Source organism: Ixodes scapularis, unplaced genomic scaffold (genome assembly GCF_016920785.2).
Source record: "Ixodes scapularis isolate PalLabHiFi unplaced genomic scaffold, ASM1692078v2 PGA_scaffold13__105_contigs__length_92229423, whole genome shotgun sequence".
NCBI classification, from domain to species: domain Eukaryota; kingdom Metazoa; phylum Arthropoda; class Arachnida; order Ixodida; family Ixodidae; genus Ixodes; species Ixodes scapularis.
Window position 1 is genome coordinate 44,952,824 of NW_024609839.1, and position 70,882 is coordinate 45,023,705.

Consider the following 70,882-nt stretch of genomic DNA (forward strand, 5'->3'; position numbering starts at 1 on the left):
ACCTAAATTACTTCCCAACACCGTGGCTAAGCAAAGCCCCTTCGCGTCCTCCTCTTTTATGAAACGTGATAGCATACCAAAAGCACAAACTACATGAAAGCACAAACCGCGTCAGCCAAACGCTGGCGCAGCAGTCGTAATGTGGCAATGTTAGAATTTGAGTGCACGGACCTTGCTAGCTCAGCTTGTGTGGCCTTATATTTCCGGTAATTTCACAGGAAACATAAAATAGATATAGGGTATTATGCAGCTTTTGCTCCCGACGTTATTCTACAGAGTTCCCCTCACCTCCTCACCCCCCTTCTCCCTTCCCTGAAAAAAACATTTACAGGGTTTTCCAACGGACAGTTAAACTACGCATTGTCGAAGGCTTATTTTCTGGCCAAATGAAGCGGTCAGCTTTCTGTGGCAATGTAGTGAATGCTAGGGGAGAGGGTGCACCAGCCGCCGTACATGCGCTTTCCTCCTTTCTTCGGATTGCCACAGAAAGCTGACCGCGAGTATAGCGATCGATCCACACAAGATGCCTAAATTTCCGAACTCACCGTAATTTTATTAAAAATTTGTAAGTGATTTTATGAAAATGTGAATGGGAAAAGTGTGGCCAATGAACTCCTCGATTACATGAAGCTGAATAGCATCAGCTATAAAGAATGGGTCCCATTTTTCAACTGAATCTTTCTGAAACATCTTCCGAAACTGTGTCAGCGGTTCGGACCTCTCGCGCTACATTTCGGTAGAGAATGAGCGTTCAGCATTGCGTCGCTTAGTTTCGTAGTAAAAAACAAAACGAAGAAAGCTATTTTGTTGGGGGGCTGACAGTCTATACTTTTTTCCGCAGCAAACGCCTTAGGAAAATAGCATGAAGCGAGGAGGTCAGGCGGTTCTGTCTTTGGAAATAAGGGTGTTACGTTCGCTTCGCTGGATAGGATACAAGGCCGTTAAGTACTCCATGAAGCACGAGATAAGATGACTGCCCTACTTTAGAAAAACAAAAACATAAAATGAGGTTGCGTTTTTTTTTTTCGGTTATGAAGGCGGTAGTGTTAATCTCGCTAGGGAAGAAGCTGGAGCGTTTATCTGTTTTTGTTGTTTGTTTTATTCGTGCTCTATTTTTTAAACGTACGATTGAGTTCTGAAGACCATCGCGCGCAGAAGTTCTTCGGCGGCATTCTGCCTGGTGACATCAAAGACGCAAGCTGCTCATCACAATCGGTGAGTTGTATGCTTTTCTCTCATTCGATCCACCACATTTTTATATATAAAAGTTGTTTCCTTAATACCCTGGGCTATATAGTTTCTCAGCAATATACAAAAAAAATTGCCGTGACAGCTTAAATGAGATAATTATGTGTCTTGTTTAACTCTTATGACACCGGCTTATACAAGTTCCTGTAGACAAATTAAATCTTGTATTTGGCCCGCATAAGCAAGCATTACAGAAAGCTCTAACTCTTAAATGTCTGACGCTAGTGGTGGTGATAAAAGTTACTATTGCGAAGGCAAGATGGTGCCTGAATAAAAAACAAAACGAAAACATAACTCCTTTTGAGCCGATGTTCCCCGAGGCCTAATATTTGTCAAACCACAAAATTGCTTTGTGGGCCACTGTGGCATTTATTAAAGCGAAATAAAGCTCGTCCTTAGAAAGAAAACAAGATTGTATTACTTGATTAAAACCTTTTTTCCTGAAATAAATGGCACACCTAATAACATCACTACCTCTTAGTTTGACAAATAACACTGTGAAACTTTGAGGTGGTGAACGTCGGCCCATAGGGAAGTTTTATTTTTGTGTTATAATTTTTTCCTGGTAACAACTTGTTCCCAAACGTTCGTATATTATCATAACAGCTATACTGGGCGTCAACTATATTGTGCTATGTTGTGAAGGCTAGCGTAGCTTTCACAGTGGTCCAACTCAGTCAGCTAGTTGTCGGGGCGAATGCAAATGAGGCGCAAGGCAAAACCTCGGCCACTTTCTCTCGCAGCAGCGTCCGGCTGGAGCACCGTAGAAGCTACGCTAGTCTTTACACTGTAGCACACAATAGTTGACGCCAAGGAGAGAGTCACGTTAATGCAATGTTTCAGCTTTCTGAGATGCATAATTTATTTGTGCTGGCGAAAGAGCAAGGTTTGATTTGCTTTTTTTTTATTGAACCTATAGTAAAACCTTGGTGTTCCTGCATCCGTCTACAGATCCTTTATGAGGCAGCTGGTACCCCGAACACCTCTCATGAGCAGTGGCAAATTTTAAGGATGAACAACTTGTTGGGCTAATAACTGCTCAGAGTCGTATTGCTTACACATAAATAGCTCTAAAAATTGTACACCTAGCAAATAAATAAAGAAACACGAAGAAACGAGTAGAAAAATGACCTACGTTCCACCTGGCAGCGAAACTATATAAAATGTTTTGCTGTCTGGAAAGATGTTTTGTATCGTCTTTGTTTAATTCCACAATCTCTTCATTTGTGATTGTACCAAGCTAACTGTATAATGCTTTGTTCATAGGATTCGATACACCCTTTTCAAGTAGGAAATTAAAACAACTTTTACTAGCGAAGCATTTAGCCTGGTTAATAGTCACATAATTGTGCCTTTCAGAGAATCTTAAACGTAAACACGCCAAATGATCATTATTTTCATCTTGCTATTATTCGTTCAAGACACGTGTTCCAACAGAAACCGTATTCACGTTTCCATCCCCACTTAATGGTTATGTGACAGGAACGTCCGTGCGAAATCATGTTCAATCGCCGGGTGGCATTTCTAAGATATACATGAAAAATGATAAATGAAATTCTGAAACTCGGAGTCACATGCAAATTAGGGGCTTCCATTTAGTTTCGTGACTTTATATGTATTACCTAACCACATTTTAAGACATCAAAAGAACGAAGTTCAGGGCTCTGCTAAGTCCCTTGATCACGGGTGACAATGATATGTCAGACGGGAAGGGTACCTCAAGGTTAGAGTTACCACCAGTCAGACGATCATCCTAACCAGACGGGTCTCAGGCGAGTATGTTTATGGTAACGTTTGCACATGTGTGGTTTTCTTAAGGAAATGGAAATCCTTGGATTCAACAATAGCGACAAATTTAAAATATTGAGGGATGCTCCAAAGATTTATTTACCCAGAAGGAATAACCAAGGGTTCATACATTGAAGCTAAATGCCCCCCCCCCCCCCCCATTGCCGGGGTTGCGTAGATGTTCTTATGAATGTACAACGTTTAATGCGAGCAGGAATCAAAGTCAAATCTCTTGGTGTTTTATTACCTTCTACAGTTCTCATAAGTAACGGTGTAAGATAAACTGGAGTTAAGGTACCCTATTCTCAGAGCTGCAGTGTAGCTGGCGCTCATGTTTCTGAGAATATTCTTAATGACGTAACACCAAAGGACCAGTCTCAATGCATCACTATAGACTATACCTGTGTTTTGTGTGTATGGCTCTCGCGTGACGTCATTGCCGCATACTGCAGGCCGATTTAAATTGTCCTTCCTAAGAAACAAAAATGAGGTGGCGCGAAATGCATGCCTCAGTAGGTATGTGCTTAGCAGTAACGCCACATCAACGGCAGCACAGGTGACGTCAGCACAAGCCATTTGGAGACTTTCGTGTTTGAGATCAGAAAGCCTATCGCTCTAATACCCAACCTGTCTCCCTTTCTCCGGGCAGCCCCAAGATGAAAGTTATCACTGCGTTCCTGTCCGTCTTCGTCCTGTGTTCAGCTGAAGATGATGACAAACTAACGGTCGCAAGCAATGATCTTGGTATGCGCCTGCTCCCTCTGCTACCAAGCTCTCCCGAGGAAAATATCTTCTTCTCGCCCTACAGTCTTTCAATAGCGATGGGAATGGCCTACGCCGGAGCAGGAGGGGAGACACGACAAGAACTTCACGAGAACCTGGGCTACTCCAGGGCTGGTCTTCCGGAAGAGCAGGTCTTGGATGCGTACGCTCGTCAGACTCAGCGACATCTGTCTGATCCGTCTAACACTACGGTGGACGTCGCCAACACAGCGGCCATTCATTTAGGGCTGCCCCTTCTGAACGAGTATGAGGCAATACTGAGGAACTCCTTCAATGCCGATCTGCAAAAAGTTGACTTCGTAGAAAATGGACAGGGGGCTGTTGACGTCATCAACAGTTGGGTCAAGGACAAGACTCATAACAAGATTGAGAGTCTCTTTAGCGAGCCCCTGGATCCGCTTACACGATTTGTTTTGCTGAATGCCATGTACTTCAAAGGAACTTGGAAGACTGAGTTTCAGAAGAGACGTACCGGACAAAGGTCGTTCTTTAACGGTGGCGTAACTCAAGCACAAGTTGACACCATGATCGGCAAGATTCGTATTCGTCACAACAGCTTCAACGATATGAGTGTGGACGTTGCAGAATTGCCCTACCGTGGTGGTGACTATAGCATGGTCATCCTGCTGCCCCAAGAGAAAACCGGTGTAGAGGCGCTGAAGATGAACCTTACGGCCGGAATTCTCAAGACTATCCTAGATCGTCTGGTGCAACGCGATGTTACGGTATTTCTGCCAAAGTGAGTATAGGCATAATATATTTTAAGGTCAGATAAAAAATTAAAAAAACAAGAGCAACTGGAATGCTTAAAAAGTGCTAAATGGTTACTTTTTTAAGGTGTACAATCATTGTATTCTCATCAGGGGAAATTAAACTCGACGAAAGAGGAAGAGGAAATTTCTAGGAAAATTCAGACTAGCGATCACTCTGTCAACTGCGTCTCAAAACGAATTTCGCAATGGCGAGACATGTTTCGCAAAATGTCCGCTGTGTGTCATTTTGCTTCTTAACTGTCGTCCGCTCCTCTCTCTTTTACGGATGCTGGCCGGTGCTAGCGGACAGATTTTTCCACACAGACTAGTCTATGGCACAGTTCATATTGAGGTGTAGCTATATCATATCTCACAAATATACAGTGCATACAAGAGCACACGCGCTTGACCCTGACGCTCAGCCGAATGAATTTGTTCACACGAGAAATCTCGCATAGGAGGAATTTTCATAGCCACGCGTTATCTCGTGTGCAATCGTCAGCGCTGCAGACTTTTGTTATATGAAGTATTGACTAATGTCACTGACGAGATAAGAAGGGCAAATGCCCGGCATCCAGCACGTGCTTGTCGCCTTGCATCAGCCTTCGACAACGCGTGCACGCTCGAAGCTCGCGAGATGGCAAGGTGTTACTGAAAGTATAGGAAGGCTCGCGCTGGAAGGTGGAACAAGTGAAAGTCTTTCATGCCGTTTTTACCCTCTCATTGATTAGACTTTGTGAGGAAGATAACCCACGGGTTGTCTCAATTAAGTTATTCGAATCCCATCACTCCTCTAAACGGATCAACCTCTTGTAAACCTTTGTGATTCGAAATAAAAGTCAGTGACCACTAACAAAGACCATCTGCCGATTGGACACACATTCCGTTGCGTCCAAGAAATATTTATCGTAGTTTTTCTTTAGTTGTTCATCCAAGAGAAGTTATTAAATTTTCATTGCCCTGCTGGCAAAACATCATTATATTGTTTGGGTTTAGAAAATGTAACATCCACAACATATGCATTTCTTTTCGTGCAGGTTTAAGTTTGAAAGCAAGTACTCACTGAAGGAAATTCTTCAGAATATGGGCATCAGGAGAATCTTTGGCGGCGGTGCTGATCTTTCCGGAATCTCTGGAGACACGAGCCTGCATGTGTTCGACGTGGTGCAGAAGGCGGTTGTCGAGGTCAACGAAGAAGGCACCGAGGCGGCGGTGGTGTCGGCAGTGATCGGTGGACTCAGGAGTGGCAGCTTTAGCGGTTTCGAATTCGAGGTCGACCATCCTTTCCTCTTCTTCATTCGAGACACGCGCTCAAACGCCATCCTTTTTGTGGGGCAAGTGAACCACCTCTGAGACAACCAAGTGTTATTGAGATATTGGTCTCAACGATGACAAGTTTGCTGCAACACCTGGCCCAAAATGAGCGATTACGTAATAAAGGTACAAGCAAACAGCACCATCTTGTAATTACTTGGTAGGCAGAGATATCATTTGTGTTTGCAATGTGTCAGGCTTTTAACATTTGTAGACTCCGAGTTTTGTTATAAAGGAGGAGTTACTTAAAAATTAAACAAGCACGTTTTTTTTTTGTAGAAGTTAAATATGTTTGAGCTAGAGAACAATATTGCAAATATTAGTGGTGACCACAAACAATAAAGAAATCAGTTTTATGTAAGAAACCGTAAGCAAGCAGATTTCTATCTGAAACTTAAAGGACAACCACTGTAAAAAGGTCGATGTGTAATATAACCTTCGTTCAAATATAATCCCCGACAAATTCACGAGTTTCGCGGCGTAGTCATAACAATGTTTGAGAACTTAGTCTTCGCGTGCAGCAGTGATTGGGTTGCCTTGCAACTACTTTTTAAAGTTTTTGACACTTTATATAGTCGTCCAGCGTTTCCTTTTTTCTTTTCTTGGTTCCCACAGCCTAGCCGAAATTGGCATAGACCATATTAGTTTATATTATTTACAGAGACAGGGACGGGGACATATTTTTGGAGTGTGAGGAAAGCAATATTGCTGAGCCTTTGGCAATGCGTGATGGCACCTTCCACGGTTAATCATTCACTTCTATAGAAGCGAATCCGCGATGTTGGCATACAAAAAAAAAAAAAAGATGTTATGTCCCCGCTCACAAATTCATCAATTGAAATAATAGTTATTTCTTGCCACCAGCATCTCCAAATGATTTTGTTTATTAAAAAAAGAGGGTTAGACATCTTGACCACATCACCACGCAGGTTTTTGTGTAATCTGCTTCCACAAAGCCCTCCAACGTTTAAATTTCGACAAAATAAACAAAGTAAAATATCTTGAAGATAGATTTAACTCGTGCCTTGTTAATGCAAGTGGTATCGTCGTGAAGAAAATTACGGTCGAATCAGAATTAGCGCCAAACACAATTGCAGGGTTGGAATATTTAGAGAGAGCGCATTTAATCGGGTTTGGTGTGGAGACAACGCGTCTTTCGCTGTGGACGAGCGATTTGGCCTGTGCCTCTCGAGTCTTCATCCTGCATTGCACTCTGGCGATTACAACATGGCACGCCGGTGAGAGACTTCGTTTTCTGGAAGTCCCCTCGGTAGCCTGTGTTTCAGGCTCGTTATACTCCAACGTCGAGCGCAGCGAAAGTAAAGCGCGTACCGTCAAGCACGATGTCCCATCTTTCCTGAGCCAAAAATGTCGGAGCGCCGCTCCCAATTTAGCTTGTCGCGACGGCTCGGAGCCGTCTTCTAGAGTAGACCAATAGGGCTGCATTCCAAATCTTACCCAAATGGATCCGAGTTACTGCGGCGGATTCTATCACGTGACAGCACAGATTGAAAAACGCTGGACGCGGGTAGGTTTTAGAACGCCAAGGAACTAAACCCTTACCCTGGAGTAAGATTGAGTAAACTTTGGAACACGGCCTAGGAGAGTGCCTGTAAACGGCGTCGCGTCACCGGCAGCCAGAGCAGACCAGTAGGACCGTGCGCGTCTGGATGTGGGATGCGCCATGAGCCAAAAACGGCGACGCGTCGCCGGCATCCTGTGCGGAGAGCAAATCGCCTGCTTCTTCCGCAGGAGGTGTTGTGACGTCAGAGCGACGCCGAGCTCTGATTGGCATTGATTGAAAGGATAGTGGGCAGACCTCAATGCTAGATGCTTTGAGGTCTATACTACCCACTATTTTTGTTCAGTCAGCCAATAAGAACCCGGCGTTCTGACATCTTCGCAAGCCCTGTGCAAGAAGCAGACGATTTGCGCTCCGCATTGGATCAAACAATGGCGGTACTTTGATAAGTCGGGAAATCCAGCGCTTGAAGGGTTTCCGCATGCAGCTACCCCGATCGGGAAGCCGGAATTGACTTCTTCATTTCTTTTCGCCTTTTCGCACCGAGGTGCTGCCAACGAAGACATGGCACGAAAAGAAAGGCTTTTTCTTTTTTGCGCCGTGGAGTTTTAGCTGTATGCTCTGTCCCACGCGAGAAACTCTTCAGCATGTTTTTCTCTTTTGCCCGAACGCAGAATTATTTTGGGGGAACCTAGGCAGTAGTCTACAGGTTTAATTGTACATGGACTGGCGCAGCGCGAAATTTCTTGATTTTAGCACAGGAGCTGCTAATGTTTGGAGGTATTTGCATTGTTTGGAGTGCACGCAGTATGGAAGTCCCGCACGGATCACCTCTTGTTCTTGAAGGAGGAAATCCAGCATGGCGTCACTTTCAAGAAGGCTTCATGATAACGACCAGCGAGATTGCTGAGACGGACAACCTTGAAATGGCCGGATGGGCTGATTTGAAAACGCGCTTTAAAGTGCCGAAGACGTTTCAAAATCGGTGTAGATAACTGAGAAACTTCAAAGACAGTGAATCTGACTGGGGCATGAACCTATTCTGTCAAACGGTCACGCCGTGCGCTCCCTTTATCCAACTGTGTCTTAATATTGTATACAGCGCTCGTTGTACGTAAATAAAAAAAGAAGTAAAAAAAAAAAGAAAAGAAGAAAGGCTTAGTGAGTTGCGTGCCTGGCTCGCAACCGAACAGTCGCGAATTCGAATCCCGCCTAAAATATTTCAAATGATTTCTTTAAGACAAATCAATTACTTTATAAAGTGAAAATATTTTAGACATGCTGTGACTTTTAATTAGCATTACTTGTTCTGTTTTGTAATAACTTTCAATCTACGCGTGACGTAATGTTTCATGTGAGCGTCGTGGGTTGTTCGAAATTCCCGCTGCGAGGTCATGTGGCTTTGACGTCATGACCCTATCGACCAACCAGGATTTTCGTATCCTCGATTTTCACGTCACGCCACCGACGCCGGTTTTTCTGCTTCACGAGATCTTTAATACAATTGCGTTAAATATAAATAACCATTGATCCACGTGAACAAAGTATGTACAGCTTTATTTTGTGATATCAAATCAAATCAAATCAGTTTATTTTTTCACCTTGTACAGGAACACAGACCCCAATGAATTGTCCGCGAGGCTGTTTCATTGTTGAGAACCAAACATATATTTTTTTTGTCATCGGTACCAACATGTTTGTTAAAGAAACACTGACAGGGTATTTATGCTCGCCGAGGTTTTTAGTTGTACGTGACATATGAGAGCTCAACTACCCAGAACAGAATTTGCGGCTCGAAATTCGGTTTTTTTCCGCCCGAAAACCGCCGATCAAGAACTGGCCGGTTCGAGTCTCGCTCACTCTCTTTTCCGCGGTCACGGGCCGTTTTCTAAGGTATCGATGCGACCACCAAATTTAATCGAAGTCGTGGGTCACTGAAAGCACACACTCAATATTAAAAATAGAAAAAAATATAAAACCCATTTTTTGTGGCTTCTAAAAAGTTGCAAATACGTTGATTGAAAAAAAAAAAGTTCCACAGACAACCGGAAGCATTCTGTGCGTGCGTCGTTTCGCGTATCGTGGGACTCGCAGGGACGGCGATGGCAGCGGACGACGGGCGTGAGACCTCTATTTCAGAACTGTCGTTCGCGGTACCGGCGAACGACAGAATTGGTATTCATCCCGTACGACACGCCCGACCACCAAGCCGATTTGCACGAAGACGTCGCCGAGCCGTCGCTCCCTTCTTGTGGCTGAAGACATCGCTCGCGCAAACGTCAAGCGCGACGTGTCTACTTCGAGTTGAATATGCACGCGTACGATTTCTTTACTAGGTGAGAATGTCGCCAATGCGTGGTGCATCCCGACTTCGACCCGGGAGTGCTTTTGCTAGAGGAAAATCGGCAGCAAACTTTCCAACTTACAGTTTATCGGCTGAATTATTACTAAGGAAAAAGATGCCCCACTTTCGACATGCCCCAGTAGCTCAGTGGGAAAGACGTCCCCTTTCGCACCCGGTAGAGCCGGGTTCGATCCCCCGTGAAACTTTTTTTTTTTTTCTAAATATTTTCTGATGTCTACATTTTTTTTTTTTTTACAATTATTACTGAAGAAACAAAAAAAAAAAAAAAGAAACATGTTGTGGACGACACGGCGCTGAATTAGATGGTATGGGATATCCTTTTTGACACCTGCGAACTCAATATAATCACTTTCCACAAAATACAAGGAGCATATAAATCAGGTAGCGTCCGCTTTCCGAGGTGCCCGTAAATGGTTTACAGGAATTGCAGCCAGCCATTGGTCCCGATCCCGTTGATCTTTCGGAAACTCTGTCGCACAATGCCACTTCTGTTTCGGACGCGGGACATGTGAGCCAGCTTTTCACGCAACATCTTGGGTGTATTCTTTTCGGAGCCGATCAAAATTCACCACGGGCACTCACTACTCATCTCCAACTCCTCAATGTACAAAACAACTCATCTTGGAGTAGAGAACAACGAGCGGAACATACATAACTGCAAAAGAATCCCACGGCGAGCAGTTCCCAAACAACGCATGTCGTCTGCTACCGGGAAGGAGAAAAAAAAAAAAACACGCTCGGGTGTAGCCACGTGACTTCCGCCACTCACTCTCTTCTCTCCACTTCTCCGACCTCAGTCGGGTTTCGGTTTCGGTTTCGAGCAGTTGCGCCTTTTGACTTTATTAAAAAAATACGCTACTCTGTTGCAAAATATTAATTGGGTAGTCCTCCGACACCATAATGAAGCGCCTGGCAAAAAATTAAAAAAAAAAATTTGGGGGGTGTCAGTGTCCCTTTAAGTGTTTGGGCAGGCGCTTGTTGCCTGGAAAGAATGTATTGCCCAAGTCCTATTTTCTTCACAATGAGCCCTGATAAACACCGATTCTTTGTTTAACGTGAAAAATGGACACCAGAAAACGAAATCTTCGGGGCAAATAAACTCCGAAAGAAAAGACACCCCGAGTTGAAACGAAAATAAACCCTCAAAAACACTGAGCCCTAGCGACAGCGCAGTGTCCTGCCTTCACGTAGGTGCTTTCTCAATACTTCGGCATCCGCCTCCTAGCTATTTTTCTAATTTCAACTCATGTTCTTACGAGTTTGGTAAACATTGCCAACGTTGACAAAAAAACAATTTTAAGCGCGGGCAATTTACAGCTTCTTCCTTGTGAGCTGACGGCTGTAGGAAGCTATATATAAGCCATGTATTACTTAAAAATGTCTTGGTCTAGTTTCACATCGTAGACTAGGCTCAGCTCTTGCTTAGAGAAATTTCCTGACTTTGTCACTCGTCGAGTTTCCATAGCTCACTGTTGCAACAATCGCCCTTTCAAATGATTTTGCAGAATGCTCATGCACTATATATATATATATATATATATATCGTTCCAATGAGCAGAGCAAGTCGTCCGCTTCTTGCGTTGCGGTGACGTTAAAACGACACCGAGCTGTGATTGGCTCTGATTGAAAGGATGGTGGGTAGACCCCAATGCTAGGTGCCTCGAGGTCTACCCACTATTATTGTTTTTGAATCAACCATCAAGAGCTCGGTGTTCTGACATCATCGCAACCCCGGTGCCAGAAACAGACGAACTGCACGCTCCACATAGTCGCCTCCTGCACGCTGCCATCTTTCTCTCTTGAGCTGTGGCAGTGCCTCCTATATAAGTTACACTATGCCTGTCAGCTTCCCCTCCAAGACGTGTCCAGGCCTGATGCTTCACCTCACAACACGCACGTTCAGGTAGGTAGCGCCGCCTGGCGGACGTTTGTTTTGTCTATTTTTCTAGCATGTTGTATTTACCTTGATATTGAAGATATATCATATATATGTTTTTTTTAACAACATGCAGAACACTGTTCTGGATGTGACCGCCCTAATTCAAACGAGTTTCGCTGAGACAAAATTCGAAACTACGAAACAAGCACGGTCAGGTTTCGCTTTTGCAGCGCGAACGCGGAGGACGCTTGGCCGCTTGACCTTCTGCTTTGGCGGCAGTTTGGGGTTTTGGCGGTCACCTTGAATCGCGCGCATAGAAGTAGTTGGCGCCGGGTCGTGTGCGGGTGAAAAGGTAGGAAAATAAAAAGTAATATTCTGTTGGAAACGGCGAGCTGGTCCCGAGCTGTCAGTCAAGAACATTTAGATTTCTTGCGGTCGGTGCTGCTGGGGTGACATCATTGAAACTCCTACGGAAGAGAGGGTTGGCTTCACTACATGGCAGGTTTGTACGGCCAGGTGGCTCCACCGCACGACAATGAGACGTACTATTTGCCCTCTCGCTTCTGCTTGCCAGAACTCGGAGCTGACAGGCATAGTGTAACTTATATAGGAGGCACTGGCTGTGGAAAGCCCCCGGAGCATGCGCAGTAGCTCCCTTCTGCTAAACGTCAGACGCCGGACATGCGTCAAAAGCTCAATAACTCGACCTCGTTTTTTTTTCCTCCCGGGTGAAAAGCGTATGAAAGATGTATACTTCATTTGGCGCTAAATGTGAGCGCAGTCGACGCTACGATTCGATATGGAGCTAATCAAGTAGCGTTACAAGTGCACCGTGACGGCACTCACCGTCTTTGTGATTTTGAAATCACTGGCTAAACTAATCAAATTTAGTGAATGCGCTGCAATCCTGCGCCTTTTCGTGCGTGATTGGCCCCACCGACATAGAAAACTCAGAAAGGCGACAAGTACACTCGTCGATGCACTCTTTGTCGCCTCTTGATCGACGTCATCGGATCAAAGCGGTTGCTGCACTCGTGCTTAGCGCGAAACGTAATACGGTAGAGTGGTGATTTTTCTTTCAGACCGATGAGGTGAATGCCCCCTTTAGCACTAATAAACGAAAAGGGGTCCAAACGGACACCAAGGTGCTTCGGAATAATAGAGCTCCAGGTAAGATTAATGAAGCGCTCTGTCTTTACGTCCGAGTTTCCGAACCATGCGCCTGTTGACATAGCGTGCTTCACTTGGCACTGGATACTTCGCAAATATCAGCAAAGTGTGGCACCACGAGAACAATTTCTAATCTGGAGGCGGCAACATCAGTAACGTCATCGGCATAGGCCATCTTTCTTTCTTTTTTTTTTTTGTGGCATACCTTGTAAAATCGACGCCCCGAATCCTGATGTCGCTTAGGATTATCCTGCAAACAGGTTGTAAATATAGCGAGAACAGTCTAGCCGAGAGCGGGGCAGCTTTGTCTAACCAAACCCTGTACTGATTTTTTTGTTACGCGTTTGTTGAGTAGCAGTCGTGATGAATAAACAGTTTATTATATTTCGCGATTCTTTTCCCGACGCCGCAAGCAAAGCGAACAGTAAGGCATACGACACCCGGTCGAAAACAAATTAGCTTAGGCCAATCTGCAACGCGGCCGCGGAAAGTCCGGTTGCTTTAGCTGTATCGGAAAAAAAACTCGAAGAGTGTGAACATTTGAAGTAATAGATCTCCCCTTCAAGGCCATGGGTATGATGATCCCCCACAGCAAGCTTGAGACTCATCTCCATTCGTTTTGCCAGTACCCTGGAGTCGTTAGAAGGCTGATAGGCCTTAATTTGTCAGATGTTAAGAAGCTGGAGCCCTTGCTTATCTGTGGAATAAGCACAGCGAGTGCCTCTCGCTTAGAGAGTGGTAATAGGTTCCGTCGAAGAATCTCGGGAAATACGTTCCATTATATAGAAACAAGAACCTCGACGAACATTTTTTAGAATGATGATCCTAGACCATCTGCTCCAAAGGTTTCCGTGATGGTAGTTCCTTTATTGTTTTCGCAATCTCAGATTTGGTCTTTCTTTCATACGTTTCTGAATATTTACATTAATTCCGGGGAGCGCACTTACCCGCTCGTCCAATGCACCGTTGGTTCCGTCGTCCTTGCTAGAAAACAGTTGTTGGAACTCTTTTACGAGTTCCTCTTCGATATATATCTGGCCTGTTACCACTCGGTCACCGGCAAGAAGTGATTCTTGACTGTTGTGCTGCGCTCGCATTCTTTCCTTTGTAAATTTTTTACAGGGTCTCCTTTTTCTAGCGCTCTAAGCCTGATCCTGAAGATTGCTCGTAGGAACTCTCCCTCCATGAGACTAAGCAAATGCGCCTTGCGGTCACGGATATCGCAGGTGAAGACGCCCGGCGTTTTATTATTTTCGGCGATTAAAGTTTACAGGGCTTGCAGTAAAGCATTATGTGTCCCTCGCGCTTTTATGGTCTCTGCTTTGCCGTGAAAGTAGCAGAGTAGCTTCATATTTTCTTTAATTTCTTCACCTGCCACCGCATCAACATCCCCTACCTGTCCTCGTTCAGATATGGTATTGTTTTTATGTGAAAGCAGAGAGTCTCATCGTCAAGGAGACCCTCATTGAGCTCCCAAGAGCTCAAGCAAAATAGTTTTCTTTTTTTTCTGTTCACCTTTCCTACCCTCAATGCTACGATTGTGTGGTCAGAGAAGGCCATCGGATACACCTGGTACCCGGCAACCTTGGGAAGTGATCCGTCACAAGTAACGGATTACTTGTAATCGGTTACTTTTGCAAGTAATTTTGTAATTGCCACGTTACGTTTTTTTCAAAGGTAATTTGTAATGCAATTGCGTTACAAAATATTGGTAACGAATTACTTTAATTTATCGTTACTTTCTTAAAAATACGAGCATAATACAGTAGCTGGAGCAATACGATCAGAAAATTCAACGGCATAAAGAGAGCAAGTTTAACAAAATACGAAACATAAGGAGGGGAGAATAGCCGAAGAGAAAACACGATATGTTTATGACCAGTCACCAGAACCATTAAAAAAAAAAGGAAAGGCGTGTACAAATATCCAAAAGACAAAGACTAAGTAAAACAACGCCGAGTAGGCTCTCCGTCGCCTTCCATCGTGTTTTTTTTCTTCTCGGCAAGAGAAAGCTTTTCGTGTTTATTTGTTTTTGTCTTCTATACCGTTTCATCCTTTCCAACTTCTTCGACGTCTCCCGCCACCTGCACAGATATTAAACGCGGGTCCGTACCCCCTCGATTCGCGGACCAAGCCAGGACACCCGTCTACGAGAAGCCGGGGCCGAACTGGTATATTGCCTCGCCCGGAGGGCCCCGATCGGTCTAAACGTACCCTGGGCTCAGCTCAACCACCAGGATCCCCTTTTCCCCGGACACGGGTTAAACCACGTGTTATGGCGGCGGCCAACGTGCCTGGGTCCATGGCGACGCTACTCACCAAGCACATAGCACCTAAGGTGCAGGCGCTTGGTGGAGAAAGATAAAGGCGAGTTACTGAATCATCCTGGTCGGGCCAAGCAGGGACACCCGTCTACGAGTGGCGTCTCCACGGACCCCCTGCAGGATTAGGGGTCCGTGGAGACGCCATTCTCCAAACACCTGCTTTCACAGTTGCCCCCGGAGGGGTCATGCAGAAGGTAACACGAAGTATAGTTCAGGTGGTATTTAATTAATTTACTCGATATATTTCTGGTAATTTAGGCAGGAAGCGTGGACATTCAAAGATTTCCTTACGCGGCTGTTGCTTCTGACGTTATTCTACTTTATTTCCTCGGCGAAACGCGCCTAAGAAAAACACGTGCCAAGGCAAGGACGTCGGTGATTTCGCCTCCGAAATAAAAGGGTTTTACGTTTGCGGGGTAAAACAGAAGGTCGCAGCCACTTCTTCAAGCGCGAGATTGGATAACGGCGCTTCACCAGGAAATAATAAAAGAGCAAATTATAAGGTTGTGCATTTGTGGGATTATGGAGGGGGCCGTGTTGGCCTTGCCAGAAAAGAAGCTGGCACGTTTTTCAGGTTTTGTTCCCGTTTTTTAATGATTTGTTTTTGTTGGAATATACGCTTGAGTTCTGAAGACCATGGTGCGCAGAAACTTTCCAATGGCATTCTGCCTGGCGACATCGAAGACGCCAGCTGCTCTTCACAATCGGTGAGTTTTTTTGTTCTGCTCTCACTATATTCACCATAATTTTGGTGACAATAAGAGTTTTCTCTCAATATCTTGTGGCTATTAGGCGTGGGTGGACGTCGACTCATAACGTGATACATGCAGATTTTGTTTTTCAGTTTTATCGTTTGATCAAGGTCACTTAATGGTCTCAAACATTGCATCACTACCGCTAGGGTTATATTCGCACAAAGTTTAAGTTTTCCACATGTTGAACTTACACCGGCTCACCTGCACGCTGACTATTTTTTCGATTTTTATACTCGCCGTAAAACAGAGCTTTAGGTATTAGGTTGGATCCTCATCATAACCTTTCCGATTTCAGTGTGCGTGTGCGTGTGTGCGTGTGTACGTGTGTGCGTGTGTGCGTGTGTGCACGTGTGTGCGTGTGCGCGTGTGCGCGTGTGCGCGCGTGCGCGTGCGCGTGCGCGTGTGCGTGTGCGTGTGCGCGTGTGTGTGTGTGTGTGTGTGTGTGTGTGTGTGTGTGTGTCCAGAAGGGTTGCGCAAGTAACGAATGAGTGAAGGAACACGAAGCAACAAGTATAAGGCAAAGAAACTTTCGATTATGGAGAAACAGTGTAGAACAGTATATTTTAAGAAATTCTTTTTTATTTACTTTTCGATGTATATCTCTTTTTCTAGGTTCTAGTAGCACGTTCCTCTTCAAAATTCATTATACACTTTTCGAAAAATCAAACATATTTTATTTTGCAAGTGAAACGCTTGCCTACTTCTTGTTCCAATGAACATAGAGAAATTTTGCTACGCATTATAGAGGCTCACCAAATTATTCTTTTCTTAAAACAGCTACTGCTGTTTCAGGAGACATGTAGGAACAGCAAGGTATCAGTGGGTTCATCCCACTTTTTGGTAATGTGACAGTATTGTAGGTGCGGCATCATGTATAATGCAGTGGGTATAATGCATTTTGTAACTCAGGGCCAGATGGGAGTTAGGGGCTCTTATTCCGTTCCTTGACGAAATTACGTGACTTAGCCTAAATTCAAGAAATCAGAAACCCCAAGTTTCTGAGGCCTATTCGGGCCGTTGACGAAGAAGATTCCGATTGTTTAGAAACACGTATTTGTCACATTGTAAAAGAACCCGAGACTTAAAAAAATACAAAATATGTAAAAAAATGAACTTTTTTTTTTTAAGACGTTCTCATTTTATTTTTTGTGTCAACTTCTGTATTTTTTCAGTCTCGGGTTGTTTCACAGTGTTCAGCATATACCAGCTAACTTGCCCCTTTACGTCCTCTTTGTATTTGTCAGCCGACAGATTACATAGAATATGTTTGTCTAAATTCTGTATCATGCTAATATTTTTATCAAGAATGGTTCTGCTCAAAAAATAATTAAATATGTGGGCGCTACAATTACATGTCAACCGAATGTAGGAGCGACGCCCCAAAGAATCTGTCTACGGAGAAGGAACCACTCAACCACTAAAAATTCCACTTCCAGCACTTGCGGCCCTGCCCCCTTCGAGGCCTTAGTGCTACCTAATCAAAAAAGGATGTGCCCTATTTTCAGGAGTACTGTGTGGCCCGCACACGTACCCTTCAAGAACGCAGTACCTACGGACCAGTCTCAAGTCAATATACATAACGTTAGTGTGTTTAGGTGCATGTATAGTTTAAACAATGGGTGTCTTTGAATCCATAAACTTGACGTTTCTATTCGCGACCCCTCTTGTGCAGCGCTACACTAAGATGAACGTCCTGACGCTGTTCCTGTCCACCTTCGTCCTTTGTTGGGCTGAAGATAATGACAAGTTAACGAGTGCAAGCAACAACCTTGGCCTCCGCCTCTTTCCTTTGTTTCCAAGCCCTCCTGAAGAAAATGTATTCTTTTCGCCCTGCAGCCTCTCAGTGGCGATGGGAATGGCCTACGCCGGAGCAAGAGGGGAGACACGACAAGAACTCTACGATCACCTGGGTTACTCCAGTGCCGGCCTCCCAGAAGCGCAGGTCTTAGATGCGCACGCTCGTCAGATGCAGCGACATCAACCTGGTCAGTCCAACACGACAATCGACGTCGCTAACAGCGCGGCAATCCACTTAACACTGTCTCTGCTGAACGAGTACGAGAACACATTGAAGAACTCCTTTAAAGCCGATCTTCAAACGGTTGACTTCGTAGACGGTGGACAGGCTGCCGTCGACGTCATCAACAGATGGGTCAAGGAGAAGACCCATGATAAGATCGAGAGTCTCTTCAGTGCGCCTCTTAGTCCCCTCACACGTTTTGTCTTGCTGAATGCCATCTACTTCAAGGGAACATGGGAGACCGAGTTTGAGAAGAAAAATACCAGAAATATGCCCTTTTTGAATGGTGGCGTGACTCAAGCAGAGGTTCAAACTATGGTCGAGAAGATTCGTATTCGCCACAACAGCTTCGAGGATTTGGGTGTCGACGTCGCGGAGTTGCCGTACCGTGGTGGTGACTACAGCATGCTCATCCTGTTGCCCAAGGAGAAGACCGGTGTAGAGGCGCTGAAGAAAACCCTTACGGCAGGACTTCTACAGACTCTCATTGATCGCCTGGTACAACGTGAGGTTACAGTATTTCTTCCCAAGTGAGTACCTACCAGATATTGTTTCTTTCTCAAGTACAGAGGTAGCAAGAATTAGCATTTGGGCCTGCTTAAAAAACGCTGCTACTCGATCACCTTCTCAAGGGTAACGTTTTTAATCAGAGTGAGGTATTGCCAATTTTCGGAAGCGCAGTTTTTTTTAACTGTTTAGAGTTCTGAGAATCAACTATATGGTTTTTGATATGGAGACAAATAAAACGCACCTACAGGCCAAAAAAAAAGGGGGGGGGGTTTGAATAGTATTTGCATTAAAATGGCAATTTGGGCCATTTGGTTTATGATCGAAGATAGGCGCCGAAAAAGGATAATGTCAAGAAGAGACGTAAACACTGCGCCATTGTTTACGTCTCTTATTGTCCTTGTCTTTTTTCGGCGCCTATCTTCGATCATGAACCTACCGTCCCAAAGTGCCAACTTAATTCAGTTTATTCCTAGCGCCAGTGTTTATGTCTCTTGTCCTTGTCTTTCTTTTGGCGCCTATCTTCGCATAGTACTTGCTTTAGCCTGCCAAAAGCAAAGAAGAAAATTATATATTTTTTAATTTTTTTTATAACGTAAGCAATAAATATTAAACATTAATGAAATCATAAATCCAAAAACCGCGCTGGCATAAAAAAAAAAACAGAAAAAGAAACGATTCGTGTAATGTTTCTTAAGATGTGAAACATCATTCTACTATGTGGCGGGGGTTAGGAAGTGTAAGTAGATTGTTTCAATAACTCTAATGAAGATACCCGATATACCGCTGACGCTTTTAAGGACGCGTCCAACACCTCCTAAATAAGATAGTCTAAGTGCTGAATTTGTAGTGCGTCCCTAACGGAGACCACCGACAGTAAGTCGCAGATTGGAGACGAGTGCTGCGTCATGTTCGGTTGGAGCTCGTGCCCAATCGTGAGAACACGACTCTTAGCCGAGCGCTGACGCCGTAGTCGTGCCCGATCTCTGGCCAAAAGTGGCCTTCTTTGGTGACGCAGGAAAATTCAGCAGTTTAGTGCTTAGGCTTTCTTACATCTAGGAGGTGTTGATGCATCGCAGACTTATCGGGTGTCGTTATTGAAGGTACCGTGACGATCTACTAAAACTTCCACTTGTATTTCTCCGAGTCCAGACGCTTTCTGCACTTCGACATTTGTGAGACTCCCCTCTGAGACAAAAGTAGTTTGTATTCAACATGCGCGACGATTAACATACAGGTAAAAAAAAAATGTAGGACGTGGCCTCGTCCCGAGCATCTTATTATCACCCATCAGCCAATCAGGTTGCCGCATCAGCAGATAAGAACGTCCAAGGTCCAATCACTAATCAAAAAGCGCGAGCCAAATTAAGCCCCACACTAGACTTGTGCCTATCTCAAATACTCTACTCAAGATACTGTATTTTAAATACTTTTCGGAGTATCTTGGTATCTTGCAAATACTTTTGATCAAGAGTATTTGATACTTTATTTTAATTACAATTCCGAGTATCTTGTACTCATTATCTTAAATACATTTTTGACATTCCACCATTATCAGAGTTTTTCGGTATGAAGTGGAGAGGGCGTGGCACGAGCAGACGCGAACATTGTTTTGAACAACCAAATCCTGTTGCTAGCTCCGATAAGCTAGAGTGACTTAGACTGAACTCGTGAAAAGATCGCTTTTTTGCAAATTGTGACTCATATTTCAGCGAAAAGTTCGTACAATGAAGTTTTTCCCCTCGCCTCCCCAAAGACGCCTTTTGTTTCCATAGAGTTTCCCCCAAAAAATCCTGAAACAAAAGGGGTGGTTTTACGGAAGTAAAGATGCCACCCTGAGACGCAACGCGGACCGGGAAACGACCTACGTCAACAATGCAGACTTGAGTGTCAAGAAAATAACAATTAAAATAAAATAAAAAAGTAGACAAAAGAACAACATACTTTTTTTTTGTTTTGCTTTTTGTATATTTCGCCCCGCTACGGCAAAACGTCAAACTTTTCTTTTGTTTCTTTTTTTTTGTCGTCAGTCCATCGCTTATTGCTCTCGCGAACACTGTCTGTGATAAGCAGAGAACAGGACAGGAAACGAACTACCAGCAGGATAACCTCTCAAAATGGCAACAAAGTGTCCCCCAGCGTTGAGTGCCCTTCTAAACGCAACCTAATTGAAGAAGGTGTGACCACTGCCGTGGCTATTATGTTGGGTCTCTTTGTTATCCATTCACACATATCCGTATACCAAGTTTGTTTATAGTGAACTCCCCATATAGAAAATATAAATTTCAATTAAACGATGCGTCTAGGGTGCGTCACAGGACGTGATATTCAGGGATGTCACTATTGGCGAGGTGCTCTTGCCCGTTTGTCACCCCCACACCTCGGTGTTTACTCAACACAAGGCCTGTGCACGTACCCACAGGCCTTGTGGGCATGTTAATGTCATCTTTTTAATAGTGCGCGGGGCACAGTCTAATGTAAAAATACCAACAATTAGTCAAGTAACGAAAAAATTGACGTTTAGTGCCGGAGCTCTCCCGAAAGCAGTTGTCAGAGGATGCGAGCTTGACCCACTTGGGCTTTTGTGCTAAGCCGGGCACCGTTCATGCTGCATTCTTCATGCAGGCCGGAGTGGTAACAAAAGAGACCCCCCCCCCCTTCCCCTCTCGGGAGAACACGAACCCCAGCCGAACGCTGACGCCGCGTTCGAATAAGTCAGCTGAGCGCTGAGTCACTGTATTGTTGTCCCTATCCATGTAGTTCTAAAGTTAACCGCTTGGGGCACCACGGTCTGATCTCCTCCCCAATAGCTAAAGCGGCCTCTTTCTTGTTGTCCGAGAAACATTTTGTAACATCTATCAGTGATGAGAGATAATATAGTAAGGGTGCAGGCGAGCTGGAATGTTAACCATGTTGAATAAAGCAGAGACTGGGGCGCGTGGCCGAATGGTGGCCGCGCTTGGCTCTCGCGCGGAGGCTCCCGGTTCGATACCAAGGAGCGGGCCCCTATTTTATCTATTCTTTCAACTTGACATTCTCGTAAGTTCGAGAACCTTGTCGTCTGATCGGAGTTACGAATGTTCTACGCGCCGAACTTTCTAAGCCGAATGTTCCAGAAACCCACGCGGATACAAAAGGTACTCCGAGTGCCGGTCCGGAGTCAGTCTCGCCCCAGCGCTCGATCCTGCTGTTTCGCAGACATCGACGCCTGCGACGCTAGCCTTTCTCTGTTATATTTTGGACACAATTTCGCCCTATTGAACGTTTAGTTTCTTTAGTTGTTCGCCGTCTCATCATTTGTCATTCGTGACAATATCCTGCTCCTTATTGTTGGATAGCGTAAAATAGCCCTACGATACTTTTTTGTTTTGTTTTGTGTTGTTGCGTGATAATAAACCATTCTGGTAAATTAGGTTTGCGCAGCTGCATAATTGTGTTTGTTACTGACTTGATACAAATTAGGCAATACGGAGGTATCTTCAGAAGTAATTGATTTACATTTCTAAGTATTTGTATCCTACTCAAGATACTTTACAGTGAAAGTAACTTAAGGAGTATTTTAAATACTTTATGAAGCAGGTATTTGGTAACTTAACATAAATACGTTTATCGAGTATTTTGTCCAACACTGCTTCTCACACCTGGGTTTCATTAGCCGTCAATGACCATAGACCAGAATATTCGGCGTTTTAGTGCGCGGCCGTATCGATGTATGGATGGATGGATCAGACTTAACCCTTTGAATCGGGCAGCAGCTTGCGCCACCATGCCGGTGTTTCGTTTCTCTTTCCCTTAACATGTTTGGCCAACTGGGGCGCCGCCCTGCGGATATTTTGCGGGGACTGCGGCTAAGCGAAACTTTTTCGCCGTTTCCAGATGCGTCCAGATGAATGGTTCTTGTGCACCCGGTGCTAAAACCGCACACACACATACAAAAAAAAAAGAAAACAGAAAACAGGCACGTTTGAACAAATTGTGTAGGCTGTGCGCACTGTGACATGTACCACTGCGATTTCCGCAGACTCCTGCACCGCAAGCGCCGTCCCGTGCCGAGATTAGAAAGCCGCTCGCGTATGCGATACTAATAAAACAAAAAAACAAATCTGGTCTTTCTCGCATAAAAAAGGAGCACGTTCTATACATTGTGCAGGTTTAAGCTGGAAACCAAGTACTACCTGAAGGAATTTCTCCAGAAGTTGGGCATCAAAAGGATCTTCGGCAAAGATGCTGATCTGTCCGGGATCTCCGAAGACGCCAGCCTGAAAGTGTCGGCCGTGGTGCAGAAGGCGGTCGTCGAGGTCAACGAAGAAGGCACCGAGGCGGCAGTGGTGTCGGGCGTGGTCGGCGCCATCAGGGCGTCGGCACCACAACGAAGTTTCGAATTCAGAGTTGACCATCCTTTCTTATTTTTCATCCGAAACACGCGCACAAACGGGCTTTTGTTTATGGGGCAAGTAAACAAGCTTTGAGTTAATCAAGCTGTGTTTGAAATATTCTTATCAACAAAGGCACGCTTACACTTCGTCTCTCCCTACGGTGGACTAAAGGTAAAAGCTACGGACCGCCAGATGCAATCACGAGTCACTAAGAAATTGTGGGGTACTTCGCCTCGATTCACGTATCGGTGCCCGCGTCTCGGGTCACTGATGGGGTGGGCGGACAGTGGTTCGAATCGAATAGTACTGAGTGACTGAACAAATTTTTTATTGCAAAGAAAGTCACGGCATACGGGATTTTTGCAATGTCGAAGCTATAAAAATGATGCAGCGCTTTTGGATTCAGAGCATTGTTCGTATACCCCTAATCAATGTCATAGTTTAGCACGGAACGTAATTGGACCAGGTGGCCAATGGCTTTGGCCTTTAGTCCATCGTAGGACGAGACAAAGTATTGTGGGACATTTTGGTCATTGCATGACGCTGTGAAACCTACTAATCAATACATTATTGTTTCTTTCACAGACAGCATAAAAAGATTGTCTGGGTCGGCAGACCCCATGATATGCCTTAAACACTGAAGTCTATGGCTTGGATTATGTAGAAGGAAGCTGATTTAATTATTGAGGGTCTGTCAGAGTCAAGATAAAACATTTGTGCATCTAAGCCAGTTCGTCATTTAGTGGGGATCATACGTAATATAGGATGAATCTTTAAAAACACGAAATAGTATACAAAATAGGTATCTTCAAAAATATGTTACGGTTGGCACGACATGTTTGGGAAGATAAAACAATACAGCTTTTCTGTTTTATTTACGACTCTACGCCATACGTCGGATAGCTGTGTTCGAACCTTTTTGTGTGCGGACCTTCACTCTTCTTCAAAAAATATTACGCGGGCGGGCCAAAAAAAAAAAAATGCGTAGACGGACGGATTTTTAGAAGAAAGCTTGTGCGCATGCCCAGAACGCGTTACACAGCCAAGCAGACCAAAATGCCAGAGCAAAGAAGGCGATTATTAAAATGGACCGTACAATCTCGAATATTCCCGAGTCTTTACCGTCCAGGACAACATTTCGAAGAACCCTATCGCTGCATTGAACAAAATCAGCGCTTCGTTTTGTAAAATAATAAAAATTGAAAATCTTAAAAAAAAAGAAGTTGAAATTGATTATTTTGAAAATTGAAAATAAAAAATTGAAGTTAAGCACAAAACAAGCGTGTTACTAACAGTAATTAAACACAATGAAGATACATAGAAAGGGGGGACGGACGGACAACAATGACTTTCGGAACTGACTTCAACGTTTGAAAGCTATTTTTAAATAAAAAAAAACTATAGGCGCCCCCCCTTAGGGAAGTACTTCCCCTTAGGGAAGTACTCTCCCCTTCCGATTTCATCTTTCCGAGTTAGTGGTCACAGCACAGCTTGCGGCTCCATTGAAATGGTGGGGTCGACGCCAGAAAGACGGAGCATAGGCGTTTGTGCACTCAGAACGTTTTCATTTCACGTTCTTCTGGTTGCACCTGGTTGGAACTCTCGCCCTACCTCCGGTGCTATGTTGTGCCACCTCGACCTGCAACAGGGACGAGAATGTGATGATCCACCGCGAAAATGGGCAGGGATGTTGTTGGGAGTGTGAACTTGATTGTAAGTGCTTCCATAGGCTTCGTATAATTCCAGCTCTGCATGCTGTCGCACTTACACAACTGCTTGTTCAAAGCTTTGGCATGTGTTCTCAGCACCTGGATTCCAAAGTGTGTCCGGGTTTCTGATTGGCGTCGTAAAAGCAGTTAAATGTCGCCTTGGAGGACGAGTCAGCTGCTACTAAGATGTCAATAGGTGCTACTCCAATCCCTACGGCTTTGGAGGTGACCGCTCTTCGCGTTGGGGCGCTTTGAAAGCCGACGTGTTAATGCCCGCAAGCGTTAGTGCGTGTTTTGTCTAGTGAACTATGTACAGCGTCCCGCGCTGCTGGGCGGAAAGGCTTTTGCGTAGTGAGCAGAAGCTGCGTGTGGGCCCCTTGGAGTCCTGCAGTTTGTTCGAGGGACACCTGCAAGCATTCCACTGGACAAAATTTCCGAACCTCTTTGAATGCTGGGAAGAAGAGTGTGGGAAAAGGGTTTAGATGCCCCCGAAGTCTTTCTGGGTTGGGAGCGCGAGCTCCTAACCCGTTGATCGCTTCCGAATGTGGCATTTGCAATGGGAAATTGAAAATTTAAAAACTTTGACACGAAGGCAAAGTTTTCGACGTGTTACTGAGCAAAATGTGAGCGTGTTATACCTACAAGTATTTTCAATCTGTGAGCATATATTTTGCCAGCGTGGTTAGTCGATCCTTCCAATTCGATCGCAGTGATTGACTCGTCGAGTGCTCTGCTAGAAAGCTGGATTCATGGGGCGTTCTATGAGCTCCTTCGAAAAGTAGGTTTATGTCGGAGCCAGTGACAGCCTAAAGGGTGCTTACTACATTGAGCCTTCTCGCCATCGCGATTCGTTCTTGGGCGTTCTTCTCCGTTTACACTGCATTTTCATTGACTCTATGGAGCGATAAGACGATGTTCTTATACGTTCTTACGGTCCTCCGTAACATATGGTGATTTGGTACTCCCGACTCGAGTTGGAATCGGGCGGAGTTTTTCGAACACTTCTCTGAGGGTCTCGGCGTAAGCTTCGGGCTTCGCCGAAGGTGGTGTGTCGGCCTCGAAGAAGTCTCATGGCAACCTCAGAGGAGTGCCATAGACGAGCTCGGCGGTAGAACATCCGAGGTCTTCTTTAAGGGCCGTCCGGACGCCAAGGAGCACGATCGGCACTTGGGAAACCCACTCGTTAGGCCTTCCATGGGCCATCAATGCCGATTTCAGATGGCGATGAAAGCGCTCCACAAGTCCGTTGGATCGCGGGTGATAAGCGGTCGTCCGCAACCGTGTCGTCCTAAGAATGCGGGTTAACCCTGTGAAGAGCGACGACTCAAATTGTCGTCCCCAGTCTGTGACTATCTCGGAAGGGCATCCGAACCTGGAGACCCACGTCGAGATGAAGGCGGTGGCGACGGTGGTTGCGGTAATGTCCTGCAGTGGCGTTGCCTCTGGCCATCTCCACGACGCTCCAACGTCGATCATGACTGACGCTGCAGCAACCGCCGTTGGAGCAGTACTCCAGCAACACATCAACGGACAGTGGCAGCCACTCGCTATCTTTTCGAAGAAGTTGAAGCCAGCACAGACGCGCTACAGCGTATTTGGCCGCGAGTTGTGGGCTGCCTACTTGGCCGTGCGTCACTTCCGACACTTCGCTGAAGGAAGGAAATTCACCATATGAACGGACCATAAACCCCTGACAAATGCCATCTAAAACGCATGATCCCATCACACACCTCGGGAAATCCGCCATCTAGCTTTCCTGTCGGAATTCACGACAGACATCCGACACGTCAAAGGCGTAGACAATGTGACTGCCGACGTCCTGAGCCGTATTGACACCGTCTCCTTACCACCGCTCCCAGATCCTGCAGAATTTGCTCGCCTACAGATCGAGGATGAGGAGCTCAAGAGGCTACGATTGTCATCTTTGTTGCAGCTGCAGGATGTCGCCTTTCCGGGTAACATCATTGTTACTTGCGACGTCGCGACTGAAAAGCCCCGGCTGTTCGTCCCTATTTCACTACGTCGAAAACTTTTCGACGCCACCCACTGCCTCTCACACCCAGGCGTTCGGGCAACACAGAGGCTCATGACGTCCAGGTACGTCTGGCCCCGCATAAAGTAGGACGTCCGGGTCACCAAATATGTGGGGGGCCACGAAGCCCTACCACGTTACTTAAAGTGAGGACATTGAACGAGAGAAGCGAACGACGTGTCTGCCTGTGATGGCAGCACGCGCACGCGCCTCGGAGAGCTCGTGCAAGAGAATGCGCTGAAGCCGCCATCACAGTCAGACACGTCGTTCGCTTGTCTCGTTCAATGTCCTCACTTTAAATAACGTGGTAGGGCCTCGCGGCCCTCCACACCATCATCTCGTAGTCCGTGCAGCAATGATCAATTTATCGCGACCCTCCTCGCTCTTCGTGTCTTAAGCGGAAACTAATATACGAAGTGCCAAAAAACGCCTAGAGTTATTTCATGATATTGGAGCCTTTTAAATGTGTCCACAGAGTGCTTGAAAAAAGATAATATAATGTGGACTGAAAATCCACGGCGGGAGATCAAGCGAAACATCCGACCCTCGACGGGTGTGAAAAACGCTGCTTTTCGCCGCGGCCTCTTTAAAAATTCACAAGTCGAGAACAAAAAATCTGACGAACTTGCGGTTTAGGGCGACTGTGTTTCTAGAAACGGCGCCATAACATATATTTTTTTCATCGAAATTAAAAATTCGACCCTTTTTGCCTGCACGATTTGAGATGAAACCACCCATATATACATATATATGAATATATATTTTTTTTTCTTTTTTTGGAGGGGTGCATTTTGTATGGCTACTCTAATAATCGCCTCTACGGAGCTGCCATTCTTGTATACTGAGCACTTAAATGCGTCTTGAGCATGCGCAATGTCTCTCTTCTGCAGAATGTCAGACGCCGCGCGAGGGTCCCCAGTATTGGGGGCCCTCGCTCTTAAATGCGCCGATAGGTGGCTTCAATTCGGTTGGTTTCGGTTTCCGTGGGTTCGCCGCTGCGTTGGTGTGTTATGTCGTTTTCGCTTAGTTTTCTGGTATACAATTATCCCTCGTGGTGCAGAACCATTGATACAGCGGTAATTGACCACCTTGAGAACTACCACGTAGTCACCTGCCTAATTTGTGGACTTTTTTACGAATGCCTTCATCCGATCATGTTCATCGTTGGTTCAGGTTGGAAAGCGAAACGACTGAAATGGTGCGGGGGGAAGATTACAGATGTCAACGGCCGCACTGGACGTGCCCGTTGATACTAGTTTCCATAAAAATAAACTAGTGAAGTGACATGCTTGAAGGCAAAGCTAAGAAGCAGGTCGACGACCTGACGAACAATGTGCTGAATCGCAGAGAACAGATGAACTCGCAAGTTTAGTGCTCACTGTTCGGTTTTCGTGGTCACCAACGTTTTGTGAAAATTGACGACCGGGAAACTCCCCTGTAATGACGCATGGAATGCCAAAAAGAAGCGAGTGGTATTATTTCTATCGGTTTTTTTAATTAATTAAGTAAACGAGAGATGTTTCGATGTTACCTCCTAGGCCGAGTAGGAAATTTTTTCAACTATCAGCCCTGCCAAAGTATTCATTAGCAGCATTTCACAATGCTGACCTTAGGAAACTCTTTGTTATCCGGACATTTCCTTACAACGTACTGAGAAGATGAGATAAGGGACAAATCCGGCACTCGAAGTCTGACGTCTGTCTTGCGTATAATTTGCGAAATAAAATTGAATGGCGAAAGAAAATTTACCTACAGCAAGCTTGGTTCAAGTCAAATGCCAGGCACCACTTCATGGATTTGTGTAGACAGATTTCTACTTGTTTGAACAGATACGCTTCTTACTTTCAGCGGCGGCGAGACTAAATCCGGCATCGACATCGCTGCAATCGAGTGATTTCAATGCTGACGGCTTCTTTGCGGCGTCACAGATTGCGACATTTCCTTACAACGTATTGAGGATATGAGATAAGGGAGAAACCCGCCATTTGAGCTCTGACGTCTGCCCTTCGTTGGGCAGCCACAAGCTGTCTTTGACAGTTTTTTTCACCCGAAGAACCCAACCCTTTGTGCATGAATAAATTAATTGAATTGGTTACCCGAAGAAACTTTAATGATTGCAGGCATGGCACCCAACACAACGTATAGTTCCTTTGAATTAATAAATAAAGTGATCGAGCGAATGTTTATATCGCAAAAATGACGTCATCCTATAATCAAAATAAAATACAGTGTTTTGGAATTCTTGTCAGTGCACGATGCTTTCAAGGAACAAATATACTAGCTCCCTGCGTTGACTATATTTGCCATTTTTAGTATCCTAAATGCATGATAATAAATATACCTTGTGCTTTTTATTGAGCCACTATGACTTAAGCGAATTTGCGCTCTCATAAACGATTGTCCTCCCAAACCTCGTGTGTCTTAGAGCCGTCTGCATACTAAATATGCGCCAGTGCTACAGCTGATTCCTTTCCTCTCACGGATGCGGTACGCCGATGGTGCAAATACACGAAACGTGTCATTTAATCAAGTGCGGAAGTTGTGCACATAATGATGGCATGCTGTTAGGTAGTAAAAGTAAGTATCAGACGACACTTCACAAAGGAAGGCAAAATATGGCGGTAAAACGCGACGAAAAAACACGAATACACTTCGCGTAGGCGCGTAAGGCAGAGAGAGGCGACGAGTTGAAGCCACCTTATGGCGGTCACGTCACGCAATTCCAAGATGACAGCCCACATGCCCATGCGACGGAGGGTGAAAGGTCTACAGTTCGTGCAATAACGGAATAGTCCAGCGCGTTCGACGCGTTGACGGAGCGGCTGGGTCGCTCGTTTGCAGGCGTGGTTTGGCAACGATACTCCACGTCAATTTTCATGCGCGACGTAGTAAAGGCCAGCGTACACTTCATGGCGCTGTCAGAAGTAATTGCGCGAGCGCGTGACTTCGTTCGACGTCTTGTCTTTGACGCGAATGATACGCAAGACAAAGCAAGGTGTCACTGCAGCCCAGTCTGGGGCTGCATTTCCTTCTAACTCGCGGACATATCTTTCATTGCCATCATTCATCCATTTGCCCCTTTTTTATTTTAGGTCAATACACAAGCAGTGCTCCGAGCAGTAGCCGTAGAGGCTAGTCTCGGGTTCATAAACAACGTAAAACTTACAATTAATGCGGCGGGCGAAATAAGCGCACCATAAAATAAAAATTGCGTACCAGAAATTAGCAGCATAATACATACTCACGCGTGCCCCAAATCTTAAACGCGAGATGATAAATCAGTAGACTTACCAACATCATCTTACAATTCGTGCAAAAAAACGTTTGAAAACCTACCAAAAATTCAGGTTTCGCTTTCACAGTGTTAGGTATATCATTCTAAATTGAGGCCCCGTTAAATTCGATGAATCTTGGACAGTAGGTATCGTGACATAGCGATAAATTAAATACTAAATAGGGCGCTTGTTGCAGCCCTAGTATATGCCGTATACAAAATTTAAACAAACTTATTCTAGAGACTATTTTTGCAATTTTTATTTTTTGTCACAGAGGTCAGGAAAAAAACAGGGAGGCTGAAAAGAAGAGGACGTTGCAATGCGGCTTACAGAAAAATGAAAAAGGGTGGAAAACTGAGCAAGTTTGTATTGTCTCGCGGTACTCGCATAAAAGATGCACAAACGAAGGGGACACAACTGCGTGTTTACTTTTCTTTTTCTTTCGTGCTCGTTTTATAAAGGCCAGCGTCTTGTTTACAAACAAGACCCCCCCCCCCCCCCGGCCCGTTTTCCCACAGAAGGTGTGAGCACCGCACGTGTGTGGGAACCAGATTGCCGTGAAGAGAAGCGTGTGCGCATGTAACGACATTAGCGCCACTGCCGTGAAGTGTCGTCGTCATACAGAGCTGTAACATGTGTCGCCTTTAAGTTCGCTTTACAGCAGAACTCGTCGCTTCAAAACACGTTTTTGTTTTTTTCTTTTTGTCTTCTTTTTTTTGCCGGTTTTCCGTTGGGGGAGGAGTCAAGCCTTTCACGCAGCGCGAAAAGTGAAAGAATCTCTGAAGTCTCCGGACGTCACTCGAAGCGACACAGTCACGAGGTCAGACGGCGTCGCGCGAAGAAAAAAAACCGGTTAATTTCCTGGGTCTTCGGCAAGCGTGCATTGAGCGACCGAGATACCGCCGCGTCACTCGGCGTAGCGCTCAACCGGCGTCGTCGTCGTCAGAGGAACGCTCTCTGCGTCTGGCCCGAAGGATTTTCTCGTTAGTAATCAAGAACGCGAGCTACGGCGCAAGGTGTGAGTACCCTCTGCCATGATCCTCGCAGCGAATGAAGAATTTGTTATGAAAGGGCTAGGTCGCCACAAGTTAGGGGCTATCAAGGTTGTCGGGTCTACTCCAGGCTATAAAAAAACTTTGTTCGAGAACGCCATTTTATCCGTCTTTCATAAAAGAATGGCTGCTGTTCAGATATTCTAGTGACGTGTCTTTCATCCTCGCGGAATGTTTTCGAACTAACCCCAGATGCCGTCGCGATAGGCGTTCCAATCTAGCTGACCATGTCGTCTGCTTTTCTTGGCCGGCCGGCTTGTTAAATTAAACGTCGCTGAAGGTGCCAAGACAAAAACTGCGTAGTTGGTTTCTTGAAACAAATAACATGCAAGGTAAACGGAGAAACACTACAAATCTGTAAAGGTATGCGGAACGACACGTTCCTATAAAAAGAAAAAAATATTTTGGCCTAAAAAAAAACGCTTCTCCCCCTTCGATCAAAACGAGTTTCTTTTCTTTGGATACGAAGTATAATGAAATCTATCATAAAATGTATCTGCTAAAACTGCCAGACAAGCGCATCAAGCTAGGATTCGTTGTCATTTCCATTTCCAAGGTGCACTCGATGGTTGTACAGATGAATTGACATAGCTAAACCCTTTTCGATCGGTGGGTGACTCGCGCCCTTAGGCTGCGGCTGCAGCCAAGGCTACAAGCGTGTACCAAGTTGTATTGCGTTTGAGTCGCCATTCCGTTTCATTTCCACAAAAAAGGCTAGTCGTACATTTGCCAACACACCTGCTGACTTATTTGTGCGCTACAACACTCGCTCCTCTTCACAGGTTAATCCGATGATTAGACACTTCTGAGAGCCTGCGCTTCTTTCTCAAAACACTAATTTTTGGTTGCCCTCCGATGATCGTTTGTAATATCTTGGCCATTGGGACGTTCTGTGAGAATATTGCTAAGTGTAACTTTGTTTAAGTAATCAGTTAGTAAAGTGTATCATCAGCGCACGGTTTTTCAATTCAATTCAGTTCGAAGCTTTATTTTATTTCAATTCAAAGTTTTATTTTACAATAAAGCGTCGGGTCCAAGACAGGCAGGCACGCGCTCATAAAAATAAACAACTGAATATGCTTGCTTCCCGTAGAAATGGTTGAGTATAGCTACGTCAAATATTTACTTCCTTCGAGGCGGACGCGCTATTTATGTTAATAGTGAAGTAACCCGCACATGCGCTTGTCTTACCGCGCCACACTGGCGCCACATTTTGTGAATCATGCTAACAAGCCTGATTATGTCTAGCGATACACGCGTCGTTATTGGGACATCTCCGGCAGACCTGTTTATCCCCTGCACCTCTGGCTATTGTAATCCTTGACGTTCCTTTTCAGCGAGCATAAATGAAGGTAAGAGTAGCGTTGTTCTGGCGTCTCGGGAGAGAGAAACTGTTCCACCATCGTCACTTTGTCGCCGAAAAAGATGAAGCAATAACTCTAAACGCTTTCCTCCGCAAAACGAAACAATAAAGTCGCGTGTGCCAGAAGAAAAACAAAAAAAGTAAGTGGTTACGTACTACATAATATGAAACCCAGAGACTACAAAACAAAGAACATAACAACCATAACCCCGTCCTTCTTTATTCCCTCGCGTTCGTAATTTTACAGTATTGATTCACCTCATTGATTCGGCTCACCTGCGCGCACGCTCTTGTTTCTGTTTGTTTGCGTTTTGCAATTTCCCTGACCCTTTGACTTACAAGTAACGACCTTCCCTCTCATATGTGATCCGTGTTCCGTGGCGACTAACCTCAGAGAACTGAACAAAACACTGTATTGCTAACCTGGCCCTTTGCAGCAAGGTGACGTCAAGAAGCCCATTATTTAGAAACCCGTTAGCTAAGTTGGTACTAAGTATGTTCGCAAAACGTGCATTAGTCACTACTCGGTATCTCATCTTGAGCAAAGATTTCAGGAACGTTTTGTTGAAACATGTAATGTAACCGTTGAGGGAGTAGATAAAGGGCTCGCACTAAGCTCAGTAAAAGCCTTTTACGTGCTACCATTCAAGCCGCGAGCAGCGCTATAAACTTACTCCATAACAGGGCTGGTCAGTATCGCGATTCAAATGTATCGCAAAAGTATATGAGAGATACTTTCGAGTATCTGTATCTCCGTATCGAGATACATCTGAAGAATGTATCTGAATCTCAATAGTGAAATACACTTAAGATGTATCGCTTGTATCGCGATACCTTACCAAACTTAGGTATCTCGTTACATTTCTTGTCCCTTTTAAGATCAATTTAAAACATAAAAACATCAGTTTGGTGCAAGTTGCTTCGTAATTTATAATATGACCCCGCCGTGGTAACATGATCTATCTCAGCCACCGACATCAAAAAGAAAATAAAAATTGGTTTTTGAAAAAAGGTTACGGGCAAGAATATGTACCAAGATCAGCTCCTCTCACAAAGCCCTCTACGCTTTCCAATTTAGCAGAGAGAACACTGTTAAGAAGTTGAGTGAAGAAAAAGTGCGGCCTTGTTGTCCAATATCCCCACACTATGGGTGACTCAGAAGCTTAAAATACGACAGTTTGAGATGCGCCCTCACGGCAAAACAGGGTTCATTTCGGGCAGACGCCCTTTGTCAAGCATGGCACGCAGTGTTGACCGTTTTGCAACGATGTGGCTCAATGGGGCGACATGTTTTCTCTTGTGGCATCAATGAAAAATAAAGAGTTTGAGGTAAGGGGAACAGCAGAAAATAGCATGAAAAAGGAGCACAATCATAAATTACCATTCGTATTCGCCACGCACCCTCCCCACCTAGCACCGTTCCGGAACAACTGTATTTCTATAAGTATCTGTATCAGTATTCCGGAATACTCTTTCGCCGGTTTCGCAGAAGTATCTCAGGGATGTACTCGTTGCATTAAAGACAAATGTATTTCAGTATCTGTCTTTTGTGCCTTAAAACGCATGTATCTTAGTATTTATATTGCCGAATACTCTTTTGAGTATCTCTGCCCAGCCCTGCTCCATAAATACACCTTAAATACAGTCACGGGTTCTCATGTGAAAATATACCAAAGATATACACATCTGGGTCTTCATCTAGCTGAATACCGACAAAGTAACTTCAAAAGAGATTTGCTTCTATTGAACGTATGTGTTCGTTTTATATATACAAGGTGTTATTTTTTATTCGAAAGAGAATTGTTAAAAAGGCCTCTTGACCGCTACGTGGATGACGTGGACATTTGAGGGCCAACAACCGGCACAGTCTGGAGAGTAAACAACAAAACTTCGTTGATTAACTTTTGAATTAGTAAAACAATAATATACTTCTGATTAGAAACCTGCAGAGCGTCATTTAAAACCAATAAATCAGTAATTTTGAGAAAGACCTTCATCGCGTGGGAAGCGCAGTAGTGCGCTAAAGTTAGCACTCGCGCAGCAGGTACAAAGCGACCGGTGCGATAAGGCGCCCGCGCGATTTTTCCCTCTCTTATCGTAGCCCCAGCCTCGTATTTGCTGCACGAGTGGTGATTTTAGCGCACTACCGCGCTTCTCACGCGATGAAAGTCATTAAAAAATTACTGATTTTGTGGTTTTAAATCACGCTTACCAAGATCCCGATTGGAACAATACGTATATGTTCACTAAATAAAAATTTGACTAACGAATTTTTGTTAATTACTCACCAGACAGTGACGGTCATTCGCCCATCGTATGTCTGCCGAGCTCCAGAAACATATAGTGAAGACGGCTTTCACGTGGCAATAAAGACGCATTAAAAAAAAAAAGCTGTTTTGGATAAAAAAAATATTACCCGGTATATGGACGCTTTCTAGTTTATACGAAACGAATCTTGTTCCATCGAGTCGCCAAAACTATGTAAAGATTTCAATTGATAATTGGTCATTAATAATTATATTATTTTATGTCTTTCCGCCGTGAAAAAAACAAGAAAAGGAAAAAAGACTCACGAACATTGATACTGCGCGTTTTGTCTGTGAGTGAAAGGCTTAGCTGGTGGTAGCAAACCCACAAAGAAAACGAGCGGACGGCGCACTTTGCTTGATTGACTCCATAGTTTCGCAGCGTCGATTCCAGTAGCGTAGTACAGCAGTACAACCAAACGTCACCGCACAGCCTTTTATCGCTCATTGGCTTCGCGAACCTCACGGCGGGGAATCCCTGACGGCTACAAAGTGCGATGCAACTCGGCGGCGACAGCAGCAGGCTGAAAGCAAACGGAAGAAACTGCGAGTGACTCCTCGTCAAGGTCGCGATATGTCAGAAGGGGAAACCGGTCTTTATCGCGTGCCCCGCAGCGTCGGTCGGAGTCGCCCCGTTCACTTTCCCCTTCTTTTCAAAGTGGCGATTATCAACCAGCCCTTTCGTTTCTTTATCTTTCTTTTTTTTTTTTTTTGCTTTCAGCCGTCAACGAAATAATCAGGAGCGAGAGTATGCAGACAAGGTGGTTAGGAAACATCATAATCAACTCCCCCCCCCCCCTAAAAAAAAAAAAAAACGAAAAAAAAAAACTTATATTTTTTTTGTTTTTTGTTTTAGGGTTTGGATTATAAAAAACGAAATGATGTTGTCCTACTTTTGTTGGGACGTTAGTTGAAATTGAGCCACATGCATCCGACGCGTCAAGTGCACTGCATTTCGTATGCGGGGCACAAGTTCGTCTGCTTCTTTTGCAGGGGTTGTGATGACGTCAGAACACGGAGCTCTGATTGGCTTCGATTAAACGGATAGTGGGTAGACCTAAATGCAGGTAGCAGTTCCGCAGAGGTTCGACTCAGGTTCGACTGCTATGCGCATGCGCAACAGGCTTGCCAGTTTGCTCCGGATTAGATGGTGATGGCTAAGGGATGAATTAAGGGCAGCACTGATTGGTTATTTCAGTTAATACAGTACAAACCATTAAGTTTTTAACTCCTTCGGTGATTAGAATAAGTTTCTTTTAATTGCATCTGTTCACATAATAAAAATAACCCTTTTCGTAAAAACATTTCTCCAAACCTAGACATGCTTGTTTCAAGGTCTGGCCTCACTGTCCACAAAGTCGAGACGGTCGAATCCGTGGTTAAAAGTTGGAAGGTTCGTCAAACCAGTCGAACCCCGAACGTTCGACCTAAAAGTCCGGTTCCACAAAGTTCGCGACATCCCTAGTCAACACCTAGAAATCAAAGCCTGCGCGCCCACTTCGTGAACATCTTGGGAAGAAACAGCGGCAAAGAAACTTGGACAAGAGTAAAGGAACAAACACGACCGGACGGCGCTGACCTAGCAACTCTTGTTTATTGCACAAAATTGGAAGGAAGAAAACAAGAAGCATCTTAATCAGATACAAATATATAGACACGCACAAACGTGCCAACCAAGCAGCATATTATGTCGCGATGGGCGCAATCAGTGGCTACGTAGTGCCAGTCATAGTCGATCGCAGGTACCCGAACTCTTTGTCAGAAAACGCCACTGACGGTTCGCTGACGCATCTCTCGCCAAGTTCTGAGATAAAAAAAAAGCCTCGATAATTTCCCTTGTCACCATGTCTGTATGTTTGTTCAAAACAGTGGCTTCACTAAAATAGGGCTGGCACATGAAGTCTTTGCAGAAATTCTAGCGGTATTACCCTGGAAACCTTTCTAGAGCTTCTAAGTTTTTACATCAACTCGATGGTTGTTGTATGGGGCAAGAAAGTTTTTCTACGAAAAACGGGAGTTTGCATTGGGTTCTGTGTGGCTCCAATACTGAGTGACATCTATGTTAACGAAGTGGATAGAAGTGTAAAAAATGCTGTTGCAGCGTCCACCATCAAAAACGTGTTTCGCTATGTTGACGATTTTTTGGTTGTGTTTGAGCGCGCTGGTGGGGTTGACACGAAGGCTAATCTACTTTCTGTTTTTGAGAACTGTGGCGGGGGGCTCAGGTAGGCGTTTGAAGAACCCAACGAAGGGGTTCTCCAATTCCTTGACCTTTTGTTGTACTTTGAAGAAAAACGTGTTATTTGGTCGTTTAGTTTACGCACAAAAAAGGCCATTCTGGATTATAGGTCATGCCACTCTAAATTGGTAAAGAGGAGTTAGCGGTCTCTTGTCTCGGGTCCGCCGTAAAAAAAGTCCTGCGTCCACTTGATGAAGGAAAGCTTCAACGGCCAGGTTAACAGATTAAAACTGTCAGGATTTCCATCAGCCCATTTGACCGAGGTGGCTAGCCCCCTGTTGAAGAAAGCTAAAGGGAGGAAGAGGAAAACTGAATTCGACAAAAAAAAAAGAATGGTGGTGGTCCCCTATCTTCATCAGATTTCCCATAATCTGAAACAAGTCGGAGGTCGCTATGGTGTCTCGGTTGTGCTCTCTGCTCCACAAACAAATGGGTCAGATATGTGCAAAGGTGGGTGCTATTGCCGAAAAACAGTAAAAAAAACAAACAAATGAACAAAAAAACACGCAGTGCCGTCTGTGGCCTGTGTGTCTGGCGTGGTCTATAAGATCCACTTGTCTTGTGGCAAGGTGTACGTTGACAGACGGGCCGCTGCCTAAATGATAGACTTAGGGAGCGTTCGTATTCACTCAGGGCTACACTCGGAGGGTTGCTACCTTTACACTGCAGGGACTGCATGTGCCAGCCTAATTGTAGTGAAGCCACTGTTTTGGACAGACATAGAAACAGGGTGACAAGGGAAATTATCGAGGCCTTTTTTATTGCAGAACTTGGCGGGAGATAGGTCAGCGAACCGTCAGTGGCGTTTTCTGACAAAGAGTTCGGGTACCTGCGATCGACTATGACTGGCACTACGTAGCCACTGATTGCGCCCATCGCGACATAATATGCTGCTTGGTTTGCACGTTTGTGTGTGTCTATATAATTTTATCTGATTAAGATGATTCTTGTTTTTGTCCTTCCAATTTTGTGTGATAAACAACAGTTATTAGTTCAGCGCCGTCCTATCGTACATGTTCCTTTACTCTTTTACAAGTTTCTTTGCCGCTGTTTCTTCCCAAGATGTTCATCTCATACCAACTAGCCCAACACGTCACATTGTTCCACTCTGTAACTTCACGGTAGCTAGACCAAGGTACAAAAACGTGTCAGAGCCGTCTGGGCTTGATAATATTGGCGCGCTGGCTCGACAGCCCGTAGCGTCAAATGAAAATATTTTTACGATTTTGATTTGCGCGTACATGCCGAGAGTCTAATTAATCTAGGTACAGTTCTTACACGTAGGAGTCAAAAGGAAAGACCCTAACTTTTAGGCTTTGTCCTTTTCAATAACAAGGGGTGAAAGCAGTCATGATAAATATTTTGGAGAACACACTTGCGCAAATATTTAGTTGACCTTTACTAAAACGAAAGAAACACTAATCTGCAATCCTAAGTTTTGTAATGAAAATCTCCTGGAAGTGTTCTGCCTGTACATAGAACAATAAACTTAAAAGCTAAAACTTGCATATAAATGTTTGAACCAAATTCAGTCAATCTTATTGAGATGGCAAGCAAGAAATAATATAGGCCTCTCCATTAAATAGTGTATTACGCAAAAAAAAAAGAAAGTGTATGCCGAAGAGTCTTTCGGTGGAAAACATCGAGTGGGTTTGCTTACTTGGCACCGAAATGAGCCGCAATAGCTGCTTATTGGAAGCAATCACATTAATAGGCGCGATATGAATGCACAACAAAATTTCGACCAATGCCGTCTATACAGGGTTGTCGAGATATATCCGGACTTTTTCCAGATTTTGTCTTTCAACATTACAATGATGATAACCGGACGTATTGGGGTTACTGGGCTTCTCCGGCCATGATGACTTCGCGCCAAAAAGTAGCCTAAGCCAACTATTGCATAATATGGCAACAAGAATACACACGTTTACAGCCTTACCAAGACGTTAGGATAGTCTGTCAGCCAGGAAGATGTTATGGCAGACCTAGCAAAGCACGGAAAACGATAGTTAATAATTTTATCTTTGCCTCCTTGTGTTTTCCTGAATATGGTGAATTTTCCGGATTTGTCTCGACGAACCTTTAGATTCCCACGGAAGTGGGAATATCCAGGTTTGGCTGAGTTGTCTGATATACGGTTTGTATCGGTGTTATCAGTATTTGCTTTCTACATATCTTACAAACATATTGTGAAACTATAATAGAATAAGAGTAAATTGGTATACACTTAGAAAAAAAATAATATTTAAAACTTGGTACATATTGAGGAAAGAACTAATACTAAAAGTGCATTGTTTTTCTAACTAAAGCCGGAAATAAGGAGTAGAAATGGCGGCATATACTTTTGTTTTGTAACTGTTAGACAATGTAACACGGAGCGCAATATTCCGAGCAAGTAGCTCCCATGCTTAAACCAATAAAATATTTCAAAACACATTGGAAGCCGCCAATCGTCTTACAAATACCTAATATGCTTCTTTGAAAATAGAAAAAACAAATTGTGGTGGTTTAGTACTACATAACCTGGCGGGACACAATATTAATATAAAAGTGCATCGATAAAAGAAATCTGTGAAAGCGCTTGACATACCTCCGAATAGCTCATAACTTAAAAAGCCTTCCCGGAGTTTTGATTTAATTCATTAGTCGCGTCGTTGCTCTTCCGTTGAAAATAAAATATGAAGCTTTCTTTCCTCACCACAAGTTCACCGAACCCCGGCAGCCAATGGTTATCAAGAACTGACCACCCTCAAATTTGTTGCGAACACTATTGTCCACGAGGAAAGATTAGAAAACCAAGGCTCGTGTCTCGCCTCCGCATATCTATCGAACTCTTACATCGTAAATCTATACTGTCTCGTGTATCGCTTTTCCTGGCCGGCGAGCCGTCTGGCGTCTAATAAACTTGCTTTGTCACGTCGCATAATCTTCCTTTTCACTTTGATGAGATCAAGTCGTTCCAACTAACAACACACTTCCATCTTCACTGTAGTGAACAAACGGAATGGCGATAACGACAAACAAAAAATAAAAAAAAAGAGAAATAACGTGTGCCGGGGCAATCTCGCGAGCATTGTCAGCATCGTCGCAGGTGCTCATTGGTGAAGACACTCTCCTGGTTACCAAGGTGCTGTGACGTAGCTCACGTCATAAAACGAAGCGCGCATGCTTCAGTCTCTATCCTTCGTTTCACCTCTCAGTCAAGACCACGGTGTAAGATAGACAGGTGGGGAAACGAGAGCCAAATGAGCGACCGCATTGTGTCCCCCTCGGGTTTCTTTTTTTCTGTGGCGCCATCTATGTGGAGCACCGCGAACTCTCACTCCGGGTGGGCGACCGATGGCGACCGGCTAAACTGACGGAGATGATTTCTCGTGGAGTTTCAATGGAGGACTGTCGTGCTCGCGGTTTATTTTGCGCACTCTCCCATAAAGTTCCGTGCAAATCCGATTCCGACTTTTTTTCCTCTCGCCGCAGCGCCATCTGTCGCAAATCGGGGGTACCCGCAAGCAGACGTGTACACAATCCGGTCACGGCGCTGCGGTAGGCTTCTATGGGCCGTTTCACCACCTGTCTATCTTACACCCTGGTCAAGACACAGCCAGCACCACGAGCTGATGCGACCTATCAGACAAGTTAAAAACGCACGATCATGGTGTTCGCCATGTTTCAGCACATGTTCTATCATCGCTGAACCGATCGTAAACAAAAAAGTTCCAATGACTTGCGTTTTTGACGTTGTTTGATTGGTCGTAGCGTCGGCTGCGTCTGGACTTAAGCTGATGCGAAGTTTGAGAGGGTGTGGGCCAGGCTAGCAGAATTGCATTGGTAGATATGAATCTGTGTAGGAAAACAACAAGAACAATAAAGCTACACGAAAAGCATTCTTATCGTTTTGAAAGGACACTAAAAGCGCGAGCGAGCTGTAGTTTTTTTTTTCTTTATATCTATTTATTCTTTTGTTTTATGTCCAGAAACGGCCGAGGCGTTAGTACTGGTACACACTCGCGCACAGCATACACTTTAAAAAGAAAAAAAAAACACGTACAGATAATGGCAGAACACATATAAAACCCAAACACTGATATTAGTAAATGTGAATGGTTAGTGCTCTTTTAAAATCCCACTCACTCCCGAAAACGTCGACCACCGCGCTAAGTGCATTTAAAGGGACCATGAAATGACTTTTTTACTTTTTCCAGATAACTTTTACATTAAACCGTCAATGTTCACTGAATGCCGAACAGGCATCCGTTTTCGTCTCGGTTTATTAACTTCTACACAAAAAATTAATGAAATATCGACTTTTTCTTGACCGCAAAACAAGCCGTGACGTACGCTGTTTCCGGAACCGGAACTTCTCTCGGCAGTAGGAGATGGGAGCATTAGCGGCGACGAGTTGGGGGTGCGCCGGTAGGTTTTACTGCGCCGATGTCACCGATGTATTTTCTGAATCGGCGCCTCTCATCGCCGCATCGCAGCTGAGCGAAATTCAACGAGATATGTTGCGCTACAGCGACAGCATGGGACTAGTCCCGTACACCGGTATGCCTCTTGGGAAGTGCAGCGAGTCTTCCGGTGAAGACTCCAGAAGTCAACCCAACTGTCATTGTTGGCAAAAGGCGGCCAGTGTCAGTCGTTTGCAAAGCGACGTAGATGGAAACAAATTGCCGCGGCGTTTTTCGCGGTCTCGGAGATGCAGGAGCGAGCCGACGTTAAAAAAAGATACGTTTGAACTACGAGTGTCAGCAATAGCCACGTAAATACCTGTTAACACTCGGAGCGGACGCGCGCGTTTGATGGAAGTGCTGTATTCGAGGCTGTTGGTAAGCGCTTCGGGACCGAACTTTTACGATTGCAACTCGATACTGACGCGACACTCGGCAAAGAAAGGTTGGACCGGTATTGCACGTATACCTCTCACGAACTGTTACAGCTCGACAGTGACGTGCAGTCTGTCAGGATAAAAATGGCATACCAATAACAAAGTGTACATACCGTGTTACGAAGGCAATCCATACAGCGTTTATTTCAGCTCTATATCACACAAAACAAGAAGAGAGAATCGACGAGGGTCCCTTTTCGACGAGTGTTCGTCAACACTGCCTCGGAAAACAAGGGGAAGAGATTGACCTCACCTCTTAACGTAAAATTGAGGTCAGCGATCAAACTATTATACGGGAAGGGTCCACAAGGGTACCCCACAAGGGTAGCGCGGGCATATTCCATTCAGCACGCCAGCCGGTCGCAGGCAGACAGACGGTCTTGCGACGAAGCAACGCTGCGCCGAGTCGGAGAGCTTCGTCGGAGCGCGATTCGCGGCTGTTGTCGCTCTTCTCGGGTGTTTGTGGATCCAGCGTTCTTGTTCGTCGTGGTCTGTCTAAGTACATTTTTTTCTTGCTGCTAGAAGTCGGCACGCGCGAGATGAACACGTAGAAAAATAAACGTTCAGTCAGTCAGAGTTTTGAGAGGAAGGAAACCAAAGGGGATAACTGTTCTGAAGTCGACACTGCCAGCCCTGCCCTACTGCGCACGCGCAGTAGTTGCTTCGTTTACCACACGATAAATGGCGCTTGGCTCTCAGCATTATCAAATTTGGCAATTTTCGCCACACATCTCTCATTATGCTACAAAATGTGGGTCTGAATATTATTTAACAAAACTTTTAGGAAACATTCGCCGGCTATTTATTGTTTACGATCGCGGTGCTGGTGAGGTAGGCTCTTACCCAATAGGCGACGTGGATTCGGCTGACGTGCTCCATTTCTGCGGATGCATCGTAGTGAAAAGGCAGAGCTTTCGAAGGAAAGAAGTCGCAAAAGAGTCCAGTTTTCTTTTAAAAGTTCTATTTTTTTTATTTTTTTTGGCTCCCTAGTTTTGTGTTTTTGTGTTTCTTTTCACACCTTTTACGACGTGCGGTGGATGAAATTAGATTTTAAAATCATTTCATGGTCCCTTTAAGCTGTCTCTGAATTGGTAAAATTGGGGAAAATGAACAAATGTCTCGCATGCAAAACGTGTTGTGGTGTCGACAGTTGACTCGAGGGACATGTATAGAAAACAGAGAAAGAAGCTTAGGGCAACGTAATCTACTATGCACTGTTTTATAGAAAAATACATAATCACGAAAACTGCGACGAGCCTGCAGTAATTGCAATTTTAGTCAATCTAACATTGACTCGTCGTCTTTGGGCCCCCCCCCCCCCCCAAAAAAAAAAAAAAAAAAAAAAATACCCGCGGCCGTAATAATGTTCGTAAACAATGCGTGCCAACTTTCTCTGTACACGTTCTAGGCCATCAGAGTTGGTCACACCCAGAGAGCTCCAAACTACAGAGCCAAAGTCCAGATTTGAGCGCACAATCCATGTGTAAAGCCTGACGAGACAGAGCGGCTCTTTAAAATGATGGGTAATACGTGAAAACAAACCTAAAAGTCAGAAGCAAGAGCAAACCAAATTTGACACATGATTTTTAAAACTAAGGGATGAACCAATATACACTCCTAAGTCACGCAGTACGTAATATTCGCGTCGCAATGGTTGATTGTCCAGCTTATACACAAAATCAATTCTCACCTTTGTAGTTCGTTTATACTTCGTCTCACCCTACGATGAACTAAATGCAAAAGCTAAGGACAACCATGTTCAATCACGAGCCACTTAGAAATTGCCTATAGCGTTTGGCTTCAATGCACGTGTCGGTGCACGTGTCTAATGGGGATGGGCGGACAGTGGTTCAAATGGAATAGCACTGGGTGACTCACCAATTTTACTTCGCAAAGAAAGCCATAACATACAGGCTCTTTCCAATGTCGAAGCTACAGAAATGATGCAGAACGTTTTGATTCGGAACATTATTCGTCCACCCATAATCAATTTTAAGCATGTCATAGTTTAACGTGTAACATGATTGCACCTTGCGGCCTGTGGCTTTGCCCTTTAGTCCATCGTAGGTTGAGACAAAGTATAGAAGTTTCGTTATCACGCATAGAAACATGCTGACAGACGCTTCTAAATGACTGCGGCTCGCGCATGATCGAACGCTTCAGTGCCGCTCTATGCTCGATGCAAGCACTACATGGTCCCGTCTTACGGACACGGACGCGCTTGTGCACCCTGGCCGAGGTAAATGGGACTGTAAGAAGAAAATAATGTAGTGGGATATCGTTTAACGCTAGAGTTTCAATATCTGCAAGACACAGTAGAAAACCTTACAAGAGCATACGCGGTCGACTTGACCATTCGAGCAAATAGCGTGGCCGATACTTCGCGTGCGCTGAATGTGATCGGCGCTCTGGGATTGTGTTAGCGAACGCTGTTTTGCGGAAAGAGCGTGGGCACCCATACTCGCTCTGAAGCGTGTTGCACCGTCTTGGCTCGGATAATTGTGAGCTAGTGCAGAATGTGCAGTTTGGCAGATACACAAATAATGTAGTATAAAACAAGTATAAGATTAAAATTGATAAAAAGTTATTGTTTCTATTTTTTTAGGTAAAATCCCTTAGCATTCGCAGAAACCTGTAACTAAATCTCAGTAGAGCTGTCAGTGCTAGACGCTAGATTGTTCTTACGTTTTCGGATGCGGTCGCTCACCTTTTTATATAGATAACTGTATGCGGCGATGGAATGTTATTCTAAAACTTTGTGGTGCTACATTCACTAACGTCAGCCACGGTCTCGTTCATGACGCGCTTTGATAATTGTCTATACGGAGCGCGGCCATAAGGACAAACACATTCGGCGCGCCTTACAAAATTCGCATTCCAAATGTACATACGTGAGCTTGGGCGCACGAACGTAGTTTCACAAAAAGAGTTATGTCTATTTTTTTAGAGCTCAACTCGAAGGTAGTGAAATATTAAATATAAAAAAAAATATCAGAGGCCATGCATTTTTCATGTCCTATACCAGGACATGGAAAATGCACACTGGTTAATGAGCCCACTTTCGGGTGGCGTGCTGAGCGCAGAAACGCAAGAACCAACTGCGACAGGGATGAGTTGACGGAGTTATTATTATACATTACGGGTTGAACCAGCTGAAGAATGAAGGAAGGAGGAACAGAAAAGACAACCAATTGCGGAGAACCAAATATTTTAATAGATGTTAGGAATACCAAGCCAGATCGGGAAAAGGGTTTCTTCCCTGTGATTCCGAACATTAAAAAAATGTTAAGCAAAGACTGGCCATCGCAGCCCTCTCCGCAAGCCTAAAGAAGACCTGCTCACATCAAGTCCAACAAAGCTTTAATGCCAAAATTTCCCGACTTCACAATGCCGGGTATCAAAAAATCTAATTGGCCTCCATGTGGGAAAAAATATGCCGCACTGCCAAGAGGAGCAATGTTCACAGTGAAGAACCAGCAAGGAAAGCCAAGAAGCCCTTTGCAGTAGTTTTGTATTTTCATAAGGTCACCCAAAAATTGAAAAAGATAGCGAACCAGCCAAACGTTCAAGTTGTGTGCTAGGCACCAATTTCAGATAAAGTAAGTAGGCAGGCGAGCTGGTTGATGTTACACATTTTTGAAAACCGGAGACGACGGACGAGCGAGGGAGTGGGTCCAAAGCAGTCCAACGTGGTTAACCCAATGAATGTGGTCGTTTCGAGGCGTTCGGCTTCGTTGTTAGAAAAAGGTTCCAAGTTTTGTTTGAACGTTGAGCCGTCGAGGTTGGATATTGTGTCGTGCATCCACAGCATAGCTGCGAGAATTCCAATGGACGCGAGGCAAGGTTTCGTAGACCAATCAATTAAGGCTGTTTCAAGGTTAGTTGGTCCTGGGAATAGACCTGAAAAAAGAGATTTCAAAGCTGTTAAGGAGCTTAAGAAAGAGTTACAAGTGGGTAAACTTTCAGTGCTACAGACTGACAAAACCGGGAAGTTTGCGATTTTGCCAGAGCCCGAGTTTCGACAGAAATCAAGAGCAGCGATTGCGGGGTTGTTTCAGCCTGTCAAGGTTAACCTCAGACAGATAAAAAGGAATGTGCTGGCAATTCTGAATGAGTGTAAGATGGAGAAAGTGGCGAAAAAGGTTGGAGAGGTCACAAGGGACTCGTTTTCTATCAAATTTTTTCTAAAAGACCACACGCCTATGTTGCCGCTTAGGGTAGTTGTCAACGAGAATGGAACTTGGCAAAAGGTTGTGTCGACTTTCCTCCAAGGTTGTCTGTCGACAATCGAGTTGAACAGTCCTATTGGTCTCAGAAAGTCGGAAGAGCTTGTGAGCTGTTTGGCGCCTTTCCACCAGCAGAAGTGCGAAGTCATGTCACTAGACATTAAAGACTTGTATTACTCCCTCCATCAACCTTTGCTTCTCTCGAGAGTAAGGGACTTGTTGGAGGAAAACTTAGTTCGGTTCCAGTCACAGTCCGGGATAGACGTAGGAAGTTTTCTTAACTTAACGGAATTATATCTAAACTCCACAGCTGTAGAATTTGAGGGGGCAAATACGCTCAAAAGAAAGGGGTCTGTATAGGTTCATCGTTGGCACCGGCTTTGTCCGAGATTTATTTGGCTTCTTTGGATTCGGCCTTGGGACAAATTGTACAATCATTCCCAACAGGGTCAGTGTTGATCAGGAGATACGTTGATGATATTTTGATATGTTCGGTTGAGAAGGGAGCACTGCCTGAGATCAAAGATCTCATAGTACAAGCAGCGCCTGAGTTGTCCTTTAGCAGTGAGGAGCCTGTTGAAGGTGAGCTGCAGTTTTTAGATCTTAGGTTGGACACAGTGGACGGGTTGTGCTGGGAATATGGAAAAGTAGCGGCAAAACCTTTGTTGCCCTACAAAAGTTGCCATTCCAAATTGGTTAAAAGAGGGGTGGTCATGTCTCTGCTAGACAACGCTTTGAAAAAATCTTGTCGGCACAAAGTACATAAAGCTGTTATAAGACAATTAGAACGCATTAAGGAGGCAGGGTATAAGAGTAGCCTTGTGGAGGGTGTCGCAAGGAAGTGTGTGGTGAGACTCAGAGGAGAAGTGAGGAAAGAAATTGAGAAACCAGAGAGGGTAGTGTGCATTCCTTTTTTCCATAAGTTTTCGCACAACTTGTTGGCGGTTGCTGGGAGATTCAAGATAAAGGTGGTCTTCACTCCCGACTTTAAGTTGAACAGGCTTACGCCGTTCGTGGGAGGGGCGCGAGGTTGTCAGAAACGGCACAGAGAAGCTGCCGTTGATTGCCAGGTTGGTGTAGTGTACGATATTCCAATGGCCTGCGGTTTCACCTACGTGGGGCAGACAAAAAGGTGCTTGAATGAGAGACTGCTTGAACACATGAGGGTAGTTAGGATCGGGTCTTCAAACTCTGAGATTGCTAAACACGTACAGGAGTGCAATAATTGTCTGCCGGAGTGGGGGTCTACTGTTGTTTTGAGCAAAGAAAAAGATTGCGCAAAAAGAGTTTTGAAAGAGACAATTAGAATCACGACTGTAGGAAACTATATCAGTCAGCCGTCAATCGCATTAGACGAAGCGACCCGAAAATTTTTGCTGTTGTAAATTTTTTTTTAATGTTTTAATGCGGCGTGTTTGTGCGTGATACGAGATGCGAGTTAGGCCTTGCAGCTTGTGTGAAGGTGTGTGCGTTGGGTCCGACCTTCGGGGGTTGCGACAATGAAGGGAGTTCGGAGATTTGAATTGTTATCAGACTAGACGAAGCGACCCAAAAAGTTTTGTGTTGTTATCAATTTTTTTTTTTTTGCCAGTTAGGTTACGTGGGGTGTGAAGGTGTGGTTCCTTGGGTCCGACTTTAGCGGGTGTGATGATGGTGCTTGTATTGCAATGCTTTGTACAAACTAAGTGAGGTGATAAGAGAGAGAGAGAGAAAAAAAAAAGGGTCAAGACGAGATGTACCCTGGCTAAACGTTGCTGTGACGTGGGAAGTTCCGGAAGACGTGTGGGAGAGATGCTATATAAACGACTGTTCAAATAAAATTTAGTAGCTGCGTTTGAGACGTTTTGTGTGTTGTCCCCTTCTTCGTCCGTCGTCTCCGGTTTTCAAAAATGTGTAACCAATTTCAGATAAGGCTTATTCCTTATGCCGCAGGATTAATCAGGCACAAACCGACAGAAAAGGTATGTGTGACACCAGGCACAGGACAAAATACGTTCCGTGCCAAAAAGGAGTCCTTTACAGCATAGTATTTACATGTGGACGCTGCTATATTGGACAGACCGGGAGATGCGTAAACGACCGTGCACGTGAACATGTGGCCAGCCTGAAAAATCTCGCTGGCCCAGGGCACCTCGCTGCCTGCTGTCGAACTTGCAAATGCAAAGCAAAGCTTGAGCAATCCCGTATCATAGGGCACCATAAAAACCAGCTTGCAAGGGAGATGTTGGAGGCCTTGGCTATAGACAACGAAGAAGAAAAAAAACTGTGTGAGCTCCGCCTCAATGAACCTGCAACCTCAAGGAGAGCTCTTTCTGCAGGGCGCCCTCCCTGCTCAGTATATAAAAAAATAGGGTGGAAAGGGGGGGGGGGGGGGGGGGAGTAACACAATTCAGGATAAAGAATAAAAAAAATGCATACTCATAAGAACTAGTTGAAGAGAAGGACGATTTATTAAAATAGTTGGTAGTCCAGCGGTGGGTTGTCTGTTCTGTTTCTCCTTCCTTCATTGTTCAGCTGGTTCCACCCGTAATGGCTAAGAACCACCAGTAGAGGCTGGCAATGAGCGAGATCATCGCTACAATTAATACTTTTAACGATATAGTATATGGACAATGACCACCTAGGAGCAACCTCACAGACCAGTGTACAGACGAGGAACATTCGGTATAGAGCATAGGAAAGCACGGTCGCCGTTTTTACTCTGTTTTTTTTTTTTTTTTTCATTATTATTTACCACCTTTAACTAAAGATCTAAAAAAAATCTTTTTGCGAAATTACGTTTGCGTGCCCGATTTCAGGTTCAAAGGTTTGGAATTTGAACTTTGCAAAGCGTGCTAATTGTGGTGGTCCTGCGACCGAATCCTGTATCATCCGTTTTATATACGGCTTGTCCATATTAACGGGGTTTAAATTAGTGAATAAGAACTGTATAAAGCAAGCAACTGTACACCACGCGCCATTTTTTTAAACATATAATTATAAAGATTTCGAAAAAAATTACGCTGTAGAAAGTAGGATTCCAGCAATTTTTTAAATATTTATTTTGATTTATAGTGAGGCGCCAAAACTCAAAGCCGTTTGAGTTCTCACTTTCAAATCTCGTTTTTAGCAAATTGCTCATCTGAAATATGAAAACCTTGCCTAATTAAACTATACTTTCCAGACGTATTCTCTGCAAAAGGCCACAAATGTCGATCAAACAATTCAATTGAAAAATAAATTAAATATTGTTTTCTTGATGTTGATGCCCACAGCACATCAGAAAAGTATTCACATGCTTTATACATGTAAAGAGCTCATTATTAAAACTTTCTTTCAAGCTCAGTAGCCATCTACACAAGCGCTCCTCAGCTAGGCAAGTATTTATTGAAGAATGAAGTGTAGTAAGTTTGGATATTCCGTGTTCCCAACTTCCAGGCCTAACCTGCACCCATCTTTATAATACTTGTGTTATTTATTTTTTTACTGTACATTAGCTTTATCAGCCATGAAGGTACAATAATTGTCCGAGTGCACTGTATTTGTTAGCAATAATCTCACATGTCGTCTGAATACTGTTTTCTGTGAGAGCGGGATTCAAAGCGGCCCGATTCATTCATCAGAACTACTCAACCCTTATAAGCGTGTCCCAACTAAAATCTGAATCCTGTCTTTCGGCTTTATCTACACGTAGAATACTGCCTCGGCTGTGCTTCTTCAGTAACCTGTATTAAACCTCCCATATTTAAGATCCACTGATTATCATCCACCTTCCTACATAATTTATGGTGTGATCATCCTCTCGAAATTGAACCATTACAACCACTTACTAATCGCCACAAATTTTCCCCACTTTCGCTATTCATCAACGACTGGAATTCGCTGACTGACCTTATAGTAACCGATACTAACCATGTTTCGTTCACATCCTAGGGCAAAGCCTTTTTTGGATATGTATTACTCTTTGTCTTTTTGTTCTTTTTTGCCTTCAATTTCTTACTGTGATATTTTTTAGTAATTTTTTGCTGACTTGTTTACTCCTTCTCGTGCAATACATCCAAGTTATGTCTTTGAGAATAATAAACTTGAAATTGAACCTACCATAAAACCTCTTATCAGAATGTTCTATTTTCTTATCTTCCGCAGATGCGAGCCGTCATGAAGCCTCTAGTCCCTCTTCTATTTTTTCTGGTCAGCTCTCGAGCACAAGGCAACGATAAACTTACCCTCGCCAACAATCAGTTCGGCCTGCGATTACTCAATACTCTTCCAAGTCCTCCAGAAGAAAACGTATTCTTCTCGCCCTACAGCATATCCACAGCCCTCGGTATGGCGTACGCCGGAGCCAGGGGAGACACACAAGAAGAGCTCTCGCAACAGCTAGGTTATACTGCCGCGGGGCTAAGCCAGGACGACGTCTTCAACGCGTACTCCGACCACACGCAGTGGCTCAAGGCTTCTAGGTCTAACTCGACGCTAAGCGTGGCAAACGCCGCCGTCCTACATGATAAAGTGGGGCTCCGGTACACGTTCCAGAGGACCATCGATCACGCTTTCGACGCCGACATTCTGAAGGTCGACTTTGTAAACGAACGTAAAGGAGCCATGGATCGCATCAACTACTGGGTGAAGGACAAGACGAACGGAAAGATTCGGTCGCTTTTTAACAAGCCGCTAGAGTCTGAGACAAGACTTCTTCTCCTCAACGCCATCTACTTCAAGGGATCCTGGAATACCAAGTTCAACAAGAGTAGGACCGAGAAGAGAGAGTTCCTCAATGGCGGCGTCACTCCGACCAAGGTTGACACGATGATGGGGAGCATTAACATCGGCCACCGTTTCTTCACGGACCTTCAAATTGATGTGGCGGACTTCCCGTACCAGGGACGGGACTACAGCATGACAGTCATCCTGCCCTGGAGGAACGACGGCGTAGAAGCGATCAAGCAGAACCTCACTCTGGACCTGTTTCAGAAGCTGGTGTCGGAGCTGAGGGAAAGAAGGGTCTTCGTGTATCTTCCAAAGTGAGTTTGATAGGTTTTTTGTTGAACTATATAAGATACAGCCCTACGCTTTGATGACAGCTGAGTGATCACTTTAAAAACAGTAATTCGTATTATTCCGTAGACTTCGGAGGCAAGCGAGAAATCGACTAGATGAAGATTCAGCGATTAGCCCTATACTGTTATTAATTCCATCTCAATATGTTTGAAATACATATTTTCTAAACAAGATTCCTTCATGTGGATACACAAAGAGAACTTCTGCAAAATAAGCTGAGGTTTCAACTCAGTAACTAGTGCTTTTCTCCGGGATACCAACTAACATGTAAAAACGCAATTTCAGTATTGTATCACACCATGCTTATCACTAATCGCAACTGCCAAATACTTAACAGCCTTCTAATTGATTTACAAAGCAAAAATATAGCGAAGAAAAAGTCTGAATGAAAGGTATGGTGTTAAAACTAACCACTGCTCTCATGGTATGAGCCTGCTGCGAAATATACGAAAAATGTGCCCGGCAGCGTTTGCTCACGCATGACGTCAGAACAGTGGCGATTGCGTCGCACGCAAAGCGAACGTGCCACCGGGCGAAGTTCGTTGGTTGTTCGCCGCATATCCGCTCAGTGGAGTGCAACCTTTAGAGAACACTATTATTAAAAATTTTGATTACAACTCAAAAAGGGACTTGATTAAAAAAAAAAAGATGTGATCTTACTTTTTTTAGACTGTCTTTATATTTAGTTGTTGCTCTCTTATACTTGATACAGTGATGTATATTCTAGGCGTGACAACTTCGCTTGAGCTAACCGAGACGTATTGTAATCTTACCCTCCGGAACTCCAGCTAACGCGGCAGAGAAATGTCTAACTTGGCAGAAGCTTGGCAATCCTAGAAGCCTAATGTGGGCTCATACGGTTTTGCCCCATGACGTATCTTAGTGCCGGGGTGCTTTCCTCTGGCGCTTTTATTGATTTTCTATGTCCCGCTACATCATTACCAAAGTGGCAAACTGGAGACAAAGTTATGTACCTAAGTACTAGAAGGGAACCCTCTATCTGACACTTGTTTGGCAATTTAGGCCCAAAGTTACCGCACAAAAAATGCACAACTAGAAGCTAGGGAAACCTAACTCTGTCACTTCTTTGGCGATCTACGCCCTAAGATACCAGTTGTCAGCGAAACTACAATTATGAGAGCCCAACTCTAAAACTTCTTTCGCATATTAGTTTCTTGAACTCTGACTAAAGAGGTTGCTTCGTCGGACTTTTTAAAGCCCTAAACGCCCAGACAAAAAAAAATATTTGGGCCCCCAAAAAATTGTTACCCGGGTATGGTCTTTCTGAGGAGATGATTTACGCTTTAGTTCTGAAAATCAGCTATGTTCTTTCCTTGCGCAGGTTCAAAATAGAGGCAGAGTACTCCCTGAAGGAGCCCCTTCAGCAACTGGGCATCAAACAGATCTTCAGTGGTGGCTCCGACCTGTCCGGCGTCACAAACGACAACGATCTGGTGGTGTCCGCCGTCGTCCACAAAGCGATCCTGGAGGTCAACGAAGAAGGCAGCGAAGCAGCAGCCGTGTCGAGTGTTGTGGCCGTCACAAGGATTGGCACGCAGGCATTCGAGTTCAACGTCGACCATCCCTTCCTCTTCTTCATACGCAACACGGTCACCAATGACATCCTGTTTGCGGGACAAGTGAACAGTTTCTGAACAATCGCCAGGCTTCAAAACACCTCGTCCGACTGGAGCAACTAATAACTGCGGCTCGCAAACGTCATGCACATGTTTCCAGCAATCGTGCGTGTTTTCCGTTAGTGCCACCAGGTTCGCGCAAACAAACATGCTATGTTACAGATAGCACTGTTTATGGTAGCGTCAGCCCACAAAAAGTTGGTTTTGTTTTGTTGGCGGACACAAATTTGTATTTGTCACGCCAGTGGGACTAAGCCACAAGAACTGCCCATCGTCGGGGCACACACCCCACATTTGCTACTTTATAGGCTGAGCGCTGTTCATCAGATGAAGCCGCGAGAATTCAATTTGACTATTTGACTAGTGCCAACGCGATGCCCCGTCAGAGGCGCAGTCTGCAGCTGGTGACATGGCGGTTCAGTAGTTTCATACCAACTTTTATGAGTTACTATTCATAAGACTGTTCAAGATATAAATTTTGACGACCTTGACGAGCCGATGGGATTGTACGAGCGAGAAAACAAGGGGGGGGGGGGGGGGGGTTAACTCCAGTGGACGGGCATCATCGGTCGATAGATATCACTTCCCGTAGCCTAAGCACAGGACAGCGACTATGAAAGCGTGTGCATGTCTTTAGGAAAAGCCTTGTCGCACGCAGGCGTGTGCAGTAAGGCATCTTCGTGTGTCATGAGTGTAAGTTCATGGCCTCTCGTGTACTTTCTTTGAAGTTGCAAATTATTACGGCAGGCGGAACAGTAGACCCTGCAATAAACTGCCTAATGTTTTAGCTTTTTGTACGTCTGATCAATTTTCGCTTCCTCTATTATTGTTTCTCAGGAACCTGAAGACTGATTCTGATGTTTAGAGTCAGTCTCAGAGTCTGACAGTACTAGCTTCGCACATTTTCAGAAACTGGCATTTACATTCAAAACAACGTCGGGACGACACAATGCAGCCGGAGGACATGCTTTTGTTTCATAAGACACCTGCCCCTAATGAACCTCTTCTCGGCAAGCGCAGTTGCACAGAAGTAGCACAGAACAGAAGTTGACGACAACTGGGTGCCTGCAACAAACTTCACTCCTTGAGAATGCTAAAAAAAAAAAAGAAGACATTAATTAGAAGAGCAACCAAAGTAGCACGATGGTTGGATAATTCCTGTCAGAAGCACCGCTTAAAGTCCTTTTGTAGAAAGGACAATATCCTAAAGGAGAAAGTGTTCGTGTGACACAGCACCGTGTCGCAACACTAAAACATCCGCGTCGGGGAAGGAGCTCGCTAGCGTCCCTTGTACATGGGAAGCACTCTCGACAGTAGGCGCTAACGGCACTGGAGGCGAGCTGGCGTATAATTTCGTCTCCCTGTGGTTAGAAATTTAGCAGACTGACCTCAATACTGTTTTTGTCAGGCGTTGACTGACAGCACTGTACCCTTTAAAAGCTTTCGTTGATAATTAGAATATTAACTGTGTCAGAGACAATATGTACGTTCTTCCTCCCCACTCGTCTCGGGCTATTCCCCAACTTGCCCGCGCGCTCACTCTTCTTTCGGCTACTGTAAAACCCTTAACGTTCGCGAGCCCTCAATTTTCGCGAATTTCGCGAATTGACGGGTTCGCAAAATTTAAGGGCACGCGAAAGACTGTCTTTAAGAGATTCAGTGCGGGCGTCTGGAATTCGCACAATTTAATGGCCGCGATTATGTCCTCTGTGACCGATTCGCGAAAAATAGGGGCCGCGAAAATAAAGTGTTTTACAATATTGCAGCAATAAAGCATTAAAGTCGGATATAAATAATTTTCAGATTTTAACTAGAGAAAGATACTAGTTTGACACAAAGGTTTCAGTAAGCAGGCAATCACTTAAGGTCTGTTCACACGATGCATCTTTTAGGCGCGCAACAGTTTCGCGACACTCAAGTTTCGCGAAATGTGCTCGTTCACACGTACCGCTTCACGTGCAATAACGATGACGTTTAGACTCGCGAAAATAGTTTGGGTGCTGACCATAAAGTGGCGCTTCAGTTAAAAGCCAACATCATCATCATCACCATTAGCCATTCAGCGTCGTGTTCTCCATCTCCCGCCACATTCTAACCGCCAGCAGCCAACATCATCATCATCACCATTAGCCATTCAGCGTCGTGTTCTCCATCTCCCGCCACATTCTAACCGCCAGCATCGCCGGCAGCTCCGCCGCCGCTGGTTCGAACACTCCTTCGTCCCCGCACCGTCCCGTTTTCGGCACGGCGCCCACGGCGCTTTCGCCGAGACGGGGCGAGGCGCCGGCTGTGTGAATGAGGCCTAATTGTCTTCGTCCATCGCTGGATTTTTTTCCGATGTGCTACACACTTTTCCTTCAGTGGTGCTTGACGTGCTTGCGGAAGCGCCAGCAGTATCCATCGTTCGTGGTTTCGGTTTTTTTCGGATTTGGCTCGGCTACAACACCGGCAGTGAAGTGGTCTTCTCAAATAGCTCGCTCCCCCCTCAAAGGCCACGTGAGAGCGTTTCTGAGCTGCCATTGGCGGCGCCCTCAGAGTGATTGACAGGACTCGGCAAAGTTTCAGCAAAAGCTCGCTCCAGAAGCGAGGTGTGCGCGCAACTTTTTTTAGATGCGCGCGTCCTTTTCTGACTTGTTCAGACGGCGCAACCGTTTGATGCGCGAGAAAAATGCATCGTGTGAACGGGCCTTTAGTGAACTGAAACTTTAGTATACTGTCGTGTTTGCCAGTGTCTGGCTATGACACGAAAGCTTCTGCAAATGTTTCCTTTAATTAATATTAGAATTATTTGCGTTTTAATCACTGCCCATAAAAGAAGCATTAACTTGTAATGTTTGAAACGATTACAACAGTTTAGAATAATAGTTTTAGCATCGGTTTTAACTTCGTCTTTCACTCCCAAAGGAATCAATATCGGTGATAAATAGCCTTTAGCGGGCCTTTGACAGCAGCTCCTTTAGCTGAATATCCTTCAGCGGAAAGGATAGTTAATGAAAAAGAGCTTTGGGGCGTCGTTTGACGGGGGTATTAGCCGTGCTTATGACGAGCATGCTTCCAGGTCTAGACATTATTATCCTGGTAGCCTGTCTCGACACAATACTAACTTTTTACTCCATTAGCAATAGTATGTTCATAGTAAATTTAGCACCAAAGAGGCCAAGTAATTTTACAAACTTCTGTTTGTTTCTCTTCAAGCTGAAGTTGGATGCATGTCCTACCGTGTAACAGCACAAACTCAAACACGCAACTGCGGTTGAAATGGTTGGTGGCTCCACTCGGCGTCAAAAAATAAAACCTATGTGCTTGACTACGGCTTTAATGATGGCACCAGCAAGCCAATCTTCCCCTCCGGCCATCTAATTCTAATAAAAATTAGCGTAATCGCCGTAAAAAAAAAAAAAAAATGACTGCACTTAAACCAGTATACTCCAGCGTTCAAAGAGTAGATCAGGTGTAGTGTGCCCTGCTCTCTGTGACCTTTTTATTTTTTTTTTTTTTTTTAATAAATTACTTACGTACCAGGCGCTACCAGGCGAAGTTTCACAGAAACAACCAGCGAAAGTATTTAGGTGCTGCCCGAGACTCCTGCATAAAAGGAAGCAATTTACGCTTGTATTGTAAGTGGCGGGAGAGGAACGGTAAGTCGACACTTTCGAATGTACCGCGTTAGCACGCGTCGGGTCGCCATCTGCCGGGCTGCGTCTGCACACTCGAAGCTCTCGAGACGTCTAAGCGTAGTCGAAGGAGCCTCGCGCTGGTGGAGGGACAACTAAAAGACTACCCTGCTGTTTTCATCCTGGCTGTTACTCGAATAAGTACTAACTTCGCGACCAAGACTGACGTGACAGTGAAGGCTTAAGGAGGGGCACGGCATGCCGCAGCACGAATCGGCAGACCCCAAGTTCATCTCACCAAAATGTCCTGCGCCATGCCTGTTGGTTGTCGGTAGCTTGTAAGAAGCGGTGTAAGCATACTTCGGTGCTACCCAGGGTAGAGGCTATGATTTTTTTCGTGCTCCTTAACTCTATATACTTCCATATTAGTACGGTTCGGTTTTGAGCGACTTCCTTTGTAACTTACTCGTTGGACTGGTAAACGTTCGTTTCGGCTTGCGGGACAGAGATTGGGCGGGACACTTGGGCGTAGCGAAATCCGGGAAATTCTCTCTTGCAGTTCAAGCTGCTCAGAAACCATCCGATATCCTCAATCAGAATTGCGAGACCACGCCTCGCGTCTCGTCAATGGGTGCCTTCAGCTCCCTCCTGTCGGGATTGTTGTTCACGCTTTCCTCGTATAAAATATTCGAAGTAACCAAAATAAAGCGTTGACGAACTCGCGTGCAAGATGCCTTTGTTTTGGGCATTTGCTTTAGAAAAGTTACTGCTGCTGAGGCCAGCACGTGCGGCGCGTGGAACACCAATCCCTCATTCTCCTTGATGCTTGGGTAATTTAGCAATAGGTCTGAAAGACTGTCTGAGTCACGATAGAGATCATACAGGGTGATACAAGGAGACGCCAGGCTCATTAAATCGACCGGAAAATTCGGTTTCTTAACCTACCGCGCTACGACTTTGTGCAGCGTTGCCCACAGATGGTGCATTTTTTTTTGTGTAAAATTTGCAAAGAGCGAACTTACCTGAGGAATAAGTAAAGAAATAAAAAGGTTTAGCTCCTATGGAAACGCAGTGACGCCACCGGTCTTCAAACAACACGGCGCCTTTTCGCACGGGAGACAAGAGATGGCGCAAGCGGTCGCGACGCCAACTGCCGCCAACGAACGAGCAGACGACGCCGAGAGCCGGCCCTTTTGCAGACAAGGAACTGCAGTTCCTTGCTGCTACCGCGCCTGTCTTTTTTGTATCTGAGACTGTCGCCGCCTGCGGAACGCGCGCCGCTTTTCAGTCGATAAGATCGTCTGCTAAAAAGGCCTGCTCTCGGCGCCGTATGCTGGTTCGTTGGCGGCGTTTCTTGCGCCATCTCTTGTCTCCCGTGCGAAACGGCGCCGTATTGTTTGCAGACCGGTGGCGTCGCTGCGTTTCCATAGGAGCTAAGCCTTTTTCGTTCTTTACTTTTTCCTCAAGTAAATTCGCTCTTTGCAAGTTTTACAAAAAAAAAAAATGCACCATCTGTGGGCAACGCTGCACAAAGTCGTAGCGCGATAGGTTAAGAAACCAAATTTTCCGGTTGATTTAAAGAGCCTGGCGTCTCCTTGTATCAATCACCCTGTAGATTGAAGAGAGGGAGCAACAAAATCCATGGAGAACGTTTGCAATTTAATGACGGACGCCTCCTGGTCAGATTAGTCGTAAGTGCTCATGCGGTGCTTTTTCGCGTGGCAAGAGGAAAGCAGGCGGAGAAGCTGAGACGCTCGCAGACCACCAACGCGTTCGTCACCTCCTCGCAGATCGTGTTGCAAACGCGGCCGATAAACCATGTGACCTCAATCGAAACCACGTGACACCAATCGAGCAGGTGCGAGCTCTAGGTCACGGTCGCGGCGCGTTCGTTTCTTGTGAATGCTTGTATTAACAACGTTTCTGGCTTTTTTTGTGTTTTTTTTTAAATTTTGCTCGTGAGCGGCATTGCGAGAAACTTTACAGGTGACACGAAGGAAGGAAAAACGGGTTAAACTGGTGACACCAAGTTTTGATACGGTGATTGTCAGTATTCAACATTGTCATTTAACATTGTCATTTAAAACTTGCTTGCGTATGTTTATTTATTTATTTTTTTTTTGTCGTACGGCTGATCAGTGTAGATGTTTTGCTTTTGAGATAGTTGGCTTTTCATCCGAAATTTATGGTCACTCTTACGTGCGCATGCAAACTTTTAATCTGTTCAATTTCGCGTAAGAGCCTCTGCACATTTTTTTTTTTTTTGCAACCTTGCTATTTGTATATATGGTTAGATGATCCGGGCGACTTCATGTAGTATTCCATAGATTTTATCGTGAGCGTTGAATTTTTTTTTACCCTTGTTACGATGAATGAAAGTGGTGATTTCCGTAGGATGAACAAACTGTTTTTTTTTTAACTAAAAGTAAAAAAATTGAATAATGCGGAGAAAAGCTTTACAAATTTAATTAATAAACTTGTGCTTGATTCCACATCTAGTCAGGAAACTCAATGGATTTTCATTAAAAAAAAGTAACGACTCCTAACGTAGATACTTCAAGGTTTTTTTTTAATTCTTTTTTAGTAGAAAAAGAAGTGTTTGATGTTATCGCAGTGAAGAATTTTTTTTTTAATACATAAAGCATATAATAAGGGTGCAGGCGAGCTGGTGAATGTTAACCATGTTGAAATAACCTGAGACTGGAGTAGAATAGATACATCAAAACGTAGAAATCACGGAAAACAGACAGGACGACGTCTAAAACTTAGCTAACTCGTTTATTTAGTTCACCATTTTACAGTCTCAAACTCATGCATACTCGTGCCTAATTAGCATGACTTCAAAATTTATCGTCGGAATATTTGCCATCTGGCAATGTCGGCATTGTCCAGCGTTTTGTTAACTTTTTTCCAGCACGCCCGACCAACGACTGTACACACCCAACCGCGTCAATAATTTTTTTCTTTTTTTTTTTTGGGGGGGGGGGGGATTAGTTTTGCAGTTTGCAATAGACGAATGCCCCAAATTCATGATGCGAAGATACCATCATAGATTCTGGGGTGCGCGGGAGATCATACTTGCCCCAATAGCATCCCCGCTGGCAACTGCCGGCAGAAGTTACGTTTTAGGGATACGCGCTTGACTGACAGATGGCGACGAAAACCCTGACGGGTCAACGCTCTAGCTCAAGCTGGGGCGGTCGGTCGGTATGATACCAACTTTCAGCAAGCACCATCACCTCTCTACCCATCGTAGCATCATCTTAAACACAGTTGTTTACGTAGGGTGACCCAAAAATAACCGGAATGAATTTCTGAAGATCAGGCCGTTCGTAGTACCGGCTTCCGCCCCTAGGAGCGCTTAGTGGCACATCTTCCTAATCAGTTTGGCGACCGATGTTGTCTGCTAAAGTTTTAGTGGCGTGTTGTAATTTCTTTCCCCCGAGCGCTTTAAAATATTCATTCGTTTTTTGCAATCTCTGATCTGAAGAAACAGCGTCCGGCCATGAAATTCAGTTTTCTTTTTTTTTTTTTTTTTTTGGAAAACGGCGGCAGAAGCTTTTGCAATGCTTCAGACAGCTTACAAAGCAAATGCTATTAAGAAATCGCAGGTCTACGAACGGTTTTCTCGCTTCGAGGCCGGTGAAATATTGATCGACGACCAACTTCGTTCAGGGCGACCCTCAACCTCCTCAACTGAGGAAAATATCGAGAAAGTTCAGGCATTGTTTACTTCTAGTTTGTTCGTCCTAGCAGAGCTGCAAATCAGGTACTTTTCCTGAGAGTTCTGCGACGCTTGCGCAACTCTGTGAGGCAGAAACGTCCCGATTTGTGGGAAAGAAGGGAGTGGTGGTTGAATCTAGATAATGTTCCAGCACACGCTGTCCTGTTGGCGCAACAAATTGTGAAAAATGGCATGAAACCTCTTGTCTACCTCCGCATTCACCGGACCTTACCCAGTGTAACTTTACATTTTTGTTTGCCCGCATGAAAAAAGTCCTGAAAGAAAAACGGTTTGTGGATTTGGAAAGTCCTTTAAATCAGACATTGCGAAAAACGAGGAATTTTTTTAAAGCCCTTGGGGAAACAAATTACAACATGCCGCCGCTGGTCAACAAACTGGCTCGGACGGGGTTCTGTATAGCGCTGCTAGCGGTAGAAGCCGGTAGTACGAACGACCCGCCCTCCAGAAATTCATTCCGGTTACTTTGCCCCCCCACCCCCCGCACACCTTGTACAAGCCTTACACTTGTCTTCATCACATCATGTTGGTTCTACTTGTTATAGACAAGAAAAACATAATCAATGGTGAGAAATGCGCGCTCCAAAAGAGTATACTGTTAGCAGAAAAGCACCACTATGGTGGCTGATGTGACGTCACTGTAAGCCATAGACAACGTTACTAGATTACCTCAGTTGTCGAACTCTCGCGGAAGGGGGTACCCTTTCTCACTTACTTCAGTCCGCCTCCCGTCGTTTCAAGGGCCATCTAGATTTTCGTTTCAAAACTCCCTGGTCTATAGAGTACGGCAGAACGCCATCTAGACGCTGCACTTCGAGACGCGTTACATAGAATATGCTGCAGTTACCATTAGTTACCATAGCGGCCGTGCGGCGCGTCGAACGACGGGAGGCTTGAAGGAGGTACTGCTCGTGCAAGTAGCGTCTATGAGTAATTCCGTAACTGATCTAATATAATAACGTTGTGCATGAACAACGTTATACATGAACTCAGCTCTGTTACGTCACGGCACGGTGGTGGCGCGTCGGGCCCACTTCCGGTCTGGGGTTGTGGGCAGAAGTCACCATGCGGGACGTGCATTCCTGCGTTGTTTTGGAAGAAACCACACAAAAACCTGCCTTTTCGTCAAAATGCCGCGACCTGGTTTGTATTAAAAGAGTCGGGAAAGGTTTGAAGGTAAGTTTTCATGTGTTTTCTGAGGACGTGGATTGGGGCCGTGAAAAAGGAAAACCAGACGCCGTCCGAACACGATTGCTTGTCTGGGAAAGGGTTGAATTCACGGATACTTGTGGTCGTCAGAATAATTTGTTTTGTTCAAACATGAACGCGGGAAAACCGCCAAGTTGTACGGACCACCTGCGGACTACGTTCAGTGCATCATCAAGTTGAAAAGGCCGCCTGATCGTTCGAGCTGTCGTCTGCTCTCTCAACGTTTCTGCTTGTTGACGTATGCTTCTTCTAACGACAGCGGCCTGCAGACCAAACTTTGACCCAGTAATTGCAATAAGAAGTAAGTGCAGGCCTCAAAAGACTTTTAAGTTTGAAGATTGGTTGGGGTAAGTACGCTGGGTGTAAACACTAGATACAAGGAAATGTTGATAAGTGTTACAGGGGGTCACTACAGACTTGTTATGCCTGATTCACTTGGTCCGATTCTGCTTGCGAATTTCAGTGTCCACGTCGACATCTCAGATACGGTTCACGCTTTTGCAGCCCAAGCGACGTCATGACTGGAAATAGCGAGAAGAACCTCATCATGCGAATAAGGCTTTAGCGTCTATTCTGCGGCGTCCACGTGAAATGAATCGCCGCATGTCACTATATTCACGCTAAGTTTTGCGGTGTAACGAGCATCGTTGATTTCGCTGAGGCCGCTAAAGTAGTCAGACGTTGCCAGGAAGACGGAGAATCAACTATTCCAACACGAAAAAGAGCACGGGGGCTCACACCGACGCCGACAACGTCGCATTCCGATGGTTTGTTCACGGGCGACGACGAACTTCTAGCTCACTCTCCATCGCGCATGCGCGGCGCCGGTGACGTCCACTAGGGGCGCTCGGGTTTGTTTGTAAACATGAGTGTGTCTATTAGATTAGCTCAGTTACGGAACTGCTCAAAGAAGGTGCTTGCACGAGGGCTACCCGCCTCACTCCCAACGACTCGCCCAAATTGACTTGTCTCTCGTCGTTCGACGCGCCGGACGGCTGCTATGGTAACTGCAGTGTACTCTAAGGAATACGTACGTTTCGAAGCACATCGTCTACATGGAGTTCCACTGTACTCTATCTATGGAACACACAGTTATGAGAGGAAAATCCTATGGCGCTTCAAACGACGGGAGGCTAAGGCCTTACGGGTGGCGCACTGAGGTGGGTGAGGGGGAAACCCCCTTCTGCGGGAGTTCCACAACTGAGGTAATCTAGTAACGTCGGCGATGGATCTCATGATTCCATGAGACTTGTGACGTGCGTGTTATCAGAACAATAGGACAAATTATCTCGAGGGCAGTGTCCGATCCACGGCTATCAAGATTGAAAATCAAGAAAACCGTGCACTCTCAAGTGCTAATTGTAATGCCGCCGCAGGTCTATGAGTATTACATTGTCTTCATCCCGTGAGATTTGTGACGTGCGTGAGACTTGCACGCAAGTCACAAGTCTTACGGGATTAAGGCAATGTAACACTTATAGACCTGCGACGGCATTACAATTAGCACTTGAGAATATACGGGCTTCTTGGTCTTTAACCTTGATAGCCGTGGAGAGGACACTGGCATCGATATAATTTGTTCTATTGCTCTGATAACAACCTTAACCCCGGGTCAGCACCGCTGAAAAAAAAACAAAAAAAAACACTATGGTAACTGACAGCATAAAGGCACTGTCACACTGAGGCAACACGACGGCAACAGCAACACAACACGTTGTCCAACAGTCGGGCAACTTGTTGCTCGCCGTTGTTGCTCGCTGCTTCACCAACTAGCCCAAATTTCAACAGTATTACAATGCCCCCCCCCCCCTTTTTAGAAAAAGAAAACACAAAAAAAACGTTAGCAGAGCAAATAAAATGTCATCCAAACAAAAGTGATACTTTATTGAGGGTTGCTCTTATAAATAAAAAAGTTAAATTCCTTCGTAAATGTTTAGTCAGCGGAAAGTTAGCCTGTGAAGATTATTTTATGACATTGATGCACGCTGTAGATGACAAATGTATCCAATGCAATACGACTGCCGGCCTTAGGTCTTTAACGAACATCATGTAGTAATAATACACGCCAGTAGAATATTTATCCAGACCGAAAACGATAGGGGTGTTGTATCTATATATTGATAAATACGTGTAAAACAAAGTGAAGCTGGATATCAACGCCCAGAGAAAAATTGAAGCTCCCGTGAGGCTCGGGACCGGACTATTTATTTGTTCGTAACTGTCGTAATCTTCCCTTGGCTGGTACACATCCGTTGCAATACTTTCAACCTTTACGCCATCATCGGATTAGGCCCAGGCAGCTTATCAGCGGCGGGCGTTTTGCCTCGGTCCGCCAGATAAGACATAAAGGCGCGCTCGCAAACGCAGCAGCATTCAGTCCCTTCAGTATGATTATCGTCCTCATACTTCCCGTGGCGTTCGCCGTCGCGCATGGTCAAATGTTGTCCGACGACGAGCGACTTGTCAAGGCTAACAATGAGTTCGGCCTCAACCTCCTCAGGGAGCTCTCGTCCACCCACCCAGGAGGCAATGTCTTCTTCTCACCAAGCAGCGTCTCGGCCGCTCTCGCTATGGTCTACGCCGGAGCCGGAGGACTGACCGAAGCAGAACTTTCGGCAACACTGGGACACGCTATGATGGGTCTCACGGACCGAACCGCACTGATGTCGGCGTACAGGAAGTTGCTTGCGGACAACCAGTACCAAGCCGTCGCATTGGACATTGCCAACGCCGTGTTAATCCGGAGGAATTTCCGGGTGCTCGATGGTTACAAGAGGGACCTTGCCGACGTCTTCAAAGCAAACCTGACATCGGTCGACTTCGCTCATCAAGGTTCAAAGGTGGCGTCTGAAATCGACCAGTGGGTAAAACAGAAGACCAAAGGCAAAATCCAGAACATTGTTGAAGGCGGCCTTCCCGAGGATACCGCCATGTTTCTGATTAGCGCTGTGTACTTCAAGAGCACCTGGGTCACCAAGTTCGACTCGGCGAAGACGAAGCCACGACCTTTCTATAACCACGGAACTGAGAGTTCAGACCGCCAGACAATGGAACTCATGAGTCAAGTGAAGTTCGGACGGCTTGATAGCCTCCGATCAAGAGCCGTGGAGATTCCTTACAAGGGCGATCGTGTTAGCATGGTTGTTCTGTTACCAGACAGCAACACTGGACTACCGAGAATACGGGACGGTCTGACCGCTGAAGTGCTCAAGGAACTCGAAGACAGGATGTGGTGGACGACAGTTTATTTATTTATTTATTTATTTATTTATTGTACCCTCAGGGCCCGAAGGCATTACAGAGGGGGAGAGCGTAGGCAGGGAAAATATAACAATTCAGCAATACTAAAACAAATAAAAAGTGAACAAGCTAAGGTTGCCGAAATTCGAGCAAGTCAAAGAATACAATTTCGTGCCTATACTGCAAAAACTTGGCTTGAAGTCCGTATTCACTGCTAACGCCGATCTCTCGCGCGCTGCTGACCCCGGCTTATTTGTCTCTGACGTCAAGCACAAGGCTATGATTGAGGTGAGCGAAGAAGGCACTGAGGCGGCAGCTGTGACTACCGTTCGAAACGTGAATGGGGGACGCGGTAGATCAATCGCTGTACCGCAAACCCGGCGTTTTCACGTAGAACACCCTTTCTTATTTTATATACGTGACAAGGTTACCAACCGCGTCTTGTTTATGGGGGAAATTAACCGCCTCTAACTGCCTGTGCCTTAAACGAGGGCAATACACTCAATGCTCAACCGTTTAAAAGTGTTTTGTGTTGGTATACGTTCGCAGCCAAACACCACCTCCTCTTAAAAAAAAATACAAAACAACAACAACAACAACAACAAAAAAACAAAAGTATTAATTGCATTAGCAACTTATGACGTCGGGGATTCGGGTTGGTCCCGAAGCAACAATGAAAATTAGTGAATTGTGCCTCTTCGGTCACGGTGACTGTGGTGAAAATATTCGCTATTTTGGGTGGGAACCGACGACCGGTTTAGTGTAACTTTTTTGATCTGAAAATAGATTGAGGGGCAGCCTTTAAAGAGCCTTACCTCCGGCGTCTACGCTAAGCCAGATGACATTTGCTTTTCCAGCTGGCACTTTGGCGGCCATACTTACTTGCGTTTGTTTCAAAACGTACAGTACCTCTTATCTATTTTAAACAAACCATGAAAGCTATACTTTATTTACTCGAAACGCTGTGAAAAAAGAAAGCGGTTTGTTTTCATTTTCAGAAATAGCGCTATGTTAATATCTAAAGGGCAGCTAGTCCCTCTAAATAAGCTGCGCTTCGGAGTAACGACCCTTGGCCATATTGTGTCTTAAGATCATGGTTGCCAGTTATCTTAAGCTTTATCTGGAATCACAGGAAACTCTTTTCCGCCCTCCACAAATGTTTAAACAGTTCGCGGCAGAGCAAAGCAATATTACACGACCTTTCTAACACCAAATCTAATACTGAGGCAGTCGCACTTTTGAGTCATGACGATCGGCAGTTGCGTCTGCTGTGCTACCAACCAAAATGGAGGCGCCCACAACAATGTCGGGGAACGGAGTGCCGATACCCTAAGCGCGGCTCATTTGGTGGCCCTAGGGGCAGCCATAACAGGTTCATAGTAGCGATGATAAGCCGGTGATGGGCTTGCTATTTTGAAGCACCATTTTCATCAATGTTATTTTGATATTTTTTGTGACCACAGCGAAAGACGATTGAAGCAAAACTGATTCAAAATACATCTTAGAGTTCATTTCATGTCTGCTAAATTTCTTTCGTCAAAATCGGGTTCTAACAATGTTCGTGTGGTTTATCGCTGAGTTTATGAAGATGCTAATAAGCGAAGTTACGTTTGAATGAAAGCTCTCATTAAGGAATTCGATACTATATAACGACCACCAATCTATTGCAGAATTTAAAATTTTGTTGTTATGACCTTACTATTAATTTTACAGTCTGAAAAAAATTAAAAAAAAGTCCGTGCTGCTGAAAACTTAAAGTTGCTCAGCAAAAGCTTTATTTGTGCTTGAATTTACCTGGCTTGCCTCCATGTGCTTAGAATGCCAATAACACAATCCTATGACACAGACTCTAACCGACATATTACGCCAAAGAAACTAAAAGATTGTATATGCCGTGCGTCAAAAAAAAAAATCTATCATCAATACTCGGCCCACGGATCCTCCTGAAAAGCGCAACGGCGTACGATGATGATGGTGGTAGCAGTAAAGCTTTTCGGCTAAAGCAAAACTGATCAACAGAACTTAAAAAAAATGGCTAGATGCGTGTGCGTTTGTTGGAAAGTAACTTTTTGGCAGGTCACAGTGGAAGCCGACATTTCTACGAAAAAAATGATTTGAGGAATGTCATTTTTGTGGCTATTTTATAGAGGTTAATTTCTAGTTATTTCTTAAGCTTTTATTACATTGATTTTTTCATATCTAGGTGTAAGGGATGTTCTCTCGTGACACTGTCTTAAAAAAAAAAAAAAGAGGAGTGTTATTTTTGGAGTCCTGTCATTGTATCCTGAAAAATTCACCTTCCGTCACCTACTCATTGTTGCTGTCAAATATTTGGGTCTGAAAACAAACAATAAAACTATGAATAAAATATAAATATTCAGTAAAAAAAAACACTTCTCGTTGAAGGTCACGTTGATGGCAGATGGCACTGGTAATGTAGTCCCGTTCACGGACGACAGGTGATGTCCTTCTCAAGAACGTGCCGTCATGTTCCATGTTGTGGACTCTGTGGGTTCCGGCGGGAGTCGGGTTTCACGAATGGACATTACAACCCTCGGAACCATCGACGACTATAATTCCTTGCCAAACGAGTCTGGATCGAAGATTGGGAAGCAAGTTCCAAAGTTGCTGCCTTTGTAGAGTGCGCAGAAGCACCGAGGTTCACATTCAATAACCATGTAGCCTCCACAGAGCTGACCGCATTCTGCCATAAACTGACCTTGCACCTGAAAAGTGCGGTACGATAGACAAGTCAGGACGACAAAGAAAAGAGCCGCACCAGACCTTGAGTTCACGATCACCATTTCTCTCGACGGTAGTTCGAGCGCCGTAACCTATCCACTGTATGCTGGCGGTGTAGCTTAGTAAGACGTAACGGTATCAGAATTCGTCGAGCCGAGTAGAACATTGGTGTGTTCCTCCACTTCAACCTCCTTTTTTTTTCTTGGAGTTCTAGCATAGTAAAAGAGACTGCTTTCGGAAGTCACGTGCCCATTGTTAAAAGGTATGAAACACTGCGGAATGGCGGAAAAAGCGACACCACATAATGTAAGTGTTTTTTATCCTTTCTTCGACTCTTGTAGAAATTAAATTTCATTTGTTGAGTTTTTAAGGTTCCAACGTTGGCGGTGTCTTTTTGTGTCCGCGATTGTGCAGGGGATCCACAGCTTGCAACACTGGGCACACTTTCGAAAGTCAGCCCCACGGGATATCTGGTGTCTCAGCAGAAGATGAGCAATTTAGCCACTGCAGTACACCCGCTAACCAGGGGTCGTTAACGAGCACCACGCAATAGTGATACACGACCGCAAGACGGTGTGATGCTCAACCAGATCGAAACGGGCAGGGATGGGGATTGAACTCAGGATACCTGGGTTGTGCAGCGCGAGCTTTCACTCCCCGTGCTCCGAGCTAGCGTAGTGCCTCTGTTGATTGAAATTTGACCAACGAAAACACACTAATTAAACGCAAAGTAATAACAAATTCATAACTTCCTGGAGGCAGACGAAAGCTTAGCGTCTGCTGTAATGAAAACGTCGTGATACTCCGTGGCATTGTGTTGGTCTTGATTACTACGACTAATTAGATATAGTCAAATAAAAAGCGGGGAAGGAAGTAAGGGAGGTTGGAGGGCGCTTGGCGTGGACAGGCATCTCGTCCCGAAAACTCTCCGAGTCAACGCCCGCCAGTCCGGACCGTCAAGGTCGCCAACTCCGGCCCCAGGAATGTCATCTCTCTCTCCGAGAGCAGGAGGGGTGGCGACGAGAAGTTGCGCGGCGATCTTCTCGTGGCAAAGGCCTCCAATATTTCCCGCCCGTACCGGTTCTTGTGCGCCCCCAGGACGCGGGTGGTGGGGAAAGCGGGGGAACACTGGGCGCATGCCCAGTGTGCCCCTGCTTTAGCAGATGTTCCCCCATTTCAGCAGATGAATCACGGCCGGTAAGAGCCCTTGAAGACGCTCCACGGATGACCATTTGTTCGTGACCGTTTCGAACGGCGTCTCGCGCTTCTCTCTTGGCCGCCGATCCCCGACATAAAGCCCCTTGATAAGGACATTTTACAAGACAGACGCAAACACGTCGAGGGGCTTTACAAAGGCAAGCCTGTCACGCTACGTAGTGAAGGGTCTATTATCTAGGCCGGCAGCGCGAATATAGACGATTTGAAGCAGCTGTGTATGGGTGCCGCCATAACCGACCTTCAGTTTTTGTTTCCTCTTATTCTGTTCGCTTCACTTCATCATTATCACAGCAGGCCAGGTTATTGCCATTTTAGGTTCTACTGTGTCCTTCTCTCCAGCATAGGCCTTTGTGGAGGCTCGTCAACGCCCGCTTCATTGGCTCGGCATCTCGTTAAGACAAGAGAAGTTCGGCGATGGTGGCTCAATCTGGAGCGTGTTTAAAGCTTCTATATATGGTTGTGTCCTCCTATGGCTTAGGAACCCACTAACAAACAAACAAATTAGTCTTTCGTTGTTTTTAGATCAGGAGTTTTAATCTGCCAAATCCCCACCCCTGCCCGTTTCGATCTGGATAAGCATCGTACCGGCGTGCGGTCATGCATCACGACTGCGTGGTGCACGTTAAAGGCCCCAGGTTAGAGGTTACATGCACCGGACTGGCTAAATTGCTCATATACAGCTGGGACGCCAGACGCCCTCTGAGGCAGACTGACCTTCGGTTGTATAAGCATGCACACAACAATTTGCTCTGCTTAGTCTTCCAGAACATAGCAAGATTGTTACACACTGTAGATCAGCAATTTAGTCAGTGCAGTACGACTGCTAGCCTGGGGTCTTTAACGTGGACCACGCAGTAGTGATACACAATCGCACGCCTGTACGAGGATCATCCATATCGAAACGGGCAGGTGTGGAGATTGAGCCAAGGATGCCTGGGTGCTGCAGCGCGACCTTACGCTCCACGTGCTCCGAGCTGGTGTGGGCCAGCCCACTCGGCCACCGATCCACTATACTTCGTTTCACATGATCTCCGAGCGAAGCCAAAGCTAGAAGCGCGAGACCAGCGCTTTTTGCGTTTCTCCCCAGATCGCTCGCTCAAGCAAAGCCTGAACGCACGGAACTTTCGCGCTCGCGCTTCCAGCTTTGCCTTCGCTCGCACATAAGGTGAAACGAGGTATAGCGTCGGGGCCCCCTTTACTACAACACCCTTTCAGCGCAAAAAAAAAAAAAAAGACGATCCTGCATTGCGCGTGCCGCACGGTTCCACCTTCTACCAGCCTCGCTGCAGAGTGATTTGTCTCTTCTCTGACAAGATGAGCAGGTAAGACATTTATTCCTGGCTTTGCGCAGAGATGACCGCGCTAGTGCGGGGGTGACATATCTGCTATCTAAAAAAGTTCCACTGCGTGAGGTACCGTGTAGTTGCGGGTGAGACTCCGTACATCAGATATAGCTTGATGTGCGTTTGTTAGTCCTTATATTTTTAATTAGGACACTTTATACCAAATCTTCATTCGTGACGCAAATGACCAGAATGTATAAATAAGGAGATTTACATTCAAGGCAGTTCACGCAATAATAATTTGTTAAATGTGTGGATCGCCTGTCAATATTGCCCGATCAGGCCGAGCTCCATTCGCCCCGAGGAAGCCACACAGGGAGCGCTGTAATAAAGAAAGTTTTAATTGATAATCATGGTTAATGCTGAGGAGGGCCAAGGCTGCCGTGTGGTCCGGGTCTCTGTTTGGAGTCGCTGCCCGGCACCGGCTCTTCCGTATGTCTCTGCCTTCGGAATTGTCTGTCCTCGCGCACCCACCACGAGCCTCGCCCTTTTCTTGCTCTTTGCCGCTTTCGACGCCGTCCCTCTACGTGCAGTGCTGCTCATTGTCCCCCACAAATGTTATCTTTGCTTGATTGCAACAATTTCATTATTTTAACCGGGTTCCTTTGCTTTTTTTGCACCGAGTTCAATTTCAAGAGAGTACATTAACACTATACGACGCTCAATGACAAAAAAAGCGCTATATATATTAAATCTTGGGTATCTTCAGTATGCCTTGAAACGCTATAATCTTATTAAAGTTACTTTTTGTTCTTTAACAGGTAGACTTCTAGATACCAACAAGACACCTGCAGGTTAGTTTTATAAAAAAAAATATATTGGTATGTCCTTGAACAGATAACCATTTAACCTTCATTTCAGGACCTGTTCTACGATGCTTTCACTAAACACATTCCAGAGGCTTGGAGTCATCCTTGCCCTGATAATCGACTGTAGCTGCGAGTGCCCTAAAGCGAAGTTCACTAACGCTACAACCGATTTCGGCTTCAAGCTCCTAAGGTCAAGCTTCGCCAACACCAACGAAAATATGAACGTAGTTTTATCACCCACTGGCGTATCCACGCTCCTTGCCATAGTCTACTCTGGAGCAGGGGGAAAGACCGCAGAAGAACTTTCGACACTGCTAAATTACACAGATTCTGAACTGAACCGGATTGAGGCTGTTTTGGCGTGTCAAAGGAACATTCTAGACGATCCACAAAATAAC

General features: G+C 45.1%; 5 protein-coding genes across 5 annotated transcripts in view; all 5 read left to right on the top strand.

Moving 5' to 3' along the window:
* Positions 1 to 1,058: 1,058 nt before the first annotated feature.
* Positions 1,059 to 6,027, top strand: LOC8042876 (intracellular coagulation inhibitor 2). The gene is made up of 3 exons (XM_029970894.4): positions 1,059 to 1,215; positions 3,686 to 4,558; positions 5,609 to 6,027. Exons 2-3 carry the CDS (start codon positions 3,693 to 3,695, stop codon positions 5,922 to 5,924), a joined length of 1,182 nt encoding a protein of 393 aa, XP_029826754.3. The 5' UTR covers positions 1,059 to 1,215; positions 3,686 to 3,692; the 3' UTR covers positions 5,925 to 6,027.
* An 11,557-nt stretch (positions 6,028 to 17,584) lies between these two features.
* Positions 17,585 to 22,896, top strand: LOC8042875 (intracellular coagulation inhibitor 2-like). The gene is made up of 2 exons (XM_029970887.3): positions 17,585 to 18,450; positions 22,578 to 22,896. The coding sequence occupies exons 1-2, from the start codon at positions 17,585 to 17,587 to the stop codon at positions 22,894 to 22,896; spliced, it is 1,185 nt and encodes a 394-aa protein (XP_029826747.3).
* A 7,704-nt stretch (positions 22,897 to 30,600) lies between these two features.
* Positions 30,601 to 53,354, top strand: LOC8042874 (intracellular coagulation inhibitor 1). Its single transcript, XM_002415841.5, has 3 exons — positions 30,601 to 30,837; positions 50,016 to 50,893; positions 52,273 to 53,354. The coding sequence occupies exons 2-3, from the start codon at positions 50,016 to 50,018 to the stop codon at positions 52,583 to 52,585; spliced, it is 1,191 nt and encodes a 396-aa protein (XP_002415886.4). The 5' UTR covers positions 30,601 to 30,837; the 3' UTR covers positions 52,586 to 53,354.
* A 10,177-nt stretch (positions 53,355 to 63,531) lies between these two features.
* On the top strand, positions 63,532 to 64,844 carry LOC8042873 (intracellular coagulation inhibitor 3-like). Its single transcript, XM_042289882.1, has 2 exons — positions 63,532 to 64,374; positions 64,502 to 64,844. Exons 1-2 carry the CDS (start codon positions 63,571 to 63,573, stop codon positions 64,841 to 64,843), a joined length of 1,146 nt encoding a protein of 381 aa, XP_042145816.1. The 5' UTR covers positions 63,532 to 63,570; the 3' UTR covers position 64,844.
* A 5,705-nt stretch (positions 64,845 to 70,549) lies between these two features.
* Positions 70,550 to 70,882, top strand: part of LOC115312016 (intracellular coagulation inhibitor 3-like) — a 1,191-nt gene continuing 858 nt past the window's right edge. The window contains exon 1 of the mRNA XM_029970895.3: positions 70,550 to 70,882. This exon is cut by the window's right edge and continues 858 nt beyond it. Within this exon, the coding sequence (XP_029826755.3) occupies positions 70,550 to 70,882 (333 nt within the window).

What these genes read in the sequence shown, in the direction of transcription:
- LOC8042876 (XM_029970894.4), top strand. Translation starts at nt 3,693, where the DNA reads ATGAAAGTTATCACTGCGTTCCTGTCCGTCTTCGTCCTGTGTTCAGCT. An exon ending in GTTACGGTATTTCTGCCAAA is followed by an intron (nt 4,559 to 5,608) that starts GTGAGTATAGGC and finishes CTTTTCGTGCAG; the next exon opens with GTTTAAGTTTGAAAGCAAGT.
- LOC8042873 (XM_042289882.1), top strand. Translation starts at nt 63,571, where the DNA reads ATGTTGTCCGACGACGAGCGACTTGTCAAGGCTAACAATGAGTTCGGC. An exon ending in ACAGGATGTGGTGGACGACA is followed by an intron (nt 64,375 to 64,501) that starts GTTTATTTATTT and finishes AAAGTGAACAAG; the next exon opens with CTAAGGTTGCCGAAATTCGA.
- LOC8042874 (XM_002415841.5), top strand. Translation starts at nt 50,016, where the DNA reads ATGCGAGCCGTCATGAAGCCTCTAGTCCCTCTTCTATTTTTTCTGGTC. An exon ending in GTCTTCGTGTATCTTCCAAA is followed by an intron (nt 50,894 to 52,272) that starts GTGAGTTTGATA and finishes TTCCTTGCGCAG; the next exon opens with GTTCAAAATAGAGGCAGAGT.
- LOC8042875 (XM_029970887.3), top strand. Translation starts at nt 17,585, where the DNA reads ATGAACGTCCTGACGCTGTTCCTGTCCACCTTCGTCCTTTGTTGGGCT. An exon ending in GTTACAGTATTTCTTCCCAA is followed by an intron (nt 18,451 to 22,577) that starts GTGAGTACCTAC and finishes TACATTGTGCAG; the next exon opens with GTTTAAGCTGGAAACCAAGT.